The sequence below is a fragment of the Pongo abelii genome, chromosome 10 (genome assembly GCF_028885655.2).
Source record: "Pongo abelii isolate AG06213 chromosome 10, NHGRI_mPonAbe1-v2.0_pri, whole genome shotgun sequence".
NCBI lineage: Eukaryota > Metazoa > Chordata > Mammalia > Primates > Hominidae > Pongo > Pongo abelii.
Genome location: NC_071995.2, coordinates 51,698,763 through 51,769,133, shown reverse-complemented (window position 1 = coordinate 51,769,133; position 70,371 = coordinate 51,698,763). Strand labels below are relative to the sequence as shown.

The 70,371-nt window shown below is 46.9% G+C and overlaps 2 protein-coding genes and 2 long non-coding RNA genes across 5 annotated transcripts in view; 2 read left to right on the top strand and 2 right to left on the bottom strand.

Annotated features, from left to right (window-relative positions):
• Window positions 1-8,122, top strand: part of LOC129049322 (uncharacterized) — an 11,577-nt gene extending 3,455 nt beyond the window's left edge. Inside the window, exons 2-5 of one of the 2 annotated variants that reach the window (XR_008512350.2) lie at window positions 1,654-1,793; window positions 3,016-3,141; window positions 4,032-4,447; window positions 6,296-8,122. This is a non-coding gene — a long non-coding RNA (uncharacterized LOC129049322). Of the gene's footprint in view, window positions 1-1,653; window positions 1,794-3,015; window positions 4,448-6,295 lie in introns of both variants that reach the window. The other variant, XR_010135655.1, reaches the window with a different exon arrangement.
• Window positions 8,123-11,480: 3,358 nt separating this feature from the next.
• Window positions 11,481-15,507, bottom strand: HOXC12 (homeobox C12). Its single transcript, XM_003778045.4, has 2 exons — window positions 14,877-15,507; window positions 11,481-14,096 (listed from the first exon to the last, which is right to left on the bottom strand). Exons 1-2 carry the CDS (start codon window positions 15,478-15,480, stop codon window positions 13,858-13,860), a joined length of 843 nt encoding a protein of 280 aa, XP_003778093.2. The 5' UTR covers window positions 15,481-15,507; the 3' UTR covers window positions 11,481-13,857.
• An 8,377-nt stretch (window positions 15,508-23,884) lies between these two features.
• On the bottom strand, window positions 23,885-31,562 carry HOXC13 (homeobox C13). The gene is made up of 2 exons (XM_002823330.4): window positions 30,754-31,562; window positions 23,885-25,437 (listed from the first exon to the last, which is right to left on the bottom strand). Exons 1-2 carry the CDS (start codon window positions 31,484-31,486, stop codon window positions 25,181-25,183), a joined length of 990 nt encoding a protein of 329 aa, XP_002823376.1. The 5' UTR covers window positions 31,487-31,562; the 3' UTR covers window positions 23,885-25,180.
• Window positions 30,753-35,059, top strand: LOC129049321 (uncharacterized). The gene is made up of 3 exons (XR_008512349.1): window positions 30,753-30,925; window positions 33,032-33,224; window positions 34,021-35,059. It is a non-coding gene; the product is annotated as an uncharacterized LOC129049321 (long non-coding RNA).
• Window positions 35,060-70,371: the final 35,312 nt, after the last annotated feature.

The following is a 70,371-nucleotide window of genomic DNA, read 5'->3' as shown; positions in this document are numbered from 1 at the left end:
CCCAGCCCTGGGTCCAGGCTACCTGGACACTTCAGCTGAGATGCTTGCCCTAGGCTGCACCCTCTCAGCCTGTGGATTCTGGCCACAGCATCAATACCTTCCTATACAGGACCCATCCCTGGCCCCCAATCCCTTCCTTGTCAAGCCCGCTCCAGGTGGCTTATTTGTATCTTATCTGGTGGGTGCCTGTGAGCCCTCCATCTGCTTTGAGTCCTGGCCTTCACCTGAAATTCTCTGCAGCAGGGCCATCCGGCCCTCCCCACTGGCTCTTGGTGTCCTCAGTCAGTGCCATCAGCCAGCCTGGCCGCTAGCAGGCGGCTGTGGTCTGGGCAGCTGTCCAGGTAGCCTGACCAAAGTTAAGGCAGACTCCAGCACCCTTCCCTCCCACACACGGACAACAGGGGCAGCTTCAGAAGGGGACAGTGTCTCCTAAATTCTACACTGGGCGGCTCCCAGAACAAACTCCCGCACACAGCGCTGGGGCCTCCTGTTAGCTTGTTTACCTCCTCCGCTGCTCTGGGTTCTAGAGAGCAGATCGTGATAGGGAAAGGAGCCCATCCCACAGACCATGAACTGGGGAGGAAAATGCTAAAAGGAGAAATGGGGCCCACATGTGCTCCAGTGGGCTTGGATTGTAAATTTAGCCTGTGTGGAGTCAATAAAAAGATAAGCGGAGAGAGTCCCACACATGGACACTCTCATTTGTTCACAGGCTGGGCCAGCAAGGAGACTTCATTAGAAATTGGCTTTCACCTTCTTGCCTATATTTCTCTCCCTTACAGTAATATCACTGCCTGCAATAATCCCTTTAGTATGCTTTGGGATTTTCAGGTCAGTGGTTTATCTTGCACCCAGGACACCCCAGCCCCAGCCAGGGAACAAGAAGCAGGTAGAACTGCTAGTTCCTGGCTTCCACCTCTTCTCAGACTTGGCCATTGCCCCAAGCCTCAGTCCCCAAGTCAGGCCACCTAAGCTGGTGGACGCTGCTCAGAGGTTACTGGGACCTATGGAGGAGGTAGTGGGGAGGGAGAAGGACAGCTCCTTTGCCCCCACAGGCCCCGCCCAGCTTCCTCTGTGGAGAGATTGTCCCAGGATGCTAGCAACCTGACCCTATTTCTTCCCATAAAAGCCCTATTTTACGAGCTGGTTTCACTGGCCCCCTCACCAAATGCTCCCAAATGAAGGAAATGTCTTAAAAGCAGGCTGGAAATGGAGCCGCTGCTATTGGGCTTTAGTTTCCTAAGCCAGTTGCAGTGGCACAGAAAATACCTTTTCTGGGCGGGATTGCCCTGTTGGGCCACCCAGATCTCCCGCCTCACCGCAGAGCAGAGGCGGGTTGGCCGGAGCCCTGATTCTCTGGCTTTAGCTCCTACATTAAGGCTCGGACCTAGTCCTCCTGATCAAAGTGAGCTCGCGGCATTTTTATGAGATCAACTTCAGTGACTCTTTACTAGCGATCAGATGCCTGGGTCGAAAATGCAAAAGGGAACGAACAGCTAATCAATCCAAAAGGAAAAAGAAAAGAGAGGGGTGGGAAGGCATGGGGTGAAAAAATTCAGGTGACACAAAGCAAAAAGATCCAGTCACCAAAAACAAAAACAAAAAAAGATCTTTTGCCCCCAGCAAGAATCATTTGTTTGGGATCTGTTCCAGCCTCCAGGCCCTGCCTTCTGCCTGCACATTCTGCCCTGATTTCCGGAACCTGGAAGCCTAGGCAGGCAGGGGGGAACTCTGACTCGCCTGTGCTCTGAAGCTTGATCCGAAAGCTTCCACAGTGAGGACTGCTCCGTGGGGTGAGTGTGGTGGCCTATGCCTCCTTGCCCCAGCAGGGAAGGTACCTTCTGCTCAGGATTTACAAGTCTCCCCCATTTTGCTGCTTTCCTTTCTGTGGGCTCAGTGGTTTTCTCCTCACCACAGTCAGAAGTTGAGTTACAGGAAGATTCGCCAGAGATTTATCGCCTGGCCCCAAACTTGGAGAGCCTCGTTGTCATAAACAGCCATCTATTGTCTAGACTTTTATCTCCGGGTATGGATCGTGCATTAGCGAGGCTCAGGAGACATGGGGCTGGCTCTGTGGGGTGTTTATGCAGCCGGTGCCTGCCCCCAGGCCCCAGGGGTTTCTTTGGGTCATTTTATGAGAGTGCACACATTTGTGTACGCTCTTGGAGCTGGGCAGGTACGCCTGAGTGCTCACGAGTGGAGGCCCAAGGTAGGGAAATCTCTTTTTCTCTGTGTTGGGGAACATTCTGGTGCATGTACTTGTGTGTTGGGTGAGAATTTGTCACGGTATCCTTTGTTTCTGGGGCTTTTTAAGTGTTCCTGCCTGGGCTTTTTCAGGTTTTATTAACCTGCATCCGCTTGGCCTGTTTATGTCCCTTCCAAGCAGATCATCTGGTGTTTTTCAATATTGGAGTGCATTGTGTGTATTTGGCTTCTCTCAGGAAATGGTTTTGGGTGATACCTTCCCAGGCTTACTCCCTCAGATACCCCCACCCACCCTGAATCACACCTCAGTCTTTGCCTTCACCAGGTTGTCTGGCCCTGCCCCACTCTCTGCAAGTCCCTAAATCTCCAAAGTGCCTGCCAATTTTATGTCACAGACATGAAGCACATTTTTGTAGGGTGAGGTCTGGTTATCTCTATCTTTCCCACACTAGGGGAAAGTGTCCAGCTCATAAACCACCTCACTAACTGGAGCTCCCCTTCCCAGACTGAGGGGACATAAGAAAGGGCCTCCCCAGTCCATTTCAACTGTTTAAAATACTATCCACGGAACTCTAGATACTGCCAAAGAGAGCCTGCTGTTCCCTCCCCGGGGCTTCCTGGCTACCCCTCCAGCCCCTTGAGCTCAGGCATTTTGTAACATAAGTGGCACTTTGCCCAGATCAAACGTCTATGGCAGAGACACTTATCACCTTAGATCTTGGGGTCAGAGCTGCTTTGAAAGCCAGGATCATTTAACATCACCAGAAATAATCAAATTCTCTCCCTTTGTTTTTTATGATGAAAACACAGGGTAAGAGAGCACCAGGCACTGAGGCCTGGGAGCTCCACAGACCAACACCCCTGCTCCTGGCGGCTCCTACCTGGGACTTAGACCCTCAGGTCCCTAATATCCCGGAGGTGCTCTCAATCAGAAAGGTAAAGTGGGGGGTGGGGGCAGATCCCACAGGCCATTTTTCCAGTTGAGGAGGGTGGAGGTGACAACAATTAGAGGCTTTTGGAGCATCAGATTGAACCAGAATTCCCCATCATTGTTTTCTGTGCATCCTTCCCATCCCTTGCCATTAGAATTTCAATTTAAAAAGCAATGATTAGGCCGTAAAATGGCTTCATGAGCCCAGAGGAGACGAAAACGAGCTGTGAGGTCCAGGAAAAAGGTAAGTCCTCCGCAGATATCCCCACATCAATTATTTTTCTCTCCTTCTTTCTCTCTGTTCATTCCCAGCGCTACCCTGGAGGAAAAGGATCAAGGATCTCAGTTCGGGATCCTTCCTCCCTGAGGCTTCTAGCTGAGCCTGCCCACTGCCCACCGCCAAAGGCTGCCGCGGCGGATCTGGGGCTCTTTCGGTCTCGCCGGCCGGCTGCGGCGCCGCCTTACGCTCCCGGTCTCCCTGTCTCCCTCCATTCTTGCCTCACTCCTCCCCTAGACCAACAAATATCCAATATATTTGTTTCTCCGCACCCCAGGCCTCCGCGCAGTCAGCTCAGCGCTCGGGGATCGCTGCCCCCGCACTGGGTCCTTACGCACTTTGCTTCCAGTCCCACCGACTACAGCCTCTTTCTTTGCTAGCTGCCCGGGTAAAACGCTTCTGTCGCACTTTCCTGCTTCTCCCCCTTTCTTTCCGCCTCTGGATCTGAGAAAGAAATAAAACCAAGTCTCCTACCGCACCAGCCCTCCCCAGCCCTGCTGCCTCACTTCTCCTTACCGAGTGTACCGCCTTGTTTTCTGAAGGAAACCGTAACATTCAGACATTTAAGCTGTAAATGAACTTTTCTTTATGACGTTTAATTTTCTCTCCAATTCTTAGGTCCTGCTCCGCTTCTCAGTGGAATGGAACGGATTTAGAAGCCTGCAGTAGGGGAGTGGGGAGTGGAGAGAAGGAGCCCAGAGTTACAGACAGCGGCGAGAGATACAGAAGACCGGGAGATAGAGAAAAAGAGAGGCAGGGGAAGGGAGGGGGAGAAAGGAGGGAAGGAAGGGTCCCCAGCTAGCGGGGAGCGGAGCCAGAGAGAGAAAAAGAGAGAAAAGTTTCCCGGAGTCTTCATTAGTTGATTTCCCTGTCCGCCGCTTTCCCTGGCCGGCTCACCCCCGGTAAAGGAAGGAGGGGCGTCTTTATTTTTTTAAGGCCCCAAAGAGTCCGAAGTTTACAAGACCAGAAATGCCACGGCCGCGTCCTGGCAGAGAGAAAAGGCTGAAATGGAGGAGCGGCGCCTTCCTTATAAGGTACGATGCTAACTTGACCTTCACTTTGTCCTGGCGCCCCCGCCCACCCAGACTGCTGCAGGCGGCCGGGCGGCGGAGAGCAACAGCCGACCCCTGCTTCTGCCTCCCTCCCGCCTCTTTCTATCTTTCAGTCTTTCTCTCTCGTCTTTCTTATCTTCATTTCCCTCCTTCTGTCTTGTTCTTCCTCTGTTTTCTGTCTTTTCATTTTCATTTCCTTGCTTCCTTCTTTTTCTCCTGCTGTTCTTCCTGCCCGCTTTCTTTCACTCATTCTTTTCACCCTTGCCGGCTGGTTTCACAGCTTCCCTGAGTTCTCTCTTGCCTTGTTCTCAGGCACTTCCTTGATCTCTTTCTCTCTCTTCCCAGCCTTCTGGTCCCTTCTGGTCTCAAATCCCGGAAACAACAACAACAAAAATATTTTCAGTCCTTCCTTCATCCCTGTTCTGAACTGGCCTTCACGGCCCCAGCCTGGCTTTTGCCCCACCCAGGTGTTCCTGGGGGAGAGGGAGAAGGCCAATTTGGGACCAAAAAAGGCTTCACTTTGGGACCAGTGCCCACTTGGGGATGACAATGAAATTGGTTTGGATAAGACCCTGTCTTCCTCACATTGGCCACACCTGCAAAGTCTCTGTGACCCTAGTGGCCTTGGACTGAGAGCAAAGCCTCAGGCTGTGGGGACATGGGGAAAGCAGATCCCACAGCTCCTAAAACTATGGGGAGGGGAGCAGAGTTCAAGTACCAAATTGTGGCTCACCCTTCTCTGGCTTTCAGCCCCTAAAATCTTAGAGCTTTCCCTTAAGACATCTGAGGAGGAGATTTAGAGAACTGGGATTTATAGAGATTAACGCATATGTAAAAATAGGATAGAGAAAGACTATAAGGGCCTCTCCACCTTGTCTATTGCTGCCTCCCAGGCTCCAGCAGAGCCTCTGACATTAACTCTAATCATATCTTGTGTGGCTATAAAATAATATCATTGACACCCCTGTAATCATCTATTATCCCCTTACTTGTAATGATTACAATACTAGAGGAGGCAGGTCTATGCTGACAAAGTAAAGCCAAGCAAATATCCTGGAAAATGAAACCAGATCAGGGGCATTGAAACTCGATCTCTTGTGCATTCTTGAGTATGTTCCAAAATCTATAAGCTCCTGCCTAGGTCCTCCTTGATTTAGGAGTAGCCATTTTGTAGAGCTTAGGGTGATGTTGGGAGACCCTACTATCTCCTTTTCCTCTACATCCCATACACCCCTGGCCCCTCCTCCTCTGCACAGACATCAGAGAGGGTCAGACAATAAAAGAGAAATGCTTTCTCTCTCTCCCTCTACAATTATCCGAATAATTGCATGAATTCTTCCTGGAATACCACTGTGTAGTCAGGGTCAGGATTTCAGCAGGAAGTGCAGGGGACAGAATTCCAAATGGGGGAAGCTGAGAGAGTCCTGCGTTCTTACATTCCCAGACTTTATAGTTCTGTCTAGTGTTACATTGTTTCTTCAGGCAAAGATCTTTGTTCCCCTTCAGTCATATTTCTCCCTTCCCCCTCCCTTTCTTTCTCTTTCCCTTCCCCCTTTTTTGAGTCCCTTTAAAGGAGACTCAAATCATCTTCTGCTCTTAATAGATGACTATAAAAGTAAAATTAATTCCCCCCTGCCCTTTAATATCAATATCTCTCCGTTAAGTATGCACATTGGCGAGAATAAACAGAATTAAGTGCTGCAACCCAAACCAGCAATTACACTCAAGGTTTGTTTTTTTTTTTAACTTTATTTTCATTGGGTCTGGCTTATCTGGGGGTGTTCACTCTGGCAAGAGGTAACCAGGGGGCATTTGTATTTTTTTTACAAGCTCGTTGGGGCCTAAGCCAGTACCGACCTGGTAGAAAAGCAACCACGAAGCTAGAGAGAGAGCCAGAGGAGGGAAGAGAGCGCCAGACGAAGGTGAAAGCGAACCACGCAGAGAAATGTAGGCAAGGGAGCAAGGCGGCAGTTCCCGGAACAAACGTGGCAGAGGGCAAGACAGGCACTCACAGACAGAGGTTTATGTATTTTTATTTTTTTAAAATCTGATTTGGTGTACCATGAGGAAAAGGGAAAATCTGGGGAATTGGAGTACAGAGAGAATAATCCGGGTCCTAGCTCGCCACATGAACGCCCAGAAGGAGAGAACGCTGGAAAAACCTGAGCGGGTGCCGGGACAGCACCCGGCTCGGGTCAGCCACTGCCCCACACCGGGCCCACCGAGCCCCCCCGCGCGGCCACCCGGGCTTCCTTGCTCTTCTTATCATCTCCATCTTTATGACGAGGCTTGTTATTAACAAGACCAGAGAGCTGGCCACACACCTCTATCTCAGCCGCGCCCGCTCAGCCGAGCAGCGGCCGGCGGGGGGACTGGGAGGCGCTAATTAATTGATTCCTTTGGACTGTAAAATATGGCGGTGTCTACACGGAACCCACGGACTCATAAACAATATCTCTGTTGGGCGTGAGTGCACTGTCTCTCAAATAATTTTTCCATAGGCGTATGTCAGAGGGTTCTGGATTTTTAGTTGCTAAGGAAAGACCCAAATGGGACTAATTTCAGGAGGCCCAAACAGAGTCCTTTCATTGTCAGAAAATGCTTCCCCAAAGGGGTTGGGAGTGTGTTTTGTTGGAAAAAAGCTTGGGTTATAGGAAAGCCTTTCCCTGCTAAATTGTGTAGACCCAGCTCAATTTAAGAATTACAAGGAAGGAAAGGGGTTGTGTAGGCCGGAAGCCTCTCTGTCCCGGCTGGATGCAGGGGACTTGAGCTGCTCCGGGATTTGAGAGGAACATAGAAGCAGAGGTCCAGCCTGTGCTTCACGCTGATTCTTACACTTAAGATTCAAAAACAAATTTTTAAAAGTGAAACCAGCCCTAGCCTTTGGAAGCTCTTGAAGGTTCAGCACCCACCCAGGAATCCACCTGCCTGTTACAGGCCTCTCCAAGACACAGTGGCACCGCTTTTCTAACTGGCAGCACAGAGCAACTGTTTAATATGCTTATATTAGGTCTAGAAGAATGCATCTTGAGACACATGGGTAACCTAATTATATAATGCTTATTCCATACAGGAGTGATTATGCAGTGGGACCCTGCTGCATACGGGACTTTGCACTCTAAATATAGACCCCAGCTTGGAACAAAGTTGCAGTAGAAACGTAGACATAGGAGAACACTTAAATAAGTGATGCATGTAGACATAGAAGGGGTATTTAAAAGACAGAAATAATAGAAGTACAGAAGAACAGAAAAAAGACTCAGCAGATGGAGATTACCATTCCCAATGCCTGAACTTCCTCCTGCTATTAAGATTGCTAGAGAATTGTGTCTTAAAAAGTTCATGAACCCAGAATAATGCAATTTCAGTGTATTTAGTACACACACACAGTATGTATATAAACACAACTCACAGAATATATTTTCCATACATTGGGTAGGTATGCACTTTGTGTATATATAATAATGTATTTTCCATGCAGTTTTAAAATGTAGATATATTAATATCTGGATGCACTTTCTATGCACTGGTTTTATATGCCTTATGGAGTATATACTCACATGTAGCTAGATAGACTCAGGACTGCACATTCCTTGTGTAGGATGTGTGTGTGTGGTGGTTTTATGCATAAATAAAGTTTTACTTGTGGTGAATATACATGCTGTATGTAATCTTTCTCCAGTAGGTTGCTTTCACATACAGTAGATAAAAGTGCCTCTGTGTGTATATTTTATAAAGAAATATATTTTCTATGCCAACAATGCACCCATAATACAGATATCTGTGCATTTTAGACTGTGTTTCAATTTACTGGCAGCACTATGACCAGGTGTGTGCTTTATGGAACATCTTTTCCATCTCTGCATGTGGACTATGCACCTTTTACAGAGAGCTTCCCAAGCAAGGGCTGCTGGGGGGTTCCATCCTCACAGACCTGTCTTTGAAGGAAGCTCTCCACTCTGGGCCGGGTAAACTGACAAAGTGAAGACTTGCCTCCTAAGTGTCTCTGGCTGGAAGAAGAGAAATCACCTGCTGGCAACGGGCTGGTTTAGATTGGCTAAAGGTCCAGCTGTGTTTGGTCTTGTCGAGGCCCAGTTTCTTGGCTCCTATGCCAGGCTCCAGCGGGCGGCACAGGTCTTAGGAACCTCCAGGGCAGAGCCTCTAGCGATGAGAAGCCGGGCAGGAGGGCGGGCAGCCGCTGTGGGGACACCGAGTGCCCGGCAGAGGGAAGGAGCTAGGATAAAGGTCTAGTTCACGCAGCCCGGCCAGCGCCTCAGACTCCAGCCGCTCTTGGAGGTCTCTCACACTCACAGGGCGTCCCCCCAGGCCTAGGGTGCTCAGGGACGAGCGACTGGACAGATCCGGGTCTCGGCGAGGTAGCCTCCACAGCTCCGGCCAGCAGGGGTCATCTCATCCTTCGCGGGGGCACAGCAGCCCTCCGGAGGAGACCAGAGCTGCTGGCGCTGTCGGGCGCGGGAGCTGCTCGAGTCAGCCGGGGCTGTGGGCGCGCCGGGTTTCCTCTCCCTGGACCCTGGAGAGGACCGCAGCCGGGACCACGACGGTCGGGGAATTGGACCAAGATCTCACAGCCTTCGCCAGAGGGCCGGGATGCTGAGCACTCCAGGCGCGAGTCAGGGAGTGTCCCAGGCGCCCGCGTCGTCCACCAGTGCCCGGCGCGTCTTTGTCTCGGGGCCTCGGCTAGAGTGGCAACCGAGAGCAGCGCGCAGGGCTGCAGCGCGGAGCGGAGGGCGAAGCTGGGGAGTCCTGCAGCGGCGGACGCGGGCCAAGGCCTCTCCGCGGAAAACCGGCAGCGCCGTCTCGACCGAGGCACACGCAGAGGGGCGGCCGCTCGCACCAAAGGCTGAGCATAGGCGCGCTGTGGGATCGGGGCCTGCCTTCCACCTCCCGCTGAATTACACCGGAACCTTCCGCGCCTCCAGGTGCCATGCAGAGAGGATTGGCGGCTCCAGAGTGTGTTTCTCGCGCGGCCTGGGGCCGAAAAACCGCTTTTGCTTTGCTGGATATAGCAGGGAGTGTGGGCAGGGGCTCCGGCCTGGCCGGAACCCCAAGTCCCGGGAGTTTGCTTTGTTCGCGGGCCGGGGCCAGCGGTCCCTGCTCAGCTCTGGGTCTCAGCCATCGATCGCGCCGGATTTCCGGCAACAGTAGCATCCACAGAACCCAGACGGCCAGACCCATCACCTGCCAGCTCGACAGCGGCTTAGTGGCTTTAAATACTCAGTTTCGTCTGTGCACGTCGGAGTGGAGCAGAATAACTGCAACAATAACCAGGTCCAAATACAGAACTCACTCGGGCGATATAAGTTTATACGCGCACAACAGCAGAATTATTGTCTACCTAAATTATCTGGATATTTCTTCCCTTTTCTTGCTCCTCAAAACCCGGCGAGAGACACTGAGTGCTTTGTCTTAAAGTTAGTGGAGTACATTGTAGTTTGGGGGCTTAAACTGGACAAATAGTTGCAACATAGAGGAAATCCTCACCCAGATGGAGAGCTCAGCTGCGACCTAAGTATTGGGATCGCGGTTCCAACCGTGACCTCCTCTTTGGCCGGGAGACCCAACGATTTGTTTTTCAGTCATAGGAAGGAGGCAACATCCTTCTCTGGCAACATCCCCAGTGTTTGCGTTGAGTCTCTGGACCTGCAGAGACACCACCCAACTAGGTGCCTTCTCTCTCAAATTGGGAGTATCTCTGAGAATAAATTAAAGGCCACTTATTTGCGGCCTTCCTAAATCCTCCTTTTTCTTTTGCCAGAGATGTCCCTATTGTTGATCCTTCCTGTGTAGACACGTCATAAGAGTCAGATATTCTTTTGCCTGGATTTCCTGGGATTCTGACTCCTCCTACCTTCCTCTATTCAGACCCAGGCTCAAACACCAGGCCCCTCCCCCAGCTCATGGCTGCCCAAGCTGCCCGTCTTCGGTCGATGCTGCACTCTATGGGGCATTTATATGAGCACCCTAAGGCTTTGGGTCTCCTTCCTGTCCGTACTCCTCAGCTTCGCAAAGCAACTGGGGATTAGGGGTAAAAAAGAGAATGGTATTTGATCTAAATTCACTAGTTTCTCTAATTATAGGAAGAAAGAAAGGGAAGGAAAGAGAGAAAGAGATTTCAGAGCAGGAGGTGTGGCTCAGAGGCTGGACTTTTTGGGGGCCCCTAGGATTCTGGTACAGGCTCAGGAGGGTGGAAGAGGAATTTGGAAGAGACTCCTTTGATAGGAACTTTACAGTTAGAAAAGGTAACTGGAGAGAGGGGAGGGAAGAGGCAAAACGGTAAGAAAGAGAGGGCATTTCTTACTGAAGGAAGGGGTAGGTGGAGGTGCAGAGGGTTCATGGGCACATCTGGACTCTACCACTGGCCTGGGCCTGGGCTTACCTCTGGCATGGCCTAGAGGGAGTCACTGGCTTCAGAAGGTGGAGCCTATTTTGCCAGTTCCAAGGGGTCTTCAGCCCCCTCTCAACGTCTTGCAATACACAAGCATCATCTCAGAGTGAAGCCATAGGATTAAGACCACACGGTTGAAGCTCTAGGCCCACCAACCCCGCTCCATCTCAGCCCCTGGATTATGGGTTACTCTTACTGCCCCAGTATCCAGCTCAGATCACCAGTGCCCCTATCCCGGCTTCTATTTGTCAAGTTCCTGAAGCACAGACCTCCTTTTCTGAAGCTGGTTTCAACCTCCTTTAGGCTGTCTACATTATTTTCATGGCCCCATGACTTCTCAAAGCTCCCTCTCCTCCCCCAAATCTACCACCCCCCGATTTTTTCTCTGCTATAATTGCTTGGGACTGGAGATGGTAGCTCATCAACAGATCTTGGTTGCTTATGTATTTTTGTTGCCCCTGCAACCACTCTTCCTTTATTATTATTATACATTTATTATTTTTATTATTCACCTGAGCTAGAGAAAATAAAGTAGAAAACATCTAGGAGGCTGGGACTCCCATTATTTTGGGGTAGAACTTTTGTTTTCAAAAAATCACATAATCATAATTCACGTTTTAATTATTATTATCAATATTAATATGATGAAGCAACTCTGTAGAAGGACTATATAAAGGGAAAACATGCTAAAGACAGACGTTTGAATAGGAGAATTACACTACAGAGAGCTGGGGAGGCAGCTAGGGGAAGGGCAACTATCCACAGGGACTACATTAGGTACCAGCAACAGACACAGAGAACAAGACACAGATTGACAGAGAAGCTCACAGAAGTCAAGTTTAAAGCAAATCGAAAGAGAATATTGCATATCTTTGTCCCCTCACTCCTTTTAGAGTGTTCTGGTCTCTCTTCATTATTAGATTGGGAATCAGGTTAGTTTGGAGTGGTAGAGCTCAAATCCAGCACCCTAGAGCCCAGAGGTCACAGGAAGGGCTGCATAAAGGGGGTACAGTGGGTGACCAGGCAAGGTGGGGAGTGCTTCATGCCCAGGGGAAGCCCACAGGAGACTGCAGACAGCTGGAATGGTGGTAATTTGGGGGAACTTGTACATGGGTGAAACAAGTATGTGTGGATGGGGAATTGTCAGGTGTCAGATACCCAGCAGGGGATGGAGGCATGTGATTGTATCTCCACTCTGCTGGGCCATGTGGGGATTATGAGGCTGCCTGCTTGCAAGTGCACTAGGGAGAGTGGGGTGGGCCCAGTGCTGTGCTAGGCTCAGCTGTGTGTATGTGTTTGCCTTTGCCTCTGCCTGTACAGAAGCTGTGTGCTGGTGGGAGAGTAAAAAGCTCGGTGGATTGCCCTTGGAGAGTTTGTTAGGGGAGACTCTCCCCATATGGGAAACACTCCAAGCCAGCAGGCCAGTTTCACACTGTCCAGGCTGCAGTTAACTCCCATCAGTGGCCTGCTTCTCACCCCTCTTGCTCCTGGAAAGGGCCAGACAGCAGATGGGAGGCTGGGGGACTCTTGGGGAGAAGGATAAAAATGAAGTGCAGAAAGGTTGATGGTTCTCTCACTGCTCCTCTCTTCCAAGCCAGCCCAGCATCTACTGGGCTGGGGCTGGGGTCTGAAGGAGTCTGGATGAAAGGCCTTCCCACTCACAGAAGCCATTCTCAGACCTCCAATGGGTTCTAGGGCTGTGCCCCTCCCTCTGCTCTGGTCCATGTGCTAGGCTGTGGAGGTTTGCAGGCCAGGAGGTGGAGGCAGCCCTTCTGAAGACAAAGGACAATGTTGGGGGGCAGGCGGGGAAGAGAGAAGGGAGTTGGGTGGGGGGCTGCAGCGCCCCCTCCTTCATTGTCACCAGCCTGGGAAACTGGGGCTGAGTGGGGCCTCAATGGCTGGTAGTCCCTTTAAGGGTGAATTCTTTTCCCACCTCGTAAATTACGCTGGTCCAGCCTCTGGCCGGCCGTGACCATGAACGCCAGCGGGGAAGGGAGAATCAGAGGCCTCGGCTGTGGCTGCCAGAAACTCTCCCGGCCAATCAGTGTGGTGCTCCATAGCCCCATCTACAGCCTCTTGCACTTTCTTTCTGGAGAGCCAGCTGGGGACCTCTGGGGTGGCTACTGAACCTGAGGCTGTGTCCGCCGGGTTCTCAGGTCCCTGCTTGCTGCATCAGGCCCGCAGCCACCGCAGGCGACGGAGGAGTGGATGGCAGCACACCTGTGAACAGACTTTCACCCGGTGCAGGCAGGGAGCTCAGGAGAGGGCTGGGGACCAGGACACTGTTCTGGTCCTAGAGGGAACATGAGGCTGATAGTCCTTGTCCACAGCCTGGCCAGCCAAATGCCCAAGCTTCTGCCCACTGGGTGTCCTGGGGGACCCAGACCCAAGCAGACTCTGGTTCTTGCTGATCATTTTCTCACAAACCACACTTCCTCCTTGGTTCCCCACTTCCTCCAGCCCTACCAGAGCCACCTGACCCCCTCAGCTGTCTCCACTGACCCTCCACCCTCCTCTCTCTTACCAGCCTCTTCTAACCCCAGGAACTGTGAGGTCGAGGCGCCTTGGTTCCACTGGCCCTGCTCTCTGCTCCTGCCGGCAAAAAGAATTAAGACTATGGAAGGCAAGTAGAGGAAGGGGACATCTGGGCCGCTGCTTCTCCAGATCCTCAGCGGAGATGCAGCGCCCCAGTCCCGCCTCAAATAAACCAGCCAGCAGCACCTCAGCCTTCCTGTCCCTGCCAACCGAGGGCAGCTGCCGGCTTCCACTCTCCCTGGCTAGGTTTCTTCCCTTCTCTTTGGGACCTGGCAGGGTGTTTTGGGTGTGTATGGGAGGGAACCACGAACAAAACAGACAAGAGGATGTCCAGGGAGGGCCTGCCAGAGACGCCTGGCATTCTAAGCGGGGACTGTGTTCTAGGCGGTGCCCTCTTTTGCTCTCTGTCAGGGACAGGCTCAGTCTGGGGCTGGCGCCCGTGTCCTGCCCCTTAAAAGAAGGAGAGAGCTTGCTCCCTCAACAGAAGTCTTTTCTTTTTCATTCTCCGGTTCTGAAACCAGATCTTGACCTGCTGGTCACTAAGATTCAAGCGGTCTGAGAGTTCCCTCCGGCGCTGGCGTGTGATGAACTCGTTGACCAGAAACTCGCCCTCCAGCTCTGCCAGTTGCAACTTCGAATAGGGCTTGCGCTTCTTCCGAGAGCGGCTGTGGATCGGATACCAGGGCGCGCCTGGGTGGAGATGAATGGCAGGGGTTGGCCAAAGGATCAAAGGGTGACCAGTCCAGTGCCCTTGGCCCTTCCCCAGACCCTTTCACCTTGGCCTCACGGCTGGACTCCAGGCCCTTTCTCTCCCTTCTCCTTGCCGCCAGTCATCTGAATCGCCTTTTCTACCCAGACCCCCATCCCCACCAACTCTCCCACCTTCTTTACTCTTTTTTTCCTTTCATTCTTTGCTCTTACCTCCTCAACCCTACCTCCTCCTGCAGTATTCATGACCCTTCTAAGTCCCTGTCCCCTCCTTTCTCCCCACATCTCTCCCCAATTTTCTTCTTCCCTATTTCCTGGTCCCTTCCTCTCACATCCTTCAGGACTGGATCCCGGATCAGTTAGAACAGACATGGGCGAATGGCAGAGTAAACGCATACACTGGAATTTCTTTCGAAATGTAAGTAATGGGGTCTGTGGAAAGGTGGAGGGAGAGGCGCCTGGGAGAACTAGGGCCGGGCTTTCTGTCCCCACCTCCTCACCCCCAGGCCTGGGGAGTCCCCGTCAGGATCCCCCAACTCCGGAATCCCTGCCGCCTCCAGCCGCAGGCGGACGAAAAAGGAACACTCTCCAGTTCTTTTATGGGGATATTTACATGTTTATAGGCTCCCCTCCACCCGCACTTCATTTTAAAAGAAGCTCTTCCTCGCCACACATTCTGTCACCCTGGGCGTCCCTAGCTCAGTCCTGTTCTGCCCGCCCTGGTAAGATGTCGGGTTTGAATCCGCCGCGTGAGTGGCTTACCGCTGGCTGAGAGCCCGCCGCCGGGGTTCAACGGCGATACCAAGCTGCCGGGCTCGCCTGCGCCCGCGCCCTTGTTGCCTTCGTTGAGCAGGGACGAACTGGAGTCGGATTCCAGCGACTGGCAGGAGGGCGGGTCGTGCGGAGGTCCTGCGCCGCCGTCGCCACCGCCGCCGCCCGCCGCGTAGTCGTACTTGAAGCCGAGCGCAGGCGGCCCCGACGGCTCCAGCGGGAGCAGCGCTGCCCCGGGCCCGGCTCCCGGGTCGCGCCCGCGCTCCTCACGCTTCAGGCCCCCGCCGCCACCCTCGGCGCACGGCTCGCGGTAGTAACCCTTGCTGTCCTCCACGCGCGCCAGCTCGCACGTGCGGCCGAAGGGAGGGTTGAGAGACACTGGGCTGCCGAGGTAGGGCTGCGGGTAGCCATTGCACGGCTCCGCCGACGGCCAGGGCAGGGAGCACACGTTGTCGCGGCGTGGGTAGGACAGCGAAGGCAGCCCGGGAAGCTGCGCCCCAGACGCGCGGAAGTTGGGGAAGTAGAAGGTGTCTCCCGTGTGGATGTTTACCAGCGGCCCCACAAACCCGGGATTCAGGAGATTATGCTCGCCCATTTCCGCGGGGCCCGACCGGCAGCTTCTACTTTATTGCTATCTGACATTAAACATAGTTAAACCTGCACCGGCCACCCATTGGTCACCCCACTCACGTGGGCACCGCCGCCAGGGGGAGGGGTGGGGACAACCGATCCCCACCCCCCCACCATCCCGCACCAACTCCAACTTCCCCCTTCCCCAATCCTGGGGGTGAGTGGGGGAACAAAGGGCGGGGGCAGGTTTATTTGCTGAATTGATTTTTTTAAAAAATGTATATAACCTAACACAGAGAGTAAAGCCATTGCCCAACACGGGGCAAGAGGGAAAAAACACACACCAAAAAATGCCCGCATATATACACCCCTATAACCTGCACCCCCCCATATATTATCTTATCGCCAACAGCTGGCCAAGCACAGCCCGTCCCTCTTTAATTAGCTTCTTTATTAACTAAAACCGTTGGAATTTACAATATCTCTCCAATAAATTACTATTAGATATTGTGTCATATAAAGTTTACTGGCTGTTTAAGGAGACGGATGAGCCCTTTGGCTTGGGGTGTATTTACAGTAGAGGCGAAGTGGGGGTAAGGACAGTTTTCCCTGCCGTTATCTCTCCCCGCCCCAGCTCCTGCTGCATGCTTCTTTATCAGCTCTTTATCCTCAGGAATTTGGAGAGACATTTGGAGTCCTCTTCCCCAATACTCAAGGATAATTGATAATGCCGTGTTTTCCTCTGGAGCCGGGAGCCACCCAGCCTCACACCTCCACACACAGCTACAGGAAGGATGAGGAAGGGAGGTAGAGAATGCAGCAAAAGGAGGTGCCTGGCTCCGCATGGAACTGCCTGCCTGCTCCTGAAAATCTGGGGGCTCGAACTACTCTTCTGCTGTCATTTCCGGGGGACTGAGGAGCTTCTGGGGGCCTCCTGGAGTCTTTGCAGCGGGAAGCTTTGGACCCCTAACAGGGCTTGACTTGTCTGAGAGGGGCCTAATTCTCACTGCAGAGGAGACACCTGCACCCCAGAACCGGCCCAGCCTGCCCCTGAGACCACCAGATAGCAGTGCAGAGGCCCACAGTAGGTTGCCTCCTGAGGGGACTAGGATTGAGGGAAAAAATCCTTGAAGAATTATCTTATTGGGGGGTGAAATTATATTTATGGTGCAAACTCAGAAGCTCCCTCCAGAGAAGGCCGAGAAGCAATGCTGGCCATTGGTGAGATAATCAACATCTGCAAAACCACAATCCAATCTCAACTAGGTCCACAAAACACAGCCAAGCGGATTAAAAAGAAAGACAAAACAAAACTCCCCCAAACCAGATGTATCCTTTTGGGGTCTAATAGAGAAAACACTCGAATTTCCATGTGATTATGTCGAGCTTCTAACCAATGCCCGGCTTAAGTAATACAGGGTTGGATAAATAGTTCAGTAAACGTCTAAATACGAAAAAATACCAGAAAATTGAAAGAAAATTGGAGACAGAGATTCGGAGAGAATGAGAAAGAAACCCATTTAGGTGAAAGTTAAATATCAGAGAAAGCCTGAGAATAAGCCAAAGCTACAAAAGCCGATCGAAGCAGAGAAGATTCTCCCTTTTTTCCTCTCCCTCCCCTCTCTCCTCTGCAGGACGCGGCAGAGAGAAACGCAGATTCTTTGAATTCCACCGCTCCCCGGGCGTTCATATCCCAAACCGTAGCTGCTCACTCCGACAGAAATGTGTCCCCGCGGGCGCCGCCCTGCCCGGAGCAGTTCGAAGCTCGCAGCTCGGTGCCTGCCCCTCGCCCTGCTTGGCCGGTTCCCCTTCCCCGCCCCTGCTTGCCTAGCTGCCCGGCCTGGCCCGGCCCCTCCTGCCCCCAGGAGCCGGCCCCGCGTTAGGCCCACTTGTCGGAACTTAGGGCAAGCCATGGGCTGCAAACCCGAAGCCGCCACCTTCAGTTAGAGCCGATGGCGCCAAGGAATGAGCAGGAGACTCAGCCTGGATTGGCCTTTTTGTGCCTAATTGATAAGGGGCTGGGAGGCTGCGGAGAGGAGCATCTCTCAGCTGCAAATTCCAGGTCACAGCATCTGTAACATCTTATTTCTCCTTCTCAAACTGCATTGATGAGCGCCATTGAAATTTTAGTTTTTTAAAAACATTTTATTTGAGGGTTAATTTGGTCATAAAGATAAACAGGGTGTGACATTAATATTGCTGCTGATTTCAATCAGAACATCGTGCGGGCAGCTAGGTCTCCGCCCAGGCTCTCCAGGCCTCTGTGCTCAGCCGCTATTCTTGGTGTGAGGGATGCCGAGCTGGGCTTTGCCAAATAATTACTAGCCTTTATGGGGTGGAGCATTCTCCTCATTCTCTTTTCCCTTCCCAGATAATTCCAATCTCCTAGAAGAGGGACCCCAAGAGGAAGGTATCAGCCTCTCCCCGTTCCCTCCACCCCAGCAGGCAAATCCCAGGCCGGGAGCTCTGCTCGCTGCCCTCCCAGGCCAGGCCGCTGAGCGTGAGGAGCAGCGGCCACAGGGCGGCGGATGCAACCCAGGAGAAATGAAGATTGGGCGAAGGCTTCCTTCTTCCAGGCACGCATTTCTTCTAGCCTGATTTAGCCTCATCAAAGCGGGCAGTTTTCCCCAGGTTTTGGATTCGGCGGGCAAAGAAGCACGCACAAAACCTTCTTTCTTCTTTGCAGCTGACCCTGATTCCTCTCAGGGAGAGCTGTCGAAAACCACTAGCAAAATTCGCATCCCCGGTGTCCTGCTCCCCGAGACCCACTGGGAACCTAGGGGTTTTCAGGACTCTGGCAAGGACCCCGGTAATCTAAGCGTCCAGCCTTCCGGTGCACCGCCGAGGCTCCGTTTGCTGTTAAGGAACCCCGCGACACACGCAACTCAGGCACCCATTTTTTAACCGGGCTCGGACAAAAATGCCGCTCCCAACCTGGGTCCCCGGGGCCGGCGGGAGGCTCGGGTGAGACGCTTGAAATCTAAATCCAGCCTTGGCGAGAGCTGCTCGCCGGAAGCAGGCTGGGGCTGGGTGAGGAGACTGGGAGGGACTCGCAGCCCAAGGAGTTGGAGCAGCCGTGTCTAGCCGGGCTTAACCCGCTGGCACTTCGCTGACCACGCGCAAAACTATAGGTGGTCGGGCCGAGGCACCCGAACCGTTGAGCGATTGGTGCGAACTCTCCCGTACATTTATCAAATCACAAGGCTAGAGCGATGGCCTGCCTGCTGGCGCCTGGGCCACTGGCTCCCGCCGCAGCTGGCCAGGCTTGACTAAGCCTCGCTCATTAACTCGGGCTTAATTGAAGCTGAAAGGAAGGATGCGGTCCAAGGCTTTCCTTGAAGACCAAGGCAGCCTGCGTCCCCTCAGCTCGTCCTCCAGCTGGATGCCCCGCCGCCTCTCTCACACCTTCTCTGTGCCTCCATCCCTCCTGCATCCTAGCAGCCTCCACTGCGGCTGAGCCCGGCGAAAGGAGTTAATTGTAAAATCTACGCTGATTCTGGTGGGAGAGGCAACGTGGCTACTGGCGGCTTAGGCCGCGGGGAATCGGCTGTGAGTGACTGCGTTCTGGCTCCCCCGCCGACCCGTGGTCGGGAGTGATTCCGCGCAGTGCTGCCTTACTCCTGGTCTGTCCAGAGGCCGCAGCGGCCCAGTTCAAAGTCACTATCTAGTTTGCAGAAAGCGGTTATACCTCGTATGCAAATTAGGCCGGGACTCAGCACCAGAAGGGGTGTGAGCAGGGGTTTGGCCGGCGGAGAGAAGGGAAGATGAGAAGGGGGCTGAGTGGGAGGGCCTGCCCCCTTCCCTGCCCTCCGCCCAACCCTGCAGCCCTGTCTACCTTGCCCCTTCGGGGCAACTTAGGCTTGGAACCTGACTTCTGTTCAATCAAGGCTGGGGGGTAGAGTAGGTAGAGTAGGTAGAGTAGGGAGCTCAGTCTCCTACTTCGTGGCTTCCAGGCTCCTTCAGGGGTTGGAGCCCACCTGGCTCCCAGCCCTCCCTGTCGGTGCCTGGGAGGTAAGGAGCAGATTGGGAAATCCCTTCCCCAGGTGCTGCTTTCTAGGGATTTGCAGCCTGGAGGAGGGAGGCTTGTAGGAACGCTCAGTGACGGAGCCCAGTAAGGCTTTTAGGCTCAGGCAAGTAGCCTGGGGCCAACGGAGCCCTTACCTCCTCCAGTTCTCCCGCGGCTTCTCTAGTCCTCTGTCACCAAAAGATTCCAGCCCGATTGCCTCTCAGAAAATGCGGGGGAGGTGAGAGCCCCCAGGCAAGGACATCTGGGAGGCCATCTCTCCACCCCAACCTGAGCATCCCTAAATGGACCACCTTCCCCCGTTTTGAGTTTCCTTCGGTGGCGCGCTGACAGTTAAATAGGGCCGCAGCTCTGACATTTTCCCCCTCCACCAGCAGAGGATCTCCTCCACCTAGTGAATTATTGAGTGTCAGGGAAGGTGTGGGAACCAGGTTAAAAAAAAAAATCGCATTAAATGCCACACCCATAGTCGCCTGCAGTGCAACAGTGAAACGTCTCCATCGACCTCTAAGCTGGGTGGGGCTGAGTACTACCCGATGTGCCCTCACCCCTCGGCCTCCTTTTCTGGCTTTGACCCTGGCCACTGGCCCGGCCCAGCTCTGGGGAGGAGCTGAGATCTGCTTAGGGTCTGCTCAGCACCGCTACACAACTGCTTTCCAAACGTGGGGCACCAGTTCCGGGCAGAGGAGGGGGGCTTGGGCAGATTGGGGTGGGAGCAATGGGCCCAGGAGGCGGGTGGGGGTGGGGAATGGACTACCAACCCCGGGGCTCGCTGGGCTGGGAAGGCGCGGACAGGAACAAGGGTCCACTTACCTTTGGAGACAGAAGAGGTTCATAAGGGTCAAGGATAGGAATTCTCAGCCTCTAGAAGCCTTCTGGATTCCCCCTCCCCAAGGCCGTGCGCCAGCCTCGCCAAGGTATCAGAGGAGGGCGGGGCGGTGGGGAGGTGGAGAAAGCGGCCAGCGGCAGGCGCGCGGGAGCGGAGTTGCCAGAGCATCTCTGGAGAGGCCGCCTTTTATGGGCGTTATTAGCTCCCTTGTCTAGACTGGAGACGACACCTCCTCTGTGTGTAAACAGAGGCGGCGGGCTCCGGCGGGAAGGAGGATGGGGCGTCAAGGGGACAAGCAGCCCTCCCCTTCGCTGGCCACCGGAAGATCAAAGCCTTTTCCACCCTTCCCCCCCTTCCCTGTGCTCCCTGTGATGTCAAGGTCAGAAAGACCTAGTCATGGTCAAGGCTAAAAGAGGAAGAGCCTGGTTGGTTGTGAAAAGGCTCTGGCCCCCTCCTCCTCCTCCCAGAAGCCCCTAGCTCCCCAGGGCCCCTCAATGCTCCACCAATGCAGGTCTAGATACACATCTGCCTGAACCACTCTTGGAGTTTTCTTGGGGGTGGGCTCCAATACCACCCAAGACAGATCCCGGCAGATCCTAGGGTGGGGAGTTCTCTTTTGAACAGATGGAGCCACTGAAGGGGCTGCCTGCCGCATGGACCCCACCTCCAATAGGAGGGCTGTTCAGAGAGATAGCGGCTGCCCCAGGGGCCTGCCCCTGCCTTGCACCCACACTGGCCTACTGTCCCCACACTGCTGACCCAGCCGCCTGTGGATCAACCCCAGAAGCAGATGGTCTCAGGAGCAGACAGTCATGGAGGGATCTGCGGAAAGAACTGCTGCCCTTGTTCTCTCCGTTGGGTTCGGGCTGTGGGACTGCTGGCTAAAAGGCCCATTCTGCTGGGCCTCTGTCTGGAGACTAAGATGTGGGCGGGGAAGGGTTTTTCCTCCAAGCTCAGCAAAGAATCTCTTGAAGCCCTCTCTGGCAGCCCGGGAGAGTGACCACTAGATGGAGAGTCCTATGAGGCCTTGGCTGCCTAGGCCTCCTAGCTCTGGCCTAGGGAGATAGGGGAAGTGAGGAGTGTCATCAGATTATGAGAAAGATAGCAGGAGTCTCAGTCCCTCTGTGTGTCTGCGTTTCCACACAGAGGTTTCACCAGCTCTTCAGATCACCCTGTACCCCTGGTACCCTCATATTTGCCTTCACACTTAGTCTTACTTTTAACACAAACACTAGGAGACTGGCCTTGGAGAGAAAGACATATTAGAGACATGACTAAGAGATGAACTATCTCATAGAGTCCCCAAAGACAATCCAATTCTTGGGAGAAGGAAAGGTAAGAGATCAACACAATCAGAGTTGTGTTGAAGAAGAAATCCTTATTCAGGGAAAGAATAATACATTTCACAACTGTGCCTCCCCAAAACACATGCTCACACACACTCACACAGTGTTTGCTTACTCTTATGGTAAAGTCATATCCAAATAAGTCCAGGCATGATACTCCTCCAAAATAAATCTGGGTATATTTAATGCACCACATGAGGGCTCACAGGCTCTCAGGAACTGCGGTCCTTGTTAGGCTTACCAGTGTCCCAATGCACCAGTAGTGAGCCTGCACAGGCTTTCCTTTTTCTTCTTCTTCTCCTCCTCCTCCTCTTTCTTCTTCTTTTTTTTTTTTTTTTTGAGACAGAGTCTTGGTCTGTCACCCAGGCTGGAATGCAATGGTGAGATCTCAGCTCACTGCAACCTCCACCCCCGTGCCCCCCACCGGGGTTCAAGAGATCCTCCCACCTCGGCCTCCACAGACATGCACCACCATGCCAGGTTAAGTTTTTCTATTTTTGGTAGAGACTGGGTTTCACCATGTTGTCCAGGCTGGTCTCGAATTCCTGAGCTCAAGCCTCAGCCTCCCAAAGTGTTGGGATTACAGGCGTGAGCCATCGCGCCTGGCTCCTCTTCTTTTTTTTCGTTATTCCCTTCTAGAGCCTTAGGGTGGTTCCCTCAATATGGGATGACTACCTCATACGATTATATATGGGTTTGTGTGCAGAAGCAGAGGGATTCCTCAGAGAACTCTAGACTTCTCTTTAATCAGAGACCCCAGTTTCCAGTTTGCCTACAGCTGTGCTTGGGACTACCCAAAGCAGTCAGGAAGGGTGGAGTCATAGTAACAGAGCCCCAGGCCTCTTGTCCACTTAGTTTCTTTTTCTGACCAAATACACACACTCAGTCTCCAACTCCTTTCATCTCAGGGGAAACCCAGGGATTTTGGGAGAGAGGTTGGGATGGTGGGTGGGGAGAAAAAGGAGAGATGGAATTAAGAATTAACCTTATTCCTGGAAATTCACCTATTCTCCCTCAAATCTCCACTTTACAGCGTGTGGCTCTCTGGCAGTTAACCCAGAGTTGAGACCCAGAAGAACAGCACCGGCTGCCACGTCAGTAGCAGAGCCTCCACAGAGGGCAAATTCTTCAGGTTCTTTTTCTCTCAGACTCTGCGTGTGTGTGTGTGTGTGTGTGTGTGTGTGTGTGTGTGTGTGTGTGTGTGTGTGTGCGCGTGCGCGTGCGCACGCGCAAAATGTGCATGTGTTTATTCCCCAGGAACATTTATTTAAATGAAATTGTTAAATCTTCAGCCCCACCAGGCAAAGGGAGAACAGAGAATTCTGATTTCCAACCTGACATCTCCAGTGTTTCTGTGTCTCAGGAGAGGAAAAATATTATATATAAATAAAAATTGCTGCAGTAAAGATTTAATCTGAGATAACATTGTTTTAGGCTATATTGCTTTTAAAAAGTCTTTTAACCTGACAACTTAATGATCTCATTAACTGTGCCAGATAGGGAGATAGGAACTGACGCAACCAGGAAAACAAATTAGTGGCAGCATCTACATAGGCTCCGCATTGCCTAGAAGACTGGGGTTCCCAGGAATACAGAGAGTAAAAGTGGGATTGGTTTGGCAAACTGGGGGCCAAAGGGGTCCTAGCAGCTCAGCCTCTCTACATAGGTTAATTGGGGGGGAAGAAAAGAGTACAGCCAGGAAAAGCTGAGCTTGAAGCTGCCCCTGGCAGGCTATGCTGACTCCATCCCAGCTCCAACTCCAGTCCTGAACTGGCTGAAGGTATTTGGGGCCCTCTGGGGCAATAGGCACGAGGAGCCTAAGGTTAGTTCCTCACTGCTGCCAGCTGCCACCACATTTACCTCAACCAGTTCTCAGCTGGGATGCTACTTTCTCAGTACCCAGAACCAGATCTGAGCCCCAATTACTAACTGAAGTGACCATCAATGTATTTTTGTCACTGCCTCCAGGACTTTCAGTCACCAATTACGTCTTTCCTTCCTCAACAAACACTCATCTAAGTTGGGCATCAGGATGGGAAGTTTTCTCCTATATAGGTGGTATAGATAACTCAAAAACTTAAGTGGAGCAAAACAAGGGTTTGGAATCTACCCAGCTGGGAGTGATGTCTATACTCCTCCCTCTGATCATTCTGGCTGAGTCAGGGCATAGTAGACTGTCTTGAAGAGCCAGTGGACAGAATAGACTTCAGAAAGAATCTGAGCAATAAAATCAAGGCAAAAAAAGATATTTTATTTTAAAAACATGTTTGTGGGTTTTTTTTCCTTTTTGCATTCAGTACATTGTCATTCAGATATCGCAATACTATATACAGATACACAACATTTAAAAAAAAAAAAGCCTATTCCTGATGAACATTTCAAAAGAACACTGTTTTGTAATGCACCAGTGGGAAGGGAAGAGGCAAGGGGCCCCCACAGCACCAAGGTGGCCTTTGAGGAGGGAACCGTTAGGCAGCATCTACATTTAGCTAATTGAGGGCCAGATCTTCTTGCCTCTTGAACTAGATCCTCTAGCTTTCCTCTGGAAATCAGTAAAAGTGAAAGTGTGAGGAGTCCCTCCTGGGCTAGTGCCTTGATGGAAAGGTGACTGGAAAGGGACTTTGTTGAGGGACCCACTCTCCATCCCCTTGGAAGAGATGTTTATCCTTAGAAAAAAGTCCTGCTTCTGTACCTGGCCTAATCCCCAACCTTACCACCTAGAGGGAGAAAAAGAGAGGAGAGAGAAGCCCTATTTAGCAGCGTGGCTGGAGTCTTTGTCCTTCTTGGATTTCCACATGTTAACTGAGAGAGCAGAACAGGGGAGGCAGTGGGGCAAGGGCAGCTCCCACCTGGCCCCAAGAAATGCAGTTTCTTGGTTGGGATGGAGTGTAGGGACTGCGTCAATGCGTTTACGGAATTCCAGCTTTTACGGAAACATCCATAATCCAACCACGCTGCCAGATCCCTAATAATTATCATGAGTATTAACACAACTTTTAAAATATGCACAGAAAATCTTTACTGGGAAATCTTGCCTAAGGAGTGGGGGAGGGACAGCGAAGGACAGTATGAGCTGGACAGATCCTGCCCCTAAGCTGCGCCCTTAGGGAAGGTCCTCTAAAAGCCTGGTCATAGGATGAGGCAAGACTTGGGGCCATTCGGGATTCCCCAACACTGCTTTGGTTGGAATGATTGGGCTCTGCGCTGCCACCGGACTTTCTGGCAAGGTGAACGCAAGGATGAGTACAGGTCGACAGCCTTCCTCGCACGGCCCACTTGGGACCCATTTCCAAAGCTGTTGAAGCCAAGTGAGTCCCATCTGGATGGGGGTGGAGGCTGGGGATGGGATAGGGAGTTGGGGATGGCCCAGCAGCAAGGCCATGGAGCCTCTCTGCCTCCGGGCGGCGCGGTTCTTCTCTCTCCCTAACATTAAATACTCTTCTGCACCCGCGCAGCGTCTTTTCGTGGGTTCGGTTATGGTACAAAGCGGTGACATAAATAGATGGGGCAAGCAGCGGGTGGGTGGTCAGGTGGAGTGGAGATGAGGCGCTTTCGATTTGCTGACCACCTTCTTCTCTTTGACCCGCCGGTTCTGGAACCAGATGGTTACCTGGCGCTCAGAGAGGTTCGTGGTGGCGGAGATGCGCCGGCGCTTCTCTTTGGTGATGAACTTGCTAGCCGCGTATTCCTTCTCTAGCTCCTTCAGCTGCACCTTAGTGTAGGGCACGCGTTTCTTGCGCCCGCGCCGGTAGCTGCTCACCTCAGGCTGCAGGGGAACCACGTCTGCGGGGAGATAAGGCAAGCGGGAAGAAGTGAGGCACGCGGCTGGACTGGGATAGAGGACCCGAGGCTGCCTAGGCACAGAGTTCTGGCAGGGGCTCAACGGGGCCAGAGGATTGCACTGCATAGTGAATCTCCCTAATGCTTTTCATTTCTGTTATTTTAGCAAGACCACAACTATGGTGAGGCCACTGGGCTCGAAGTTTAAGGGAGGGGGCGCCAAAAACTCAGTAATCAAGACGATATTTTAATGCAATGTTTAAAAAAGCAAAACGAATACAAAAACATTCATGATGAACAAAATATCAATTAAAAAATAAACATGGGTTCGGTATTACTGATTTTCTCTTTTGTTTCAGGCCCCAATATGGCTCTTCAATATTAGGATCCTTGTATGCTTAGAAGGGGCCCTCCAAATTCCAGCCTGGCCTGCCATGCTTGCAGAATTTCAGATATTCAGAAAAATCCCTCCTTCCTGCAGTTAGATCGCTTGGGTGCTTATTAGTTTACATTCTGCCGCGTTGTCAGAGGAAGACATTCTGTTATATATTTCAGGGAGGGCACGGCAGGCAGGCGGTCAGCTTCAGTGGGCCCAGACCACTAGATGGGTCTTCATGCCTTTGGACACTGGCCCTGCGTTAGGGATGTGAGGCACAGATAGAAGATAAGTGTCCAGGTGAAGCCAGCCTGCTTGGAGGTCCACACTCTAGGAATTGGGGTCCAATCTTGTGAACCACCTAACAACACACAAGGTGGGGGGTCCTGAACCAGAGATATAGGGAATCAGGTGTCCCTGGAAGTAGGGGGTCCACACTGCAGTCCCACCAAAACAGTGGGACTCTCCATTCCTTCACAGCTGAAGGAAACTGTCTACATCTCTTGCACCAACCATAACCCTAAACCCTAGATGCCTGTCATCCAAACCAATACTACCAGTTCTGTTTCTTTAGGCTCTGAGAATTTCACAGAAACTAAAACCAATATATATCACTTCTAACTCAATTTTCTACTCCACCCTCATCCCTGTCAATAAAGGTCACGCAACACTTTCAAGGGGAAGTAGGGGAACTAGGGAGATTATCTGGATAGGTCAGCCCTCAATTTTTTCCATGTAATTATTAGACTTTAGGTGAAAGCTAATGAGGAGGGCTGAATATTTGGGGTTTCCCCTTCATTCCTACCACCTTTTGAAACTATAGACACAGCCCAGAGGGAAGACACAAAGTTCTTTCTGAAATGTTTGTTCCCATCCCACCCTCACAGAACACTTTCCCTGTACCCATCCCCATTGGGTCTGCTTTCTCTCAGGGACTCTATACACAATGGGAAGAGCAGTGGTCACAGTGAGACACAGGGGAAAACAAAATACTTAGGAAGAAAATGGGAGACAGGGAGTCCAATGGCCTCATTTGACTGTCTTCTGGTGACAATTTCTCAGGAAAACTGTTGGACCTGGCATTTTTCTCTGCCTCTGTGAGAATAAACCATGATTTTAAAAAATAACCTAAAAAACAAAATAACTCTATTTAAACAGTATGGATCCTTTAGATTAAAAAGTATTTGTTTTTGAACAAGACCTTTGTCTTTAAATCTCTCAGTTCTCAAATTTGTTTTACTCTTACAGAGGTAACCATGATTTGGGAAACTGACGATTTGTTGACAAGAATAAAATGAAAAGGATAAGTAGTGATACCATGAGTTTGTTGCTTTTGTTGTTGTTATTGTTGTTTTTAATCCTCAGAACATTTTTTCAGGATTATTTTGTTAAACTCATTTTACAAGATCAGGAATCTGAGGCTCAGAGTGGGTAAAATAACTTAAGTGGCAGAACCAGATTTTAAAGCCAGACTTTCTGACTCTTAAAATGATACAGTAAGTTTTAAAATGGAAATAGGCCAGCTAATATAATCCAGCTTTTAAAACACCTCCTTCTCCCTGGAGAAGAATAAAGTAGGGTAAAGGTGGGTTTTTGTTTCCGAATTAGCCAGATAATTGTCCCTAATTTTTTACTTTACTTTCTTTAAACTCTCACAATTACCTATCCAATTTTGGTTTCCTAAATTCTAGCTCTAAATTTCCAATGAGATTTAATCAACCCTAAAAAAAAATCAGTTTAAAAAGTAGACAACCGGTTTAAACTGGTTATTTTTCTCTATAGGATGCCAAGGATTGATTTAGCCAATTTGTCCTGGATCAGACCAACTGCAGGTTGGTTTGGCCTCCCAGGGAAATAACTCCAGTCTTGCCTTCTCAAAGAAGCCCCCTTTCTTTGTCTGCTGCCTTATCTGGAAAGGAAGTGGTATGTAGAGATGAAGAAACATCTAGTAGCTTAGACTTGGAGATGTGCGTACACTGCCGAAAGTGAGTGGGGGCTTAGTTATTAGTCTTACAATCACCCCTTCCCTAGTCTCCCTTCAGATCACATACACAAATGACTTCATGCCTGGAAACCTAATAGACACCTTTGAGGAGTAAATAAAAATCATCTCAATGCTCAGCCATGGCTTTCTTTTTGGGCTTGGGGGCCCCTGTGTTCAGCTCCCCACAGCCCACCCACTCTTGACCACCCACCCCCCACAAGCAAGCTCTGGGCCCTGAAGAGTGCCTTGTCCAGCTAGAAATCCAGCTTGCTACTCTTCCCAAATCCAAAGGCTTGTCAGTGAAGACTTCTAGTGTGGTCCAAAGAGCCCACTGTTTCTTTCTCCCTCTTTCTCTCTCCTAAACCCCATCTCTCTTTTTCTCCCTTTCTGATTCTCTCCTGGAATTTCTGCTTCTCTCTCTCTCTCTCAAAAAAAAAAAAAAAAAAAAAAAAAAAAGTCTACACTCACCATAGGGAGAGAAAAAAAAAAAAAAAACAGAGCAATAAAACAAGAGTCTGTATAATTGGGAGAAGGAAGAAGCCACAACACATCTTGGCCCTAATTATCTGGATCTTGCTGAACAATTGCCTCCATCTCCTACACCAGCCCAGACTACCACAGATGAGGTTTCTCAGAGCCAGAGGCACTGTAGAGAGACAGCAGTGTTTATGCCTACATGTTGCCGAACAAACCACAATTGCATAGACAGAGTTATCTTGAAATCTCACTACTTCTAAAAGATCTCTGAGTGGGTAGAAAGATGGAGGGTGTCTGAAGATAATTTCTTATTCGTCTGCCTCTTGCCTGTACCTCTGCACTCACTGAGATACATCAGCCCAATTCTATTTCCACACGGGGATTGTGGGAGCACATAGCTGCTGAGGCATGCTAGGTTTTATATCCATTTCCATGCCATAATTTGCAAGTGTATTAAATCTCAATTGGGATTTTTTTTTATTTCAAAGATATTTTTCTCTAGGAGGCTGTGATCAAAAAAGTATTTATTTTTAGTGGAGGTTTTTTTTTGTTTTGTTTTGTTTTGTTTTTTTCCTAGGAATCTTTGAGATGTTTATTTTGCTCAAAGATATTTCTCAGCTTCTCTCCAATCCTTCACCCCTACTCCACACCACATTCATACATAGAACAGCTCCTTCTCTTCTACCTCTTCACTCTAAACCCATTGCACATTGCTCTGGGCCTGTGCCCCCATCCACAGTGGGTTTGGTGGGTACCTGCTCCCTTACCCCTTAGCCCCTTGGCTAAGCCCATTGGCTTCCCTGCCCCAGGAATTCCTGCTGGACCCCAATTTCCTAAGAAGCTTTGTGTTTTGGTGAGATAATTAAAGGGCCATCTCTCTAAAATACATTGCTGTATTATGAAAATGTGAATTGTCTTTCTAGAAATGTATTATGGTATATTTCATATTAGGTAGTTAATGAAAGAAATCATATTATATAAAAATATTATAGCCAATACAGGGTAGGTCATGCATAATACCGTGTACTAAAATTGCACCATCCTTAATTCTGGCAATCAGAAGTCAGGGTGCCTAGTGTAGGTCATACCCTGGTATTGAGTTGTGTTATACTAAGTAATTTCATAATATTCACAAGAATGTTATTTGCTACACTCTCTAATATCATTCAGTATTTTTTTTTTAAACCACCTACCTCTGCTTCCAATCCAATTCCGTATGCAGAGGAATTTCAGGCCCACCCTTAGGAGGTCTTTGGGTCTATGCTTTCCAAGGAAAACATCCCTGAGCTTGGCATGTGGAGCTGGTCAGGGAGCTGGGCACTATCGGGAGACATCTGTGGCTGCCCTGGGCCCTCCACCCCCAAAGACCTCTGTAGGCATCAGAAGGGAGAACGCTCTCCCACTGAGCTCTGCTTACAGGGAGAACAGACTCAAATGCTGGACTCCCTAGACCGGAATCCTGATTTCTCAGCACAAGGCAGGATCCAAAGCTCTTGGTGTGGTTTTGGGAAACCTGGGACTGGTCTTCTCCGCAAGGAGAGCGGTGGGATTTACAGGATCCTTTCTCTCTTCTACTGGAGACGGAACAAGAGCGGAATCAATTCTCCCTTCCCATCCTTAGCCAGACAAGACCAAGGGGTCCCCAGCCTGGGTCTGGACTCCAGAAGCCCCTGAACAGGTCTTCCTCTCCCATTTCTCATCCCCACGCCCTTCTTTCTGTGTTTGGGGCACCAATAACTAACTCTCTTTCTCGACCACATATGGGGGAGTTGGCAGTGGAAATGTCTATAGGTTTGAGCTCAATATACCAAAGAGGCAAGGAAAACTTTACAACACGGGGGAGGGATTCTGGCCTCCTCTCCACTCCCTCTCCAGAGATTTTGGATCTTCTGTTCCCTCAACAATCAGGAAATTCGTGGCCAGATTTTTAAAATAAGTCAGGAAAGGAAAAAAAGAAATCTCACATTTCTGTAGACCCCAGCAAATTAGTCCCCTATTTAAAAAATACTGTCTAGTGCCTGAACGATCCTGCAAATTCTGTCAAAGAAAGTGGGGGTTCTTATTCTCCCCCCTCCCCAGTTATTCGGTGGGTTGGGGGTTTTGTCCTGGATTCCAAGGCACTATAGGCCCACCCCGCCCCCATCCCTGGCCCGAAGCGGGTTTAGGGGCCAAGAGCCCGGCGGGAGGCTGGAGCCTGCAAGGGGAGGCGGAGGCGAGCTACCGGACGGAGCAGAGCCGGCGGCCCGGCTTTAGGGCGCCTGTGATTGCTTCATTCTCGGCCGGGCAGCTACAGAGAACGTGTCGGAGCAGATTTCTTCCCCGGCGCATTCCTCAGTGCAGCTCGCCCGGCCGGCTCCATAGGCAGCCCAGCCGAGCGGGCGCGCCGGGGCCAGACGGCGGGGGTGGCTGGGGCGCGGAGCCCCGGGGCAGGAAGGGTGGGGAGGGGTCCCCGGCGGCGGTGGCGCTCGGGTCCCTTCCTTACCTGGGAAGGGAGACTTCCAGAGGTGGGCGGACTGAGACTGCTCCTTGGAGCAGTACACCTGACTGTCCCAGCCATTGGAGAGAGCCCAGTGCTGGTAGCCTTCGACCGGGATGAGCGCGTCGTGACGCGGCTCCGGGTGCCCGCTGATCCCGGGCACCACCGACACGTCCAGGTAGCCGGGCATCGCCTGGTAGGAGCTGGCGAAGCTGGGGTAGAAGGCGAACTCCTTGGCCCTAGAGGACAGGTCGTCACCGGGCAGGGCGCCCGACGGCTCCGGATATTTATCGCCCGGGTGGTAGGCGCAAGGCTTCTGCTGCAGGTTCACGTTGTGCGACAGGCGGCAGCCGTAGTAGCTGCCCCCGAAGGGGTAGCCGTAGCCCAGGGTGGCGCTGGACGAGGTGGGGGGTGCGGGCGGCGGGGCACACTGGCGCGCCGCCTCCGGGGCCGGGATGTCCGTATAGACGGCGCCCTGAGGGGCGCCCAGGGGAGCCGGCGGGCGGCCCAGCACGGGGTGCGGAAGCAGGTCGCGGCAGTGGCTGGCCGGGCAGCTGCTGCCCAGACCATCCATGCTCGGGGCTTTGCCGGGGCTCGCTCCGCTGCAGCCGCCCCCCGCTCCGCCCGCGCTGCCGCCTCCTCCTCCGCCGCCGCCGATGCTGCTCTCCGCCGCGCTGTCCTCATAGACGTACATAAGGCTCTCCGGCCAGTGTGGATGCAGGAGCAGCGAAGTAGTCATGACATGATCTGCTGGAGCTTTTTAAAAACTCCACTTGCCAGAGGCAGCGAGCTAGGGAGACACCTCGCTCCTGTTTCCCCTCCCCCCATTCCTCCCCTCTTTTCTCTCCACCCCTCCCCTCCTCCTAGTGCTTCCACCTCCCTCCCTACATTCCCTCTACGCATGCGGAGACACTTCATTAAGAAATCCGCCGGCTCCCGCTCTCCACCTCTCAGCACCCCTCCCGCGCCCACGTGACCCGCTCTGCGCATGTGATGCTCCGGCCAGGTCTCCTGGGGTTCCCGCCCCTCGAGGTGGGGCGGGGCGAAAGGAAAAAGGTCTCTGCTGATTGGATCTCAGGTGGGTCAAAGGAGGCGGGAGCTGGGAGATTTAAAGGGACAGGGAGACGCCCCCGGCAGGCCCCAGGGAGGGAGGGGGGGGGAGGCTGAATTTGGCCGACGCAAAGGGGTCTAGGGAGGAGAGGTCTGTAACTGGGCGCCTCCGCCTAGGCATAGGATGTGCACCGGGGAGACAGACACCCTACCCCCAAGCCGATCACTGTGACTGCTCAAGTCTCTGGATTGGGGCTTGAAGCTAAGGGTGGGGAAGAAACCAGATTTTAAAAAATAATAAATGAAGATAATAGAAAACAGTCAGGAGCGCTCCGGCCCTGGCAGCTCCCCTCCGCTCGCGGCTGGAAAGAACCCGATGCTGCGTAGCGAGCCTTTGATGCTGGGATTGTGTTTCCATTTCCTACCTTCAGCCACTTTCCCCAAAACTCCAGATGTCTGAAAAGGACGCTCTCCTTTACCTCGCTGGATTTTTCTCAAACGGAGAGGGGTGTGACAACCCCCAAATACAGAATTCATCACCTGGGGCAGGGGATCGAGAGGCAATGGAATATACTCGGCAACAAATGGAGAAAGAATAAAACGAGAGAAATAAAAGCAATAGAATAGACTGATATTTCAATGTGCAATAGAAATAAAAAATCTCAGAGTGAGATTCTTCAAAGAAATGCGGGTGGTGGGGGCGCAAGATTCAGCCTGGGAAAGCTAAAAGCCCTGGATGCGAAGGAGAGCGCCCTTTCTACAGGTATACAAAAGAAAATGTGGAAAATGGGGGAGATTCAGTGCTACACCTTTGGAGGGACCTCTCTCTGGCGCCACTCTGGGGGACCCTGCAGAACCCACCTCTGCCCTCAGGGGCCTGGGTTAAGCCACATCGACACAGTCCCCAGTTTGAATACCCGCACTGGAGCTCCCACGGCTTTCTTAGGTCACCCTCTTTTAGTGAGGGATAGTTTCATGATCTAAAACTGCCCCCTATTTCAAAGAAAAAATTAACACCAACTTACTGATTTTTCAAAAGCTCTCCCTTCTTTCCTCCCAATCTCCCAACTTGTCAGGAGCCTCAATAGAGTCACCCCTTTCTGAGGGAGCATCTCCGTGGAATTGAGTCAAGTTCCCTTTCAGCACAGGACCTCCCTGAGAAATCGTAATGAAGAGAGAAAAATAAGAGGGGAAAGGGGCTGCAGCGTTTCCTTCTTTCCTGCCTCTGCCACAGGTTTTAAATGCTGAGTGCTCGTGTGCAGCCAGCGCACAGGCCATGGCCACACAGCAGCGCCTCGCTCAGCCAGACCTACTGCACCCCTCAAGTGGAGAACAAATGGACAGGTCTGCAGAGACTCCTTTGGGCCACCTCCCTCCTCTTCGTGGGGAGAAGGTGGTGTTTGACGGTTGAGAGCACCCGGACATCCGTGAGTTAGGATAGTAATTCTTATCTGCCTGATCTTCATCCAGAAGAGTCAGCTCAGAGTTCAGAAAGCAGGCTGCGGGCTGGGCTGGCATTAGGAGGCAAAATACACACAGAAAGAGAGTTAAGACATAAGGAGACCAGCTCGAGTGTGCATTGAGGGCAATGACGGAGGGGCGAGGAGAGATAAGCCCAGTGGAAGATGGGGTCTTGCTGGGAGCCGGCTCTGCTAGGAAACTGCTTATCCTGCTGCTGGACTTCAAGGTCAAGGTAAAACGAGGAGAGCAAACAGGGCCTGGCCAAGTCTAGACTGGGTTGTATGACGTTGGCCCCCTTGCCTAAGGCCTGGCTGGTGGGGGTGGGTGGGTGGGGACGTCTGCCTTTTTCCAGCCGCGGGTAGTAGAGGTGGAACCCAGATCCTGGCCTCCCCTTCTGTGAAGTGCTGCTCCCAGGTGGAAGAACTGGGGCGCTGTGGACAGGGTTCTGCAGGGCTGCCAGGAGAAACAAAGGGCCTGAAACGTCCATCCCATTCTTGGGGCTCCCTCCCCGGTCAGGCCCAATGCCGGACCCGTTTTCCGCGGTCCAGGACTCAAAGACACGTCCCCAGCCTTTGGGAGTAGGAACCAGAATGGCGGGAGTGGGAACCAGAACGGCGTGAAGGATCTGGGTGCAGGGCGGCCAAGCAATAAATAAAATTAATAGTATGGTCTTTTCCGGGTTTATATGAGGGCATTAACTATTCCTATTGCAATGAGATATAGATTTAATTAACCCGGCAACTTTACAATTCCATTTATTAGGAGCACTATGCGGCCAAAATTTAGTGGCGAAAAGAAAGAAAGGGAACCATAGTCCTCTTCCTCAAGAAGACCAGCCGAAGTAGTAGGTCCCCAAAGCAACTTGGAGGAGTGGGAAGGCTGGAGGGGAAAGTATGGGCTAAGGGCGCTAAAGGCGGCTGGGGAAGTCCGCGTGCTCTGAACAATTCCCTCTTCTTTCGCTTGGTTCCCCAAGACCTTTCGCGCCTGCAAACGCAGTCTCCAAGTCTGGGGCGCGCCGGGATCGGGAAGGGAGGCGCCGAGGCAAGAGCCTGCAGGAGGGCGGTGGAAAGTAAAGCCTTGTTGGTTAATTACCTTTAAGCCTGGGGTGGTTTCTTCCCCCTCCCCCGAAAAAAAAAGTGGATCTCGCTGAGACACAAGTAAAATCAAATTAAACACTCCAGGAGAATATGCACCACTAGAAACGTAGTAATTACATCTCCAAGGCGATCTCGCCCTAGAAAGCCTTTCCAGGGCCTGGCGCTGAAACCCTCGGCTGCGGTGCTCACCCGGGCTCGCCCCGCCGGCCTTCGGGGATCAGGCAGTGAGGTTTGACTGTGGATGAAGTTTAGAGAAAATCCAGCTGCTGGTATGCGGAGAAAGAAGGAGCATTTAATTATATGGAAGGAAAATGGAAAACGGCTCCTCAGCCTCGTCGGGAAGCCCCGGCTCTGCTCCCGGCTGCTTTTTCAAAGGGACTTCTACAACCGCGGAGCGGGAGGAGCCACTCTGCCCTCAGCTACAGCCCATGAACCGAGCTCTCGGCTAAGTTCAACTCTGAAATGTTTTCTTTTAAATGCTCCAACACAGAAAGGAGATATTTAATATGCTTTTTCACGGGAAGCGTCTGTGTATGTGTGTGCGCGCGCGCGTGCCTTCCTGTGAGTTTAGGGATGGGTGCAGGCTGCCTGCGCCGTTTCAGCACACGGCCTTGTGGACACAGCCCAAATGTGTTCCTAAAGATACCCAGCTCTCTGCCTAAATCCTATGTATGCAAATAAAGGTCTCTGCTTGTCTGTCTGTATACACTTTTAATTTACATATTCTTCCTACCCTACTTACAAAGACATCCCCCAGGAAAATATAGAAAAATGAAGACGCAGATGTCTGTGTCTTTTTGAAGTTGAGGGGTGGAATTCATGCCCCACTGTATCTAAGACGAAGTCAGAGGTGTAACTTAGCAACATTTGCAAGCGGAGGGTGCAAGCCTGATGCACACATTTGAGGGCTTCAATGCTAGGCTAGGGAAAAGGATGAAAGAAATGGCTTTGCTGTGTCCATTATTCAATGCCCAGATTTTCTCCTCTGAAAATTAGGTGTCAGATGACTTCTCTCCCTACAGCCCTTTTCTCTGTTTCCTCCATGGGTGGGGGGGGGGGCGGGAGGGGTTGGAGCTTAAAGCGCTGAAGCTCCTGCTCCCCCAACCCGCTTTTAATGGGAGAAATTCCAGTTTTAAAAAAGGAGGGGGTGAGTTGAGGCTGTAGGAGAACAAAGAGCCTCACCACCATGGGGTCTGGATTCTGGCCCAGACTTGGGGCCTTATAGGGCAGGCAAAGGATTTGGGGGCCCTTTCCTGTCCCAGGTTCAGGCTGCCAATGGAGGAGGAGATTTGTGGAGGATAGAGGAGGACAGGGCCTGAGCTAGCCAAGAAAGGGATGTTTGAGAGAGGCCACTTATAGGAAGGGATTGGGGGTTCAGAAAGGGCATATGAGGGGGTATACCCTTGAGGGTATGTCTGTGTGGGAAGACCTTCCCACATGCTTGGAGAAAATCCTGATGGGCTGCAGAGGGTGATATTGGTAGAGAAGGAAAGAAAACTAGCTGATCCTGGAGCTCCCTGGACCTGCCCAATACCCTCCCCTCCTTTTCCAGTTCCCTCCACTTCTCTGGGCTCCAGGAGGTCCAGGAGGTCCCTGCAGCCATGGACCCTGCAGACATGGATGCCACCTCCCAGGCTCCTGGATCCCTCTGGAACCTGCTCTACTTTGATCTCTCTACTCCCACAGCCCAACCTCTGAAAAGGGCCACTAGGCCTCTTCTACTAGCTTGGGAACTCACCCCCTGGACAGCAGCTGCCATCCTGGCATCTTCCACCTTTAGTGTTCTCCCTCCCTAGGCCCCCAGCTTGAGGGAAGATGGGAGCAGGGTAGCTGAGGCATCACTTTGCTCCTTGTTTCAGAGTTTTCCGCTCTTAAACCCAAACTTGCCTACCTCCAGGCCCCACTTATTTTCCTGTGGTAGATTTCAGGGAAATCCATTCCTCTCTGCTGCCTAGTTAGGACTTGCAGAGCTGGCTGAGGTTTGGGGTCACTCGGAAGACCTTTTCCTCTCTGGCTCTGCAGGGATCCATACAGGGGGTCCAAGTTTAGGCTATCACCAATCTTCTCCTACTCTCTCCTCCAAGATGCCCCCAGCTGCAGACTCTGATGGTAGTGTACTGGGTTTGGTCGGGGCATGTCAAGTGGCCCCTTCCGTGGAGAACTGTCAGGAAGCCTCCTCTGGTGGCTTCTGGAGTCCCCAACCCCAGTCCTCTTTCTTTCACAGCTTCCCCGCCCTCCTAGCCCTGCCAAGCTCATCACAGAGCCCCTTCCCCAATCCTCCTCATCCCCTCCTTCCTCAGCCCTTTTCTAGCCCTTACCCCACCCACCTCCTTTTCTTTTTGGGCAGTATCTCAGTCTGTCACTTGGCCCCCTCCCTACTCTTACCCTTCATTGACAAAAGAAGTTCAGGGAATAAACACAGAGTTAAGAAATTAGCAAAGTATCTCCTCCCGCCTTCTGGCTTCACCACAGCCCCTACCCCCACCGTGTCCTCTACTGGGGGAAAAGGCCCCCTGTCCCCTTCCCTTCCCACTAAACACCCTTCCCCTTTTAGGAAGCCCTTCAGAAACAGACAAATAAAATCTCTCTCAGTTTTAGGGCCTGTCTGAGAGGGAAGTCCAAGTTCATTTTCAAGTTAGACAAGAGAGCTGAGGGGGGATGGGGAAGAGATGGAGGAGTATTTGCTGGGAGCTGAATTTGGCTTCCTCGTAGAGACCTAACAAAAGCCCCTTTTGGTCAGAAAGCCAACAAACTGAATGCCTGGAAAAGGTATTTATCACTTTCGATCATTTCCTTCATCTTTTAAAAGTTTAGGTTTGAGGCTCCTAGAAGGCAGGCAGACCAGCCAATCTTTTTTTCCTTCTTTTAAAAGATTTCCAGTTACTTTAAAAACAGATATGGAAAATAACATTTTTCTTAGGGCAGGGAGGGGATGGGCCTCAATACAACAGTCTTCTGGGTCAAAGTGCACTGGTTAACCTGTCCCAAAGAATGACCAAATACAAAAGGCATAGCCGAAGGGCCGAGCATTTCACCTCTTATGAGGTGAGGGGCCTCCTTAGTCCCACCATGGTGTGGGAACTGGAATTTGGGGGGGTCTTAAAAGGGAGATAATGGAAGGAATATATATATATGTGTTTCATCACAGGGAAGAGGAAAAATTATATCCTAGACGGATCACAGCCTAGCTCTCTCCATGACCAGACACCTCAGCAGTTGCAGCCAAAGCACATTCTAATATGAAAATCACTGAGCAGAGCACAAGAAATTAAAGGACTTTCAGAAGATGCCTCATCGAAAGAAAGAAAATTTAACCCCTCCACTTCCAAAAGAGAAGGAAGAGAGACCCAAGGCTCAACTAAAGGGGGAAAGAAACACCTTTTTGCTAAAATGACTAACCTTGACTGGGATCTATGGAACAAAAAGGTAGAAGAGAGCTTGTATATTTGGGTATCTGGGACAAGATTCTCACTGGTAGTAATTAATTAAATCATCCTAAACGTATAAAATTTGGTACAGTTTTAGTGACTGGAGGGAAACTATCACTCTGATATCCTTGGGGTTGGGGACTGTTAAACTTTCCCTCTCTCACTGCCTCCTCCCTCTCATCCAAATTTCCCCCCTTCAGGGAGTATTTAGCGGCACTTTTTAAATCTTAGCCATGGTGTTGCCTTGTACATGCAGCAAAGCTGATGAAATCTAAGGAACTAGAAAGGAGAATGGGGGCATTCAATTTTCTTTTTCCAAATATTGGAATTATGCATTCATCTGCACAGTCAGAAAAAATTTAACTCAGATCAGAGGAAATATCTTTCAAGGCAAAGAGACCACCCCAGACACCTCGAATTTGATAGTCTTTAGCATTTCCGGGGAACATGATTGTTAAGTCCTGGTTTTTGGACAGTGCATATGCTGGGGAACATGTGTTAAAACAAGTATGCATTGTGCTTGTGTAGTATGGAGACATTTGTGGGTGTTGTAACAGGGGTTCTGGTTGGGGCAGGCTGGTGAGGTGGACATGAAAAGGAAGAAAACATGGTTAGACTGTGAGCTTGGGAAAGACCCAACTGCTCTATTCAAAGGCAGTCATCTCTCCTTAGGCTTAACCACTATAAGCAAATAGCTGGGAAAGAAGAACATCCTCAAATTTGCAGAGCTGCATTTCTTAAAGCCCAAAAAGAGGGGACCTTGTGCAATTCTTCTCCTACTCCGAGGCCTTGGGAGAATAGTCTGCTATAGCCTGTATTTGTGATTTAAAGCACTTGTAGCTCTCTTTTCAGTGCTTGGCTTATTAATGAATTTCCCTCCAAAGAAGAAATACAGATTTATTCCTCTCATCTATTATAGACTTATTTCTAGACAAGAAAGTATGTAATATATGTTTTGTTTGGTGTTATAGGAACTTCAGATAAATATTAACTTAAGAAATGTGTCCTCAGATACCCATATCCATATAATTAAGATTACCTTATTATCCATATAACAATCTTACAATTTTTAAAATAATATATTCTTTGAATATGACAACATAGTTATGTTTAGTTAAAAAGTTTAAAGGCTTTAACTGTGTTTATGCTCACGCTGAGATGGGGGGAGGCTTGACCAACGTATAGTTCTGTGGGTAAAGATGTGTATTAGTACAGATGTTTTGTTAATGCATTTCCATTCATGTTGTTTTCTAATGCAGTCAGCCATTAAACGGAAATGGTATGTAGGTATATGTAAGTGCAGAGATGCTTTTTAGAGTTATATTTTTAATAGATAATAAAAATACCATGTCTAAGAGAATAAAAACACCATGTCTTTGCTGTTGCTCCCAGACAATTCTCTGGGAGAATTTTTCTCTTAGGCATTATTTAGCGGCATTGTGCTCCTGAAACCAACTTGCCATCTCGCCAAACTTGGCAGGACGGGGGGGTTGGCTCTGTTCTTTCAGCGCAATTTTCTTCCACAGATTTTGGGATTCGGGTCGCTTCCGGAGCCTGGATGGCGATTCCACTCAGCCTGAGGAGTCACGGCCGCCTGGCTCCGCCAGGAACTCGGCGCCAGCATCTAACTCCTTCTCTTCCTTTTCCTGTGGATTTCTCCCAAGACAGAGAGTTCCTTCGTTTATTTTAATATGCTGGTTTTAAAATTTTACATATAGTAATTGTTTAGTATTTTATTTCACTAACCCAGACCAAGCTTCTTGGCGAAAGCCCTTCCCCACAAGACAATAAATGGCCGACCAGAGAGCGGCAGGATGAGCGCCAGCACTAGGAAGCGCCCGCTCCACTGCCCGGTGCTAGAGCAGGTCCAGTGGGGCAGGCATAGTCACACACGCAATCCTGATTGATGCCCTGTGTGCACGTTATGTGCACCTATTGCTGAGCACACAGGTGGATACATTTATTTGTGGGGGTAGGAGAGACTCAAGTAAGCTCCTGGAGAGCTCTGAGTGTGTGGGTAGACAGGGGACTCACCCTAGGGCCTGGGCATTCATGAGCATGCTTGTATGAACAGACGCGGAGAGGAGGGTCGGGAGCTAGGTCCCTGTGCCTCCAGAGGGACACATCCTGACCGCCAATTTCTCTTCGCAACATCCACTGCCAAGACCAAGAATCAGCCTTCCCTTTCTTCTCCCTTCACAGGTCCCTGTGGAAAGGGGTCCTCCCAAATGGGGAAACAAAGGAATAAAAAGACTATTTTCTGTTGTTTATGCCCAGTTTTGGGGTAGGGAAGTGTGACAAAGATAATCATACACCTATAAAGATTTGTCAAAGAAGGTTGAGTGAATCTCAGGCACAAAAAGAAATGTGAGGAAGTAGGAGGTGCTGGGCAAGGGCTGGGAACCAAAGGGAGAAAAACCATGATAATAGACTTCTGAAAAGCTGGTTAATCTTAGCTGGAATAACGGCAAATGAAGAAAGCAAATTATTCAGCTCTCAGGAATCTTATTATTAATTTTGATGTGGCTGTGTATTTGTTGTCATTTGCTGAATATAATACATATGAAATGGCATGGTTATGTCTTACGCAGAAGCCTACAATGACAATATGCACTTACAGTTGGTCGTGTTTCAAATCTACTTCTAAACTTGGTGCACTGGGGTCTACAAATTTCCTATTTTAAGTCTTATCTTTAAAACGCTTTGTACTTTAAGTAGTAGGGGCAAGATCATAAACAGTGGTGAATTTTTCCTTCCAAATGTTACCAGTAAGAAAAGCGGATTCACTACCTGTCAAAGTTTAGCCTCACCATCACCCTTGAAAAAAGTTTCCCCAATGTGGTTAATCCTGGGAAGAAGAAAGCCCAACCAACCCTCTCCCCGTCAAACATGACTCCGCCTTGATCCTTGATGACTTGATCCTTCAGGGTGTCTAGCTCTGAGTTCAGCCTTTAGGAAAGTGAGTTCTTTGTAAGGTCTGGAAACACCCACTGCAGTCTCCTGGCTTCTCCCGGCTCACTCATCAGGTTGTGAAGCCAACAGGGGATCACAGATGCTCTGCCCGGTACACCTGGAAGACAAATCTGAATTTGTAGTTTCAAGTCGAGTTTCCACCTGAAGGCTATGTGGGTGATGCCCCAACTTCACTTTGCAAGTACATATTCAGCTTAAAAACTATGTGGAGGAGTCTGGTCCTACCCAGCTATGATCTTCTTGGAAAAAAACAAAGAACAAACAAACAAAATGGAGCCCAAATATTCTTTCTGCCAAGAAATAAAATTTTTCATAGACACAAGTAGAAACCCATGTTTGTTCCCTCTTCTCTCTCTTTCTCTCTCGTGTATATACACACATATATATACACACACATATATGCATTTGGGTGACTTGATCTAACTCTATACATTTTATCACAACAGATACAATATCCTCCAGGAAATAATGCCCAGGAAGGCGACTCTGTCTTTCTACACAAGGAAAAATGCACAGAAGACCCATTTCACCATCTTGGAGCGCTGTTCTCTATTAGATTTTCCTTGTTTCTCTCTCTTTTTACTGTCCAGCGATGATGAGTCTCCACAAACAATCAGAATTTGCATTTTCCTGAATTATTCAAATAATCGAAAGGTGAGTGACGGGAGGAGGACTTATCTGAATTGTTCGATAATTAACCTTTCAGGATTTTTATTTTATTTTATTTTATTTTATTTTATTTTATTTTTTATTTTATAATGCAGGATTAGCGTTGTTCCCTATCCCCAACCTCAGGGAGAACCTTGAGGCTGTAAACCCGCCTCACACAGTGGAGCCTGGAGAATGGGGTCCATGCTATTTGAACAGGGAACATGTTTGTAATAACTTCAAAATCTACCTTGGTTACAAATACCTAGGACAGTGAGGAACATCCCCACCCCGCACCTCCCTCTCCACCATTTCTTCAACCTTTACTTGGTAGCTTCAGCATCAAGTATCAAAAACTGTGGGGGAGAGTACTCTTTCTCCAGGTCGAGAAGGCACCTCTTCTTGCACTCCCTGACCTAGCCAGCTCTAACGTGCGGGCTTATTCTGGGGGAGCTTCAGAGGAAAAGCCGGGGATGAGGGTCTTAATCTCGCTCTAGATCTTTACTTGCAGAGAGACGAGTTACATTGTTTAATTTTCTTCTCTACTTGGGTCATTCAAAGAGCTCAGGAATATTGTCTTGTCTAATTCCCCGGAGGCTTCGTATTCTGCCCCTGCAAACTGACGACCTCCTCCAGCAGAAATCAGGCGGAGGGAATGGCAGGAGCTGCGTGGGGGAGTTCTTGGCGGAGGACTTGTCTTCTCCTTCCCACCCCACAGCGTGGGGGCTCCCGACTTGGAGGGGTGTGGGCTGGTATTCAGGGCTTTTTCTCCTTCCGGCCCTGCAGGGATCTGGAGTCCAGTGTCTCCAGGGAACCTTTCCTAGGTTTCAGGCGGCGAGGAGAGCATGCCAGTCTGGGAGGCAGCCCTAGACGGTTTGCACAGTCCAGAGACGGAAGTCCCCACTCTCCCAGCCTGGGACGGGACGACCCTTATTTTCTCAACTTGAACCAAACGAAATCGGCAGTTGTCGCGAACCTCAGCTCCCAGACCAGGTGGCGCCTGCCTGTCCACGTCTTTGTTTTTTGTTTTTTGTTTTTTTTTTTTGTTTTGTTTTTTTGTTTTTTTGAAGGGGGGATACATTTAAAGGAAAAAAAAATCAACCGAGAGAAACTTGCATTTTCAAACATTCATAGCGGTACTTGTATGTGTTGGCGCCGCACTAGGGCCAGGCATCCGCCCAGCGCTCCCCGCCTTCCCCAGGAGTTGGGTCCCGCACCACCGTCTCTACTCGAAGCCACGGCAAGTCACTTTCCCCCAGTCGCCCTCCCGAGACCTACTGCCCCCAAAAGCCATTTTTCAAGAGGCGCAGGCCCCTCTCCAGGCTTCTCCGGAGGCCAGAGCAGCGGGCCGGCGGGCGGTGGCTAGGGGACGCGGCCCCGCCAGCTGAGCCCGCTCGTTTCCCGCCACTGGTGAGCAGCTTGGGTCCCCCAGATCTTCGAAGCCCTCGGACCTGGCTTTCGCTCAGACTGGAGAGAAGGAACGGCGAGAGTGAATTGAGGGGTTGCTGACTCCCACAGCCTCCAAAGACCGCACTTTGCATCGTTGTAACGCTCAGAGCTGCACACGCCAAAGGCGATTTTAGGGGTCCTTCTCCATCATGGCATTGGAACGACAGGGCAGAAATTTCAACTTAAGTGTCTACACTGAAGTGTTATGTCTTCTCCAAGTCCTTTTCATTTACTTAGGAAGCGTTGGTTGTGTTCTGCTTTGGAATCAGAGGGACCTTCCCATCTCTCCTGTTTTGTTTTTTTTTTTTTTTTTCCAGCATGCGGTCCAGCTGGTCACAAGAAATGGGGCAGGGGAAGTGTGCATAAAATAAAACTCCAGTGAAACTAGAAGAACAGAAAAATGCTCACTGCACACAGACATGGATAAAGTAGTGAGTGTGGCTGTAGAACGGTACCTCTGGGGGAGAATGGAGACGCCCTTTTAGTTTAAATAGCGACATAGAGGCCGGGAATATAGTTAACAGGGGGAATTGTGTTGCCGGAATCTTTGCTTTCCTTGATGGGTCCTGCAAAGCTCTTCGCTCCCCACCCCGAGTGAGAATCCAAGGGCGGCGGGTGTTTTTTATTATTATTATTATAAATAGTCAAACTCTTCTTGTAATGACCTCGTTCTTGCCAGAAGTGTCTTCTGATCTCACCAGAATGCGGCACTTTAAAAAATTGAATCCAGTTTTGGAATTAAAAAGATGTAAAATATGTTTATTTTATTTGGGGTTGAAGGGCCAGGCAATTCTTCTGCCTTCATGGATTTTACTGGCTTCTGTGTCCAGTGGCACATTTTACCAGATTGTTTCCGGTAGCGAGGATTTTTTAGGGTCGTGTTCACTTCCAGGCTCTCTGAGACCTAGGAGTTTCAGGTGCATATTCATTACACAAGAGATGAGAAGTTCCACTGGGGGAAGGAACAAATCTCCTGCGAGTAGGTCTCAGTAGTCAAGCTACAGGAGCCTTCCTTATCTTCAAGAGGCAGCTGAGCATGGCTACTTTGCTCTGGTCTTTCACAGAAATCCTTTTCTCTCCCAGTCCCTTTTTTCTCCCCACCATCCATCAACCTGCACCATTGGGAGAAAAGTCCCTTTGGGGAGTGATGACCTTCCTTTTGGAGAAAGAAGTACTCTCATAAGATTGCTGCCTATGATGGTTGAACCTCTGGTACCCCATGAGGATCTTCTATATCCAAATTTGCCACTGGACACAGAAGCCAGTAAAATTTCAACCATTATAAAGACATAGCAAATGCTCCCTCCAAATCCTGGGCCTGCAGCTGGACTACAGCCCCAGCATTTTTTTGCAGTTTCATATGGATGTGTGACTTAGTTCTAATTAATGAAATGGATGTGCCATTTCCTGGCCAAAGCTTTTAACAAGTGGGTGTGTTCCCATTCTCCTCCATGCTCTCTGTCCTCTTCCTCTGTGAGGATGTCCACCATGGCACCCTAGGGAATAGTTCAGCCACACGATAGGAAGAGCCTGGATCCCTGAAGCACATGGAGAGGGTAGCCACCCACTGGCAAGAATCATCTGCCTAGGACTTTACCTGAGGGAGGAATAAGTTTCTATTGTGTTTAAGTGACTATATGTTTTGGGGTTTATTTACTATCATATCCCAGTCCATCCTTTACTCTTTAAAAGGCAAAATACAATTTCATTTTTGTGTTCTGTCACCCTTTATCAATGTCAATGGATGTTAGCTAACACTTCTTGGCTCTTGGATTAAAACTGCAGGGGGCCCCAGACTCTTCTGCTTGCTCTTAGGTAATAGACAATCCTATAACAACTTCAAGTCATATAGACAATTTCAAATCTTAGAGCGAATGTCCAGTGCAATGTAGCTTCAAGACTCTGAGCTCGGTTTAATGTGATATTTTCTTCCTTCCCTGGCTCAGGGTTGCTTTAGCCTAGATGTGTATAGAAGGTAAGAGGGGTAATTTTTTAATCTTGTGTTTCTCTTCTTCCCCGCCACCACCCCCCCCCCACCCTTATCTGTTGTTTCCGACTCACTAGGGTTTCAAGGGATGAAGAGAGTGAAGGATTGGCTCAAACAGTTTTCTAGTGTTTGAATTGTAGAGATAAGCCAAGTAGATCAGGGCTACTATAGTGGAAACTGCATAGCACCAAATAAAGCAGAGTTTTGGCAACTCACTACCAAAACCATAGATTTCCTGAATTATTCAGTTTGATATATTTCCAGATCTAAGTAAAGAACCACCATTCATTTCACTAGATTGTATGGTAATAGCTCCAGTTTGTCCCTTGGAAAAACAGCTGGCACAAAAGCATTTTTTTCCAGAGCTGATGAGAATACATTCTTTTGCTTTGGATCACCCAAATTTCTCCCTCCTAGTCCCTGGATATGTAGGCTAGACCCAGTCACAGGAGATGAGGAAATGAGTTCCTGCTTTTTTGGCCCTTGCCAACACCAAGAACTGGGCAGCCTCCTTCTTGCAGTTTTGTTTTGCATTCTGCTTATTCTCTTATGGAAATCACAGCAGCTGCCTTATAGTTAGGCAGTCTGCCAGACTCTCTGGCACTTTTGAGACATTGGCATCTCTCTTTATAATGAGTCCCAAGCCACTCAGGCCAGCGTTGGGTCACCAGGTGGGGAGAAAGCCTGTCAGATATAGCATGCCAAGTGAAAAAAAGAAGTGTTAATGATGCAGTTAACTTTGTCTATGGACATTGTTTGACCACGATATTTTAGGACTGTCTACATGCTGACAAAGGAAAACTTCAGTCCTTCATTGGATTATTTCCAAATATCCAAATAGATGTTAACAAGTGGATGGATTAGCCAGATAACATTTTTCTCTTGCTTACAACCGGTTGCTTGGCATTACACAGACCCTTATTATGTGTGGACACCACTGAGTGGCACCAGCACTCTCTCAGCCTGGGCTGGGGGAAGAGCCATAGAGTGGGATGTGGGCAGATAAAAAACATTTAAATCTAAGGGTAAGACTAATCCAGACTTGGAAGCCTACTTACCACTGTGAGCCAGGGAGGATTTTGGATGTTCATGGTTAACAGTTAAGTCAGTCTGGAAATTACTCTGGTCTTTGGAAAGAATGTAGATTGTGCTGAAGATTGAATTATCCATCACGGATGACCACTTGGTCATGGATGACCACTTTCTCTGGATTATTTCTAATCTAATGTTCTTTTTCAAGTATATGGTGGGTTATATTCATCATCATCAACTTTCTGGCAACAACAGAAGTGGAAAGGGCCTGGCATTCAAAGGCGAGGTTGTGGGTCCATATAATGAAACACACTCTAACGGTGGGAATCGCTAGATAATGGAGTGGGATTGAAGAGTGGGACATCCATTTCCCTTGTGTAGCACTTTGAAACTAGGTCTTTTCTAATTTACCTGAGAGGAAACTAGACTGGAAACAGGGGCATATCCAAGATGACCTCTCAAAGCCTCTTTTTTTTGCCTTTGGCTTCTGTAATTTTCTGACAACAGCTGTACCCGTAAACTGTGTTCGGATTCAGTAGCAGGGTCAGGGGCTGCTGTCACTTGGCGGATTTCAACAACATGACCCTGGCAAAGACTTTGGAATAAAAACATCAGGAAAATAAACACTCAATGCTCCATAGCCAGAGGACCGGCTGGGAGCTGTCAGGTTGAAATACTAGTCTATCTGGGAAGGGAAGGAAAAGGAGCAAGGCCTCCGACACTCTTCTGCCTCCTAGAAAACACCCCTCCAGCAGCAGAGGCGATGCCAAACACATCAAATTAATGAAGAAAAGAGACGGGAGAAGTATTAAGGCTGAGCTTCAACTTCAGCCAGTCTGTCAGTCAACACTCTGTCAAGAACAAGGCATTGCCTGGGCTGGGGGAGGGGAGCACCAGGAAACAAGAGACAAAGCCAATTCCTGAATGTGGGAAGCCACACCCCATCTGTGCAGGGAGATGGAGCATATACTGAGGACCCAGGCAGAAAGAAAGGTGAGAAGATTGAGTGACAAGAGAAATGAGGGACAACCATGCAGGGAGGAGGAGCGGGAGCTGCAGCAGAAGCGAGATGAATCAGACAAGGCAGTCATCCCTTCAGAGGGGAGAGACACTTGGGAAGGAGAGCAGAAAAGGGGCCCAAGGGAGAAGTAGGAAAAGACTTGTGTCCCAGGTTGGGCAATGGCTTGTGCAGTTTAGAGCCTGGAGAGGACAAGGTATGTGCTGCTGGAGAGAAGGCAGTCATCTGGCTGAGCAGAAATTCTACATTAGGGAGTCAGGGAGAAGAGGCTGGGAAGCCGAGGAACTGTAAATCTGGCAGGATAGTATGAACCAAATAGGGATTTCTGGGAAAAGCTGTTTCTGACAAAAATGCTGATAGGAAGAAGCTTTTGTTCTGGCCGCCCTTTAGAAAAGAGGAAAAGTCTAAGCAGATGAGGGTGATGCAGTTATCTGTCATCAGCTGTACAGCATAAAACAGAAAAAGCAGGCTGCTTCACTTGTTCCAGCCTGAAGTGACAATAATGTCTGCCCAGCTATAGCAGGGGTATGCAAGGAAGATCTAGGAAATGTGTGGTAGCACATGTCTATATATGTCTCCTTGTGTGCAAGTGTGTGTGTGTGTAAGGCTGCTTGCACATGTGTTTTTATGTTCTGATTGGGCTGCATCTGAAGCACTTTAGAAAAGTATGGAAATGATGTAACTGTAAACTAATACATTAAATTAGTAGGCAGACTCATAAGAGGGTTAGAATAATACACACCCATGGAGGAAAACATAATACAAAGCCTTCTACACCATATACACATACACACATGCAGATGTTGAATAATATTCATTTGAATATTAGAAGTGCACATATACAAAGACATATTTTAAATATGGAAAAGACACAAATTCTATTGAATAACTGCCATCCATATCATAGGTATGCTGTAGGAAAGACTAAGAGAAAAGTAGATTTGAAATGGTATTTAAATCATCTTATCTATTCTTTTGTCTATAAGAAAGAATGCCGGCTTACCAACTCCTTCAAGCAACATAATGCCTCGTTTTCTGAAAGAACTATTAACTGGGACTATTAGTCCCAGTCTCTAGCCCCTACTAGCATGTGTACTGTATAGGAAAGTGCACTGAATCCCACTGGAGTCAAAAGACAAGGATTATTAGTCCACATCTGTCTCCTAATAGCAAAATATTCTTCAGTAAGTCATCTGTCTGACTCTGACTCTTCCTCTATTAAGTGTGAAAGTTGTCTATAAAATCTAAAGTTTCTTCTAGCTATAGTCTTAGGATACACACACACACACACACACACACACACACGTAAGATCTCTCTCTGTCTCTCACGCATATTATCCAAGTGCCTAGAAAATTAGAGGACGACCACAATTGTCTACAAAATGTCCAAACAATGTTTCAGTTCTGTTTTCTAATGACAAAACTCCAAATATGATTTTTGACATTGTAAGGACTAAGGAGTTAGTGACAGAAAAGTTTATCTTTCAAAACCTGAGAATGAACAGGTCTGTAGTCACCTGTTTCACACAAATCTTGGAAATCAGTGCTTTGATTATGACAGAATGCCACAACAATGAGATGATTTAGTTAAGTCAGTGAAAAAAAATTAAGTACGTTGGCCATTTGACATTGGTTAGTCAAAACTTTTTTTTTTTTTTTTTTACATTTTAAGCAGATCCACTCTGTCTGTTATGGGTGTGCCCACTTCCACTATAAGAGATGCTTGGGCCCTTTTCTCTCTGAATCTGTCTCACCCCCACCACCAATACCCAGCAAGAGAATTTGCTTAGGTCTCCTGGAGTGGCCACATTCTGAAAGTCTATAGTATATACTAATATACCTTAATATTCTACATGTATATGTATATTGAATAACAGACAGACCATCAAATAATAGCATGCTTTCTTTTCTTTTTTTGTTATTTTATTTTATTTTACTTTAAGTCTTGGGATACATGTACAGAACATGCAGGTTTCTTACACAGGTATACATGTGCCATGGTGGTTTGCGGTTTGCTGCACCTATCATCCCATCATCTAGGTTTCAAGCCTCACATATCTTAGGTATTTGTCCTAATGCTCTCCCTCCCCTTGCCTCCCACCGTCCGACAGGGCCGCATGCTTTCTTTTCAAGGCCCCTGGTAGAGAATTAACACTTGTCACAATATTCCATGGCAAAAAAAAAAAAAAAAAAGGGTTTGCAGCTGGTAAACTTCATCTTGAATGTCAACAGGGGGCTGATCTCATAACACAGCAGCCTGAGATAACTTGTGTCACAAAGTCAAACCTGGATGTGATTACTTAGCATTTGTATAGCACTTTATCTGGGTCCTGTATGTCAGCATCATTAATGGGAGATAACTCACCAGGAGTTACAGCCAAGGACAAAATTCATGACCAAAAAGGAGGAAAGAAGAGAAAGCTGAAAGGATTTGAGTAATCCCATAGGGGTATGTGGTTACTCAGTAATGGGGAGGGGCAGATATGCTATGTAAAGAGGGCAAGGAAAGTTCTTTTGTCCCTCTCCCATGGACAGAGTGGCTGGAGGTGCAGAAGGAGAGAATTAGTTCAGAATTAAGGAAGAAAAACCCTGCCAGTGAGACTCACTAAGGCCAAGAGTTTGATTTTAAAAATTTATAGTTTGTCTTCTATTGTACCTGAGATCCCAGGGAAATGATCATCTATCGAAGACTGTGAATAATGGCTGGAGGTTGGCTCTGTCTGAAGCAAGCGGATGGCAAGATGCCCCTTTAAAGTGGCTTCCAAGCCCAGAAGTCTACTTAAAAAATATCACAGTCAGAAATTCATCAGTTTCATTGTGGCATTTTGGTAAAGTACAAATTAACTCAAGTCTGTTATAATAGATAGGAATGTAATCATTCAATTAGCTGGAAGTATACAAATGATCACTGTAGTATCAGAAAATTTAAAGCAAGGCTTCCTAGATGTGGTTCAATGCTAAGAGAATGAGTTTTAGACACAAAAAATCTCAGTTTGAATCTTGGTCCCACAATTTTTTATCTGTGTGAATTTGGAGAAATTATTTAACTTCTATGAGCCTTAATTTTCTCATTTGTTAAATGGAAATGTTATAGTCCATAGTAATGAGATGGACTTGTGTTTCTAGCATTAAAACAAACTAGAATATTTTACTATAAAGCACCTAGAAACAGCAGCCAAAATACAAAATTTTCTTTTAAATGCACAGCTGAGCTTGATAGAAAAAAAAAGAAAAATCCTCCAAGGAACCAAAAATAAGAAGAGAACTAAAAACCTGGATGGCAAATGTGGGAGCTGATCCTGGAGCTTCCCTGGAGTGTGTTTAGAGGTAGTTGCTGATCTTGGCAACCAAAGGGTTTTAATGGTCATATGTAGAAATAAGAATCAAAGTTCCGCCCAAATAAAGGGTAGGAAAAATATCTGTCCACTGGTAAAGGGAGAGATTATAAATTATAAATTATAAAACCTATGTCTAAAGTCTAAAATGACTCTTTAGGCTGGGCACAGTGGCTCACACCTGTAATCCCAGCACTTTGGGAGGCTGACATGGGAGGATTGCTGGAGCCCAGGAGTTCAAGCCTACAGTGAGTTATGATTGTGCCACTACACTCCAGCTGGGGTGGCTGAGCAAAATGTGTCTCCAAATAAAATAAAATAAAATAACTCTTTAAATAGTTAGAGGAAAATTCTAAGTGTCAAGAAAGCACTTGTCATAGTTTAATTGCAACAATGGCTTTCTTAGTGTCAGTGAAATAATGGTGCTTCTTACCTTTGAGAGTATCTTAAATTATGTGAAGTACAATTGTCATTGTATCAGCCAGAGTCCAGATTGAAAAGAAATTTCTCTACGTATTTTAAACAGCAGGGAATTAGGTGCTTACAAATCACTGAATGCGCTGGAGGAGTGCAAGTCCAGGTCAACTTATTGTCATTATTATACCTGCCTTTCACATTAGCAAAGATAGATGCAGCACTAAAAGTGATGCCTCAGAAAGGTGGCCCCCACCTTGCTTCTGCACTCTAAATTTTTCGTGGCTACATCTTTCTGGTGGAAACTAATTTGTATCCCAAACCTGGGAAATGTAGGTAGGTATTTGCTGGTTTTGCTTTCTAGATCCTCTTATATGAAAAGTTAAATAGAAGAGAATGAGAAGGATGTTGAACGCCAATAGACCATATCTAGGAGAGTCGTTAAGAATAAAAATCAAGTGGATAGAAGTGTATCATTTAATTGTCGATTTATGAAATTACTCATTAGAAAGTAAAGCTACATAAGATACTGTTATGTACCCACCAGACTGGGTCAAATTAAAAGATCATATAAATAATAACACCGAGCATTGATAAGATTGTTGGGGAATGGGGTTGCTCACATACTGTTGACAGGCGTGTAATTTAGTACAACTTTGAAAAACAGTCTGGCATTATCTGATAAGATTGAAGGCATGCATACCTTGGGACCCAACAATTGTATTTCTAAGTATTTAAACTATAAGAATGCACATCTGTATGCACTAGTATACAGGTATTGCTATGGTGTGAATGTGTCATCCAAAGTTCATGTGTTGAAATGAACAATGCAATAGTGTTGAGAGGTGGGACATTTAAGAGATGATTAGGTCATGAGGGCTCTGCCCTCATGAGTGGATTAATGATGTTATTGTGGGAGTGGGTTAGTTATCTCAGGAGCCAGTTTCTGATAAAGGGATGAGTTCAGTACCCCTGCTTTCTTGCCCTTCCATCTTCTGCCATGTGATAACTCAGCAAGAGGGCCCTCCCTAGATGTGGGTCCCTTGACCTTAGACTTCCCAGACTCTAGAATTATAAAAAATAAATCTCTGTTATTTATAATTACCCAGTCTCACGGATTCCGTTATAGCAGCACAAAATGGACTAAGCAGATACCATAATGTTCATAGCAGCATTGTTCATAACAGCTCCAAACTGGAAACAAAAAATGTTTATAGCAGTAAAACAGCTAAATATTTAGTATATTAGACAGTAAAATATTTTATAAACACACAAAAATGAATGAACATCTGCCAAACACAACAATAGAGGTGAATAATTAATATATAATATTGGTCAAAATATCAAGACACAAAAACTTACATACGGTTTTTATTATTTTTAAAAGTCCAGAAAAGAAGGCTGGATGCAGTGGCTCATACCTATAATCCCAGCACTTTGGGAGGCAGAAGCGGGCAGATTGCTTAAGATCAGGAGTTCAGGACCAGCCTGGGCAACATGGCAAAACCTCATCTCTACAAAAAACACAAAAATTAGCTAGGAGTTGTGGAGTGTGCCTGTAATCCCAGCTACTTGGGAGGCTGAGGTGGGAGGATTGCTTGAGCCCAGGAGGACGAGGCTGCAGTGAGTCATGACTGCACCACTGCACTCCAGCCTGGGCAACAGAGCAAGACCCTGTCTCAAAAAACTAAAAAAGTTCAGAAAAGAAGAAAATATACTGTATTGTTTAAGAATGCATATTAATTGTTAGGAATGTGGTAGAACTTTTATTTTTCTTTAAAGCAAAGACATGATTCTCATAAATGTCAGGGTTATGGTTACCTTTAGTGAAAAGGAAGAGAGCTGTGATCAGTAAGGGGTGCGTGGAAGGCACTTGGAGTCTGGCAACATTTTATTTCTTGATCGGTAACTCAAATACAGTAATTATTTCAATAATACATTTATGTTTTAGGTGCTTTTATATATGTGTGTTATACTTCAAACTTTTTTTAAGTTTAAAAAGAAACTAAATAGAGTCCAAGGCAGGCAGATCACTCGAGGCCAGGAGTTTGAGACCACCCTGGCCAACACGGCGAAACCCCCATCTCTACTAAAAATACAAAAAATTAGCCAGGCATGGTGGCGCACGCCTATAGCCCCAGCTACTGGGGAGGCTGAGGCACAAGAATCGCTTGAACAGAGGAGACAGTGGTTGCAGTGAGCTGAGATCACGCCACTGTACTACAAACTGGGTAACAGAGCGAGACTGTGTCTCAAAAACAACAACAACAACAACAACAACAAAAAACCACTAAATGGATGACAAAAACAGATCTAGGCATAGGTAAACAAGAGAATTATGGTTGGAGGAGAGTTATGCTGAAATTTTCCAGTAGATTGCACAAGCAGATAAAAAGGTAGGAAATATTAGAAGCTAAAAAAAAAAACTGGAGAATAAAAAGGTGCAACATAGACATATTACAAGTTCTTGGGGGAGAAAACAAGGAAAACTGGGGGAGGCAACATTCAAAGAGATTATGGGTGAGAATTTACCAGAATTAATAGAAGACATGAATCCTCAGATTTAGATAATACAAGTCCTCAGCAGGATCAATTAAACTAAATTTATACCCATGTATATTGCCATGAATGAAAGAATTCTAAGGTCAGAGAGAAAAATACATTCAATATAACAACAATTATATTCACAATAGACTTTCCAAAATCAACAATACAGAACAGGTGACAATGAATAATTTATTCAAAGTGCAGAGTGAAAAACCCATCAAGAATTCTTCACTCAGCTATACTATTATTCAAGAGTAGAAATAAAATAAATAAATTTCCAGACAAACGAGACAGATTTCTTATCACAAATAAACCTTTCACTGAAGGAATTTTCTTCAGGAAATTTGCTGATGAAAATTTCCACCCATAAGAAAGAAATGAGATAAAAATAGGAGCTTGGAAAATACTTATGGTGAGTAAAGAAATTGGAAAACATGTGAGTATATCTAAACAAGCATTGACTGTACAAACAATAATAACAGTGGTTAATTTGGGAACACGAAAATAAGATGGCATTATAATACTCAACAACAATAACATATATGAGAGATATATAATCAGAGTTAAAGTATTCCAAGGCTCTTGAACTATATTATAAGGGGAGTAGAAATATTGATTAAGCCATTATGATTATTTTTAATTTAAAATTAAGGCAAATCATGAAAGAAGTAGAAATAGAATATATATAACTTTCAAGTCAATAAACGAGAAAATGAATTTTAAAAACTTTCATTTCAGTAGAAAGCAAGAAGAGAGATGCATGGAAAATATTAGCACAAAATAAGATGGTATATATAAAACAAAATTTGTCAGTAAACTCAACAAGTGTAAAAGAACTAAACTCACCAGCTAAAAGATAGGAATTGTCAGATGGGATAAAAATATTTATTTATGTGCTGTTATAAGTCATAATGACATAGAATGGCTAAGAGTAAAAAAACGGACAAAGATAACAAATCAGATAGTATTGCTACACTAATATGAGACGAAATTTACTTTAAGATATATAGAGGGCCAAGTGTGGTGACTCACACCAGTAATCCCAGCACTTTGGGAGGCCAAGGCAGGAGGATCCCAGCACCTGAGGCCAGGAATTTGAGGACAGCCTGGGCAACATAGTGAGACTCTATCTTTACCCAAAAAAAATTTCTTTTAAGACACATAGAATAGTGATTACTAGGGGCTAGGAGGAGAGTATAATGGGAGTTCGTGTTTAATGGGTACAGAGTTTTAGTTTGAGATGAGAAAACATTCTGGAAGTGGGTAGTGTGACGGCTGCACAACAATATGCCTGTGTGTAGTAATGTCACTGAACTGCACACTTAAACATGGTAAAGTGGCAAATTATATTTTATGTATATTGTACCACAATAAAAAATAAGACTTTAAGATTTTAAAAACGTAGTTACTATATAATCATAAAAGTAACTGTTCACCAGGACGATATAGCAATTCTTTACCTTAATGTAACCACTTCAGATACATGAAACAAAACTATAAGAAGCAATTGCAAGCTGGGCGGGGTGGCTCATGCCTGTAATCCCAGAACTTTGAGAGGCCGAGGTGGGCGGATCACCTGAGGTCAGGAGTTCGAGACCAGCCTGACCAACATGGAGAACCCCATCTCTACTAAAAATACAAAATTAGCTGGGCATGGTGGCACATGTCTGTAATCTCAGCTACTCAGGAGGCTGAGGCAGGAGAATCGCTTGAACCTGGGAGGCGGAGGTTGCAGTGAGCCAAGATTGCATGCGCCATTGCACTCCAGCCTGGGCAACAAGAGCGAAACGCCATCTCAAAAAAAAAAAAAAAAAAAGGAGCAATTGCTAAATTCACCATGATAGCTGAATATTTTAAAAGTCATGGCTCTCTAGTATATTGATAAATTGGCAGACAAAAATTAGTAGAGACACGGGAGATTTGAATAACACAATTAATCAGCAGGTTCTGACATGTTCTGATAGATGTACATAGAATCCTTTATGCAGCAGTTACAGAATATATAGTTGTTTAAAGAACATAGAGAACATTTCAAAAATTGACCATGCACTGGACCACAAAACAAATCTCAACAAATAAAAAGAATCAGTATTATACAGGCCGCATGTCTCCGAACACAAACAATTAATTTAGATATCAGTAACAGAAAGGTAAAATTCCCAAAGCTTGGAAATTTAGGAACAGATTTCAAAATATAATTAATAATGGAAATTAGATAAAATGTAGCCTGAACAATAAAGAAAATACACAATCAAAATATGTGGAAATAGCACCAAGAGCAAACCCTAATAGCACCAAGACTTTGGGTGATCATGATGTGTTGATGTAGGTTTACCAATTATAGCAAATCTACTGCTCTGGCGAGGGATTTTGATAATGGGGGAGCCTATGCGTGTGTGCAGCAGGGTGTATATGGGGAATCTCTCTACCTTCCTCTCAATTTTGCTGTGAATCTAAAACTGCTTTAAAAAATTATCTTTAGAAAATGTGGAATACAGCTAAAGTAGCATTTAAAGTAGATTTATAGCCGTAATACGTTAGAAGAGAAGAAAGAAAAAATAGAGCTAAGATTCCAACTCAAGAAATTACAAAAATAATGTCACAGCAACCTCCCCTTGCCACCAAAAAAGGTGGAAAGAAATAATCAATGTAAGAGTGAAAATTAGGAAACAAAAATACACGAGGGAGAATCAACAAAACTACAAATTGGTGAATGTTCACTCACCAAAGGGCACTGACAGGTCTTGGTAATTGGGTGGACGAGATGACCTGGTTCTGCAAATGTCAGTCAGCCTCTTTATCAAGCCACCCAGGAATTGCTAAAAGGACTCATTAGCACAGTAGCTGTGATGGCAAGTTGGAAATTATGCCTGGGCTCAACAAAACGTATTTTCTGTCACCATGGCAGATCTTGCTACTATGTCTCCTAAGAGATAATCTGCCAACAGCAGAGACCAATAACGAGCCATATGGCATTCTAACTATGGGGACCAGCCAAGGCGAGTTGATTATAGTGGTCCCCCTCCATCATGCAGAAGGCAGTGTTTTTGCCCCCACTGGAATAAATCTCTTTTTTTTTTTTTTTTTTTTGAGATGGAATCTCACTCTGTTGCCCAGGCTGGAGTGCAGTGGTGCTCATCTCGGCTCACTGCAACCTCCACCTTCTGGGTTCAAGTGATTCTGCCACCTCAGCCCCCTGAGTAGCTGAGATTACAGGCACATGCCACCACATCCGGCTAATTTTTTTGTATCTTTAGTAGAGAGGGTTTCACTATATGGGCCAGGCTGATCTTGAACTCCTGACCTCAGGTGATCTGCCCGCATCAGCCTCCCAAAGTGCTGGGATTACAGCCCTGGCCAGAATAGATGCTATAATATGAGATAAGATTGACTTTAAGATACCTAGAGGGCCAAGTGCGGAGGCTCATGCCTGTAATCCCAGCTGACACTATGGACTGGTAGAATGGTCTAACCAAGAGAGTTACACAGCCAGCTGGGAGACAACACCTTGTGAGGCTGGGGTGCCGTCTTACAAGACTGAGTGGGTGAGCCATATTTGACTCCTGCTCTTTTTAGCCTTTCCAACAACTCTGTAAGCATCAAATTCCCTGTAGTAAATTCCTTTGTGCTTGAAATATCTAGAGTTGTTCTTGTTCTTGCGCTAAGCCCTGACTGAATCATGTAATAATTAAGACATGTAGTATTTGCACAGACCCTGTTCTAAGTTATAACTTCTCATTTAGACTATAGCAATAAACTCTTAACCAGTCTTCTTGCTTCCATTTTTGCCTCCTGGATATTATGATAGCAGTGATAATGAACCTTTGATAGTCACATTGACCAACTTAAAAGAATAGAGAACCCAGAAAACAGATCTGTGCTGTTTAAATCTGATATCTGACATTTCAAACCAGTGGGGGAAAGGCTACTCATGGGCACAGGGAGGGGAGAGTTCAATCTTTTTCTCTCACTATATAAAAAAATTAATTCCAAATGGATTAAAGACCTAAACATGAAAAAGCAAAAGCAGGCCAGGCACAGTGGCTCACACCTGTAATCCCAGCACTTTGGGAGGCCCAGGTGGGTGAATCACCTGAGGTCTGCAGTTCGAGACCACCCTGGTCAACATGGTGAAATCCCATCTCTACTAAAAATACAAAAATTAGCTGGGCATGGTGGCAGGCACCTGTAATCCCAGCTACTAGGGAGGCTGAGGCAGGAGAATCGCTTATGCCCGGGAGGTGGAGGTTTCAGTTAGCTGAGATTGCATCATTACACTTCAGCTTAGGCAACAAGAGTAAAACTCCATCAAAAAAAAAAAAAAAAAAAAAAAAGAAAAAGAAAGAAGGAAGGAAGGAAGAGCACAGAACCTTTAGAGGAAAATATATGAGAATTTAAGGCAAGAAACATTATGCTAGTGACTTTCAAATTTACATCTCTATCTATTCCCTAAACTCCACACTCATATATTCAACATTCAGTTCAGAATTTCAACTTGGCTGGCTGGGCAAGGTGGCTCACACCTGTAATCCCAGCCCTCTGGGAGGCCAAGGCAGGGGGATCACTTGAGGGCAGGAGTTCAAGACTAGCCTGGGTAACAAAGCAAAACCCCTTCTCTACCAAAAAAAAAAAAAAAAAAAAAAAAAAAAAAAAAAAAAAAAGTTTCAAATTAGACCTCTAATAGGCATCTCAAAATTAGCATGATCAAAAACAAAGTATTCATTTTCCCACCAAAACTTCTCCTCCTGCAATGTTCCCATTTAAGAAAATAGTGCTAACATCCTCATCAAATCCACTGGAAAATCTTACGAGGTCTAACTTCAAAATATATTGTGCATTTTTCATATATCTATTGGCCATTTATGTGTCTTCTTTTAAGAAATGTCTATTCATGTCCTTTGCCTTTTTTAATAGAGTTTTTAATTTTCTTATTATTGAGTAGTTCGAGTAATTTGTTTTCTTATTATTGAGTTCCTTATATATTTTGGATATAAGCCCCCTATCTGATATATGATTGGCAAATATTTTCTCCCAATCTATGAGTTGCCTCTTCACTGTGTTAATTGGTTCCTTTATTGTACAGAAACTTTTAAGTTTGATGCTATCTCATTTGTCTGTTTTTGTTTTTGTTGCCTGTGCTTTTTGGGGTCATGTTGTATAGTGTGAATCTGACCACTTCTCACAATTTTCTCTGCTACTGCCCTGGTCTAAGTCACCATCGGTTTTCATTTAGACTATAGCAATAAACTCTTAACCCGTCTACATGCTCCCGTTTTTGCCTCCTGGATGTTATGATAGTAGTCATAATGAACATTTGAAAAGTAAATCAGTTCCCTGCTTAACGTCCTCCAGTGGCTTCTCATCACAGAATAAAATCCCTGGTTACTTCTCTAAGTAAGCACTTACCACTCTTCCCCTTATGTATGCCAGTTAGCCACACTAGCCATTTTCTCAACTGTTCTATAACCCATCAATCACACCAACATCTTAGGGCCTTTGGACTTGCTGTTTCCCCTGCCTGGAATGTTCTTCTCTTTAGATATTCCCATTTCTTGCTCCCTCATCATATTCTGTTTTCTGCTGAATGTTACCTTCTCAGGGAGGCCTTTCCTGACCACTCTAACATAGAAGCCCATTGGTTTCTCTTTATCTCTGTATTTTGCTTTCTTTTCATGTTTTATTTTCTATTTATCTATTGTTTATTGTCTCTCTCCCACACTAGAATCTAAGTCATTAAGGCTGGGTCTTTTGTCTTACTCACAGTTGTTTCTGCCAAGCCTAGAACAGTACCTGGCACAAAGTACGCATTCAGTATATTTGTCAAATAAATAAGTGAATGAGTGAATAAATGAGAAACCTGTATGACCTTGGAATAAGAAATAATTGCCTAAACATGACACAGAAAACAAAATCATAAGGAAAAGTTTGAAAAAATTTGATAAAATTAAGATTAAATACTCTTCTTTCTTTTAAAAACACCATTAACTATCACTGATATATAAGTTGCAGACTGACAGAAGGTATTTACAATGCAGATATTAGACAAAGTATTAATATTCAAGATATGTGAAGGACTCTAAAAATCAATAAGAGAAAGACAATTCAATTTAAAAAAATAATGAGCAGGCCAGGTGCGGTGGCTCATGCCTGTAATCCCAGCAGTTTGGGAGGCCAAGGTGGGAGGACTGCTTGAGCCCAGGAGTTCAAGATAAGCCTAGGCAACATGGTGAAACCCCTTCTCTGCAAAAAGTGCAAAAATTAGCTGAACATGGTGGCACGTGCCTGTGGTCCCAGCTACTGGGGAGGCTGAGGCAGAAGGATCACTTGAGCCTGGGAGTTTGAGGCTGCAGTGAGCTGAGATCACACCACTGCACTCCAGCAACAGAGTGAGATCCTGTTTCATTAAAAAAAAAAAAAAAAAAAAAAAGAGCAAAGGGTATGAACAGGAAAGTCACAGAGGAGGGGAAACCTAAAGGGCTACTAAAATATGAAAAGATGTTCAACTCTCAGAAAATCAGAAAAACACATGTTAAAAATGGGAATAATGCCAAGGCGGGCGGATGACCTGAGGTTGGGAGTTCGAGACCAACCTGACCAACATGGAGAAACCCCATCTCTACTAAAAATACAAAATTAGCTGGGTGTGGTAGCACATGCCTGTAATCCCAGCTACTCAGGAAGCTGAGGCGGGAGAATCGCTAGAACCCGGGAGGCGGAGGTTGCAGTGAGCCAAGATCACGTCGTTGCACTCCAGCCTGGGCAACAAGAGTGAAACTCCATCTCAAAAAAAAAAAAAAAAAAAAAAAAAAAAAAAAAAAAAGGTATAATTTCACACCATCTTATGGGCAAAATAAAAAAGGCTGACAATACCAAGTGCTGACAAGGTTATGAAATAATTGGAACTTTCATACTTCTGGTGGTATTACAAATTGGTATAACCTCTTTGGAGAGCAATTTGGCTATATGAAGTATCTTTGAAGGTGTACATACTTTGCAACCAAGCAATTCCACTCCCCACTGTATACTCTGAGGAAGCACTTGCTCATGGGCACAAGGAGAAATGAACTGGAATATTCTCTGTAGCATTTCTCCAACCCTGAACCTTTTGCTAACATTCCCTCTGCCTAGAACTTCCCTCAGATACCCACATGGCACTCCCTCACCTTCTTCATGTCTTTGTCCAAATGTTACTTTTTCTTTTCTTTTCTTTTCTTTTCTTTTTTTTTCAGCTTCACTCTTGTTGCCCAGGCTGGAGTGCAGTGGCATGATCTCAGCTCACTGCAACCTCCACCTCCCGGGTTCAAGCAATTCTCCTGCCTCAGCCTCCTGAGTAGCTGGGATTATAGCTGCCCATCACTATGCCCGGCTAATTTTTTTTTTTGTATTTTTTTAGTAGAGACAGGGTTTCACCATGTTGGCCAGGCTGGTCTCAAACTCCTGATCTCAGGTGATCTGCCTGCCTTGGCCTCCCAAAGTGCTGGGATTACAGGCATGAGCCACTATGGCCAGCCCAGATGTTACTTTTTCAATGAGGCCTTTCTTGACCACCCTGTTAAATTTGCAAACCACCTTGGTACTCCTCTATCCCTTTATCTTGCTTTTTCCTCGTAGCACATCTAACAAATTACATAGTTTACCTGTTTATTAAGTTTATAATTGTTTCCCCCCTTTACTCTGTAAGCTCCACGAGGACACAGATTTATGCCTTGTTTTCCCTGCTGAATTCCCAGTTGCTAAAAGAGTAACTGGATGTAGTAGGCACTCAATAAAAATTGGTTGACTAAATTAAATAGTTGGTAATAGCAAAGATTTGAAAGCAATCTCAATGTTCTCCCAAAAGAGAATAGCTAAGTAAACTATAACACATTCTGTACATTGGCATGCTACACAGCAGTTAAAATGAATACAATTAAAGCTTCATGCAGTCACATAGATAAGTATCAAAAACATAATATTAAGCAACAAAAGCAAGATGAAAAGGGATAAGTATGATATGACACCATTTATAAAAATTAAGAAACATATAAATGGTACTGCATCTGGCATATGTTACATACACATGTACTAAAATAGAGAAACGTCAATGGTAAGGTTAAGCACCAAATTCAGAACAGAGGTTATCTCCAAGAATAAAGGGACAGTAATGTGAGAGGGAAAGAACACCCATTGGGTTTCCATTATATTTTTAATGTTTTATGTCTAAGCTGGGAGGTGGGCATACAGGTGTTAATTTTCTTACTGTCTATATATTTGTGTATGCTTGGAATATTTAATAATAAAATTAAGTGACATAAGAGTGATTGCTGTATAATAGTAATAGTCAACATTTATATAGAGCTTGCTTTGAGTTGGGCACTTTTCTAAGCGTTACGTATAACAGCTCATTTAAATTCTCACAACAACCCTGTGAGGTTAAGTCCTATTACTATCTTCATCCTAAGGAAGAGGAAACAGAGACATAGAGAAGTTAAGTAACTTACTCAAAGCTGGATGGTGGAGCTGAGCTCGAAGGAAAAAATAAAGCAGTTTTTAACCATTACCAAATTGCCTTATAGTCTTATTGAGTACACATAGGTTCTTAATATTGTGTTGAAACCGGCACAGTGGCTCACACCTGTAATCCCAACACTTTAGGAGGCTGAGGTGAGAGGATCACTTGAGCCCAGGAATTGAAACCAGCCTGGGCAACATGGCGAAACTCCATCTCTACAAAAAATAAACAAATTAGCCAAGCCTGGTGGTGTGCACCTGTAGTCCCAGCTACTCAGGAGGCTGAGGTGGAAGGATTGCTTGAGCCCAGGAAGTGGAGGTTGCAATGAGCAGAGATGGTACCACTGCACTCCAGCATGGGTGACAGACCAAGAACCTGTCTGAAAAAGAGAGAAAGAAAGAAACTTATATACTGTAATTTTTGTAGGCTAAAGTGGTCAAATATGCCAGCAGTTACGTATGGTTTAACTTAATAAATGGCAAATAAAATAAAAATAAAACTTATTTTAAAAATAAAAACTTAATAAATGGCAAATAAAAACAAATGAGGTTCTATGATGACTCTGTAATTAATTTTAAACTTACTAAAGTCTTCTGCATGCATGTCCTAAATGTTGTTACTAGTGAAGCACAAGGGAGTGAAGTTGAACACCAAAAGTAACTTCCCAGCCATTAACACTGAAATCAAGGAAAGGAAAGAAGGCTTTTGAGGAAAGAGTGGTGATGATCAGTGTGAGGTGACTTAAAAGCCTCAACAGTGGGCTAGAAGACAGCTGAGTTGCTCCCTCCACAGCTCAAATCTTCCTTTCCTTTTCTCTCTCTCGGTTTGTCTAAGAGGCTGCTTCAAACCAGCCAGGACTTAGCCATGGGTTTGGCTCAGAAGTCCTTGTTTGCAGGCCTCTGAGAAAACTCTGGAGAGGTCCAGACAGGGCAGCAGCCTTCCTCATTAGAACACCCCATAACATGAGATCAAAGTTCTCTCTCCCTCAGCCCTGGCTGTACACCAACTCACAAGAAATTGAAAATAGGGAGGAGACGGGAGACAGATACAAATTCCCCCAGGTTCTGTCTGTCTGGTCTTTGCAGTTGCAGTCCTGATTTCTTTTTTTTCTTTTTTTTTTTTTTTTTTTTTTTTTTTTTCTTTTATTATTATTTATTATTATTAAACTTTAGGTTTTATGGTACATGTGCGCAATATGCAGGTAAGTTACATATGTATACATGTGCCATGCTGGTGCGCTGCACCCACCAACTCGTCATCTAGCATTAGGTATATCTCCCAGTGCTATCCCTCCCCCCTCCCCCCACCCCACAACAGTCCCCAGAGTGTGATGTTCCCCTTCCTGTGTCCATGTGTTCTCATTGTTCAATTCCCACCTATGAGTGAGAATATGCGGTGTTTGGTTTTTTGTTCTTGCGATAGTTTACTGAGAATGATGATTTCCAATTTCATCCATGTCCCTACAAAGGACGTGAACTCATCATTTTTTATGGCTGCATAGTATTCCATGGTGTATATGTGCCACATTTTCTTAATCCAGTCTATCATTGTTGGACATTTGGGTTGGTTCCAAGTCTTTGCTATTGTGAATAATGCCGCAATAAACATACGTGTGCATGTGTCTTTATAGCAGCATGATTCATAGTCCTTTGGGTATATACCCAGTAATGGGATGGCTGGGTCGAATGGAATTTCTAGTTCTAGATCCCTGAGGAATCGCCACACTGACTTCCACAAGGGTTGAATAAGTTTACAGTCCCACCAACAGTGTAAAAGTGTTCCTATTTCTCCACATCCTCTCCAGCACCTGTTGTTTCCTGACTTTTTAATGATTGCCATTCTAACTGGTGTGAGATGGTATCTCATTGTGGTTTTGATTTGCATTTCTCTGATGGCCAGTGATGGTGAGCATTTTTTCATGTGTTTTTTGGCTGCATAAATATCTTCTTTTGAGAAGTGTCTGTTCATGTCCTTTGCCCACTTTTTGATGGGGTTGTTTGTTTTTTTCTTGTAAATTTGTTGGAGTTCATTGTAGATTCTGGATATTAGCCCTTTGTCAGATGAGTAGGTTGCGAAAATTTTCTCCCATTTTGTAGGTTGCCTGTTCACTCTGATGGTAGTTTCTTTTGCTGTGCAGAAGCTCTTTAGTTTAATTAGATCCCATTTGTCAATTTTGGCTTTTGTTGCCATTGCTTTTGGTGTTTTAGACATGAAGTCCTTGCCCATGCCTATGTCCTGAATGGTAATGCCTAGGTTTTCTTCTAGGGTTTTTATGGTTTTAGGTCTAACATTTAAGTCTTTAATCCATCTTGAATTGATTTTTGTATAAGGTGTAAGGAAGGGATCCAGTTTCAGCTTTCTACATATGGCTAGCCAGTTTTCCCAGCACCATTTATTAAATAGGGAATCCTTTCCCCATTTCTTGTTTTTGTCAGGTTTGTCAAAGATCAAATACTTGTAGATATGTGGCATTATTTCTGATGGCTCTGTTCTGTTCCATTGATCTATATCTCTGTTTTGGTACCAGTACCATGCTGTTTTGGTTACTGTAGCCTTGTAGTATAGTTTGAAGTCAGGTAGTGTGATGCCTCCAGCTTTGTTCTTTTGGCTTAGGATTGACTTGGTGATGCGGGCTCTTTTTTGGTTCCATATGAACTTTAAAGTAGTTTTTTCCAATTCTGTGAAGAAAGTCATTGGTAGCTTGATGGGGATGGCATTGAATCTGTAAATTACCTTGGGAAGGATGGCCATTTTCATGATATTGATTCTTCCTACCCATGAGCATGGAATGTTCTTCCATTTGTTTGTATCCTCTTTTATTTCCTTGAGCAGTGGTTTGTAGTTCTCCTTGAAGAGGTCTTTCACATCCCTTGTAAGTTGGATTCCTAGGTATTTTATTCTCTTTGAAGCAATTGTGAATGGGAGTTCACTGATGATTTGGCTCTCTGTTTGTCTGTTATTGGTGTATAAGAATGCTTGTGATTTTTGCACATTGATTTTGTATCCTGAGACTTTGCTGAAGTTGCTTATCAGCTTAAGGAGATTTTGGGCGGAGACAATGGGGTTTTCTAGATATACTATCATGTCATCTGCAAACAGGGACAATTTGACTTCCTCTTTTCCTAATTGAATACCCTTGATTTCCTTCTCCTGCCTAATTGCCCTGGCCAGAACTTCCAACACTATGTTGAATAGAAGTGGTGAGAGAGGGCATCCCTGTCTTGTGCCAGTTTTCAAAGGGAATGCTTCCAGTTTTTGCCCATTCAGTATGATATTGGCTGTGGGTTTGTCATAAATAGCTCTTATTATTTTGAGATACGTCCCATCAATTCCTAATTTATTGAGAGTTTTTAGCATGAAGGGTTGTTGAATTTTGTCAAAGGCCTTTTCTGCATCTATTGAGATAATCATGTGGTTTTTGTCTTTGGTTCTGTTTATATGCTGGATTACATTTATTGATTTGCGTATATTGAACCAGCCTTGCATCCCAGGGATGAAGCCCACTTGATCATGGTGGATAAGCTTTTTGATGTGCTGCTGGATTCTGTTTGCCAGTATTTTATTGAGGATTTTTGCATCAATGTTCATCAAGGATATTGGTCTAAAATTCTCTTTTTTGGTTGTGTCTCTGCCAGGCTTTGGTATCAGGATGATGCTGGCCTCATAAAATGAGTTAGGGAGGATTCCCTCTTTTTCTATTGATTGGAATAGTTTCAGAAGGAATGGTACCAGCTCCTCCTTGTACCTCTGGTAGAATTCGGCTGTGAATCCATCTGGACCTGGACTTTTTTTGGTTGGTAAGCTATTGATTATTGCCACAATTTCAGCTCCTGTTATTGGTCTATTCAGAGATTCAACTTCTTCCTGGTTTAGTCTTGGGAGGGTGTATGTGTTGAGGAATTTATCCATTTCTTCTAGATTTTCTAGTTTATTTGCATAGAGGTGTTTGTAATATTCTCTGATGGTAGTTTGTATTTCTGTGGGATCGGTGGTGATATCCCCTTTATCATTTTTTATTGCATCTATTTGATTCTTCTCTCTTTTTTTCTTTATTAATCTTGCTAGCGGTCTATCAATTTTGTTGATCCTTTCAAAAAACCAGCTCCTGGATTCATTTATTTTTTGAAGGGTTTTTTGTGTCTCTATTTCCTTCAGTTCTGCTCTGATTTTAGTTATTTCTTCCCTTCTGCTAGCTTTTGAATGTGTTTGCTCTTGCTTTTCTAGTTCTTTTAATTGTGATGTTAGGGTGTCAATTTTGGATCTTTCCTGCTTTCTCTTGTGGGCATTTAGTGCTATAAATTTCCCTCTACACACTGCTTTGAATGCATCCCAGAGATTCTGGTATGTTGTGTCTTGGTTCTCGTTGGTTTCAAAGAACATCTTTATTTCTGCCTTCATTTCGTTATGTACCCAGTAGTCATTCAGGAGCAGGTTGTTCAGTTTCCACGTAGTTGAGCGGTTTTGAGTGAGATTCTTAATCCTGAGTTCTAGCTTGATTGCACTGTGATCTGAGAGACAGTTTGTTACAATTTCTGTTCTTTTACATTTATTGAGGAGAGCTTTACTTCCAAGTATATGGTCAATTTTGGAATAGGTGTGGTGTGGTGCTGAAAAAAATGTATATTCTGTTGATTTGGGGTGGAGAGTTCTGTAGATGTCTATTAGGTCCGCTTGGTGCAGAGCTGAGTTCAATTCCTGGGTATCCTTGTTGACTTTCTGTCTCGTTGATCTGTCTAATGTTGATAGTGGGGTGTTAAAGTCTCCCATTATTAATGTGTGGGAGTCTAAGTCTCTATGTAGGTCACTCAGGACTTGCTTTATGAATCTGGGTGCTCCTGTATTGGGTGCATATATATTTAGGATAGTTAGCTCTTCTTGTTGAATTAATCCCTTTACCATTATGTAATGGCCTTCTTTGTCTCTTTTGATCTTTGTTGGTTTAAAGTCTGTTTTATCAGAGACTAGGATTGCAACCCCTGCCTTTTTTTGTTTTCCATTTGCTTGGTAGATCTTCCTCCATCCTTTTATTTTGAGCCTATGTGTGTCTCTGCACGTGAGATGGGTTTCCTGAATACAGCACACTGATGGGTCTTGAGTCTTTATCCAGTTTGCCAGTCTGTGTCTTTTAATTGGAGCATTTAGTCCATTTACATTTAAAGTTAATATTGTTATGTGTGAATTTGATCCTGTCATTATGATGTTAGCTGGATATTTTGCTCGTTAGTTGATGCAGTCTCTTCCTAGTCTCGATGTTCTTTACATTTCGGTATGATTTTGCAGTGGCTGGTACCGGTTGTGCCTTTCCATGTTTAGCGCTTCCTTCAGGAGCTCTTTTAGGGCAGGCCTGGTGGTGACAAAATCTCTCAGCATTTGCTTGTCTGTAAAGTATTTTATTTCTCCTTCACTTATGAAGCTTAGTTTGGCAGGATATGAAATTCTGGGTTGAAAATTCTTTTCTTTAAGAATGTTGAATATTGGCCCCCACTCTCTTCTGGCTTGTAGGGTTTCTGCCGAGAGATCCGCTGTTAGTCTGATGGGCTTCCCTTTGATGGTAACCCGACCTTTCTCTCTGGCTGCCCTTAACATTTTTTCCTTCATTTCAACTTTGGTGAATCTGACAATTATGTGTCTTGGAGTTGCTCTTCTCGAGGAGTATCTTTGTGGCGTTCTCTGTATTTCCTGAATCTGAATATTGGCCTGCCTTGCTAGATTGGGGAAGTTCTCCTGGATAATATCCTGCAGAGTGTTTTCCAACTTGTTTCCATTCTCCCCGTCACTTTCAGGTACACCAATCAGACGTAGATTTGGTCTTTTCACATAGTCCCACATTTCTTGGAGGCTTTGCTCGTTTCTTTTTATTCTTTTTTCTCTAAACTTCCCTTCTCGCTTCATTTCATTCATTTCATCTTCCAGGGCTGATACCCTTTCTTCCATTTGATCGCATCGGCTCCTGAGGCTTCTGCATTCTTCACGTAGCTCTCGAGCCTTGGTTTTCAGCTCCATCAGCTCCTTTAAGCACTTCTCTGTATTGGTTATTCTAGTTATACATTCTTCTAAATTTTTTTCAAAGTTTTCAACTTCTTTGCCTTTGGTTTGAATATCCTCCCGTAGCTCGGAGTAATTTGATCGTCTGAAGCCTTCTTCTCTCAGCTCGTCAAAGTCATTCTCTGTCCAGCTTTGTTCCGTTGCTGGTGAGGAACTGCGTTCCTTTGGAGGAGGAGAGGTACTCTGGTTTTTAGAGTTTCCAGTTTTTCTGCTCTGTTTTTTCCCCATCTTTGTGGTTTTAACTACTTTTGGTCTTTGATGATGGTGATGTACAGATGGGTTTTTGGTGTGGATGTCCTTTCTGTTAGTTTTCCTTCTAACAGACAGGACCCTCAGCTGCAGGTCTGTTGGAGTACCTGGCCGGCCGTGTGAGGTGTCAGTCTGCCCCTGCTGGGGGGTGCCTCCCAGTTAGGCTGCTCGGGGGTCAGGGGTCAGGGACCCACTTGAGGAGGCAGTCAGCCCGTTCTCAGATCTCCAGTTGCGTGCTGGGAGAACCACTGCTCTCCTCACAGCTGTCAGACAGGGACATTTAAGTCTGCAGAGGTTACTGCTGTCTTTTTGTCTGTGCCCTGCCCCCAGAGGTGGAGCCTACAGAGGCAGGCAGGCCTCCTTGAGCTGTGGTGGGCTCCACCCAGTTCAAGCTTCCAGGCTGCTTTGTTTACCTAAGCGAGCCTGGGCAATGGCGGGCGCCCCTCCCCCAGCCTGGCTGCCGACTTGCTGTTTGATCTCAGACTGCTGTGCTAGCAATCAGCGAGACTCCGTGGGCGTAGGACCCTCTGAGCCAGGTGCGGGCTATACTCTCCTGGGGCACCGTTTCCTAAGCCCGTCGGAAAAGCACAGTATTCGGGTGGGAGTGGCCCGATTTTCCAGGTGCAGTCTGTCACCCCTGGAAGGGGAACTCCCTGACCCCTTGCGCTTCCCGAGTGAGGCAATGCCTCGCCCCTGCTTCGGCTGGCGCACAGTGCGCTCACCCACTGACCTGCGCCCACTGTCTGGCACTCCCTAGTGAGATGAACACGGTACCTCAGATGGAAATGCAGAAATCACCCGTCTTCTGCGTCGCTCGCGCTCCAGTCCTGATTTCTTAGCTCAAGTTTCCAGGAGTCACATTTTGCATCTGTTTCACAGCATAGTCTCCTTCCGAGTCTCCCTGTCTCTAGTGAATCAAAGCTAACTCTCTCGTATGTCGTTAACACTAATTTCCTCATGTCCTTCCTCAAGAACAATCATTTACCACATTCAATCCAAAATCTTTAGTGCAGACTTCTGCAACTCCTCATCACTTTGACAGCATCACACCATGTCAACTTGAACAAAATCTACAAGAGTGGTGGGACCTAGCTTAGAGCCTGTGTGGAAACAGAAGAATGGACAGGGTTACTTCTGAAAAGTATAGTGAAATTGTGTTGCTCACTGTTGCATACACGCTGTTTCTGTGGAGGTGAATGTATGCATATTCACATAGGGTGGGGAGTGGTGTATGTGTGCACACATGCACAAATCTGGTTGGTAAGTGTGCCTGAAGGCTATGTGAGCATTTTCTAGAACACTATGCTCTAAGTTTCCCTCCATAAATCTCTTTTATTGGCAGTACTCAGAAAACCAAGGGCCATGTAATAATTTCCTCTCTTGCTCTCCTTCACTTGCATAGGATGAAAAACTAAAGATTGATGGTGATATCCTTTGGAGGAGCCAGGAGTGCCATCCATCCCACTCTGTCATCTATCCCTCTACAGCTTTCCTCCACACTCCACTCCTTCTGCTCTGCTCCAGAGGACAGGCTTTCTCCTTTTCTCCCCCAGACCTCCTCCACTGACTCCTTCTGAAACTTCCTCTTTGGGGCAGCCACCCTATGTTAAGAAGCACAAGAAGGATTTTTCAGCTGACCCAACCATAAGACTCAGAAAATATCCTCCATGGAGATCCAAATACAAGTCATCTCTAGAAGTCATCTTCTCTTTCTTCCACTCAAAGCCATCGTAGTTTGACTTGGAAAGGCTGTAGGGAAAGTGAGTCTAGTCTGCTGTTGATCCTCAGGTAGAGTATTTGTAACTCTCTTTTATCCTTCCTATTGTGATTTTGGCCGTATTCTGTTGAGATTATTTTGTTTCCACTAAATAGGAAGTTTCAGGTGAAGGATAAGGGAAGTAGGGAGGCAGGGACAGAGAATGCTGGATAGAGTAGTACACACTTGTTTTTTGTTGTTTTTGTTGTTTGTTTGTTTTGAAACAGATTCTCACTCTGTCACCCAGGCTGGAGTGCAGTGGCACGATCTCGGATCACTGCAACCTCTGCCTCCCGGGATCAAGTTATTCTCCTGCCTCATCCTCCCAAGTAGCTGGGACTATAAGGGTGTGTCACCATGTCTGGCTAATTTTTGTATTTTTTGGTAGAGACAGGGTTTCTTCATGTTGGCCAGGCTGGCCTCGAACTCCTGGCCTCAAGCGATCCACCCACCTCAGCCTCCCAAAGTGCTGGGATTACAGAGAACCAGAAAGTCACTTTGTCTGTCCCTTGTCTCTTCACCTCTCCCCTCTTGGTTGAACTATAACCTCTGTAGTGTTAGTAACCTCTAAGAACCCAACTCCTGCCACCAAATAAAATTAAATGGATTCCATTGCTTCAGTGAGTCACTGAAACTTTGCATAC

Excerpts from the sequence above, each read along its gene's own strand:
- HOXC13 (XM_002823330.4), bottom strand. The coding sequence starts at position 31,486 with ATGACTACTTCGCTGCTCCTGCATCCACACTGGCCGGAGAGCCTTATG. Across the intron at positions 25,438-30,753 it reads CTGGAAGTCTCCCTTCCCAG|ACGTGGTTCCCCTGCAGCCT; the intron begins GTAAGGAAGGGA and ends ATCTCCCCGCAG.
- HOXC12 (XM_003778045.4), bottom strand. The coding sequence starts at position 15,480 with ATGGGCGAGCATAATCTCCTGAATCCCGGGTTTGTGGGGCCGCTGGTA. Across the intron at positions 14,097-14,876 it reads CGGCGGGCTCTCAGCCAGCG|GCGCGCCCTGGTATCCGATC; the intron begins GTAAGCCACTCA and ends ATCTCCACCCAG.